This window comes from Enhydra lutris, unplaced genomic scaffold (assembly GCF_002288905.1).
Source record: "Enhydra lutris kenyoni isolate GAN:26980312 unplaced genomic scaffold, ASM228890v2 scaffoldscaffold42, whole genome shotgun sequence".
In the NCBI taxonomy this organism is placed as follows: domain Eukaryota; kingdom Metazoa; phylum Chordata; class Mammalia; order Carnivora; family Mustelidae; genus Enhydra; species Enhydra lutris.
The window spans coordinates 7,176,372-7,248,460 of record NW_019154126.1 but is presented as its reverse complement, the minus strand read 5'-3'; the positions used below and the strand labels follow the sequence as shown (position 1 = coordinate 7,248,460).

General features: G+C 39.5%; 1 protein-coding gene across 1 annotated transcript; it reads left to right on the top strand.

Annotated features, from left to right (window-relative positions):
- Nucleotides 1-24,732: 24,732 nt before the first annotated feature.
- LOC111155512 (transmembrane protein 236) lies at nt 24,733-58,386 on the top strand. The gene is made up of 4 exons (XM_022515684.1): nt 24,733-25,022; nt 37,909-37,981; nt 42,307-42,448; nt 57,809-58,386. The coding sequence occupies exons 1-4, from the start codon at nt 24,733-24,735 to the stop codon at nt 58,384-58,386; spliced, it is 1,083 nt and encodes a 360-aa protein (XP_022371392.1).
- The last annotated feature ends 13,703 nt before the right edge of the window (nt 58,387-72,089 follow it).

Sequence of the window (72,089 nt, the reverse complement as noted above, 5' to 3'; positions counted from 1 at the left end):
GCTAATTTGCCTTATCTTCCATATGATAATCTCTAAATTTGTTTACCTTTATTTCACAGAAAGGCTACAAATTGTATACTCACCTAGGGAATCCAAAGCCCTGCGTCTGTCCTTAGAAGGGTTTAGCTTCTATTGTTGGCACCTTGGCCCTCGGAGGAGGGGAGGGGAAAGGGGGTGGTCTTTCTCCTCACCCCCCAAGCACCAAACAGTCTTCTCCTGTAATACCCTCCCTGTGGGCTTCAAAGTAAATAGAATATTTTCATTTCCTTGAAGATTCCAATAATTTGAGGGCATGTTATATCTTTTTTTTTTTTTTTTTTTTTGACAGACATATCACAAGTAGGCAGAGAGGCAGGCAGAGAGAGACAGGGGGAGGAGGCAGGCTCCCTGCTGAGCAAAGAGCCCGATGCGGGACTCGATCTTAGGACCCTGAGATCATGACCTGAGCCGAAGGCAGAGGCCCTAACCACTGAGCCACCCAGGTGCCCCGAGGGCATGTTATATCTTAATTCAGCTGTAGAAAGCACCAAGGTAAACTAGTTCCCATTTTGCCCTTTTTTGCTTTTTCATTCATACTTGGGGAAAATGGCAAATGTACCAAAGAATGAAGTAAAATTAATCAGAAAAGCATACCCCCTTTGTTTCTTGACATTTAAGAGTTGCCAGAAGAGAGTAAAGAAAAAGGCAATCTTCCCCGCTTCCTTCTCAAACTGTTCTTGAGTGAGATGAAAGGTAGGCATGGGGTAAGGTTGCAAAGGAAAGGCTAGGAGGAGAGATTCTTAGAGCCCAGGAGAAGACTTTTTTCCCTGGATGTGGTCAATTCTTAGGTACTACAGTGATGTAGCTCCCCAAAACTTTGGAAGTAAAGGAAATTAAGATTACCACTTGGGATTCGAACAAAAATTAATACAGAATGAACCACAGTAGGATAGGCACCTTAAAGCAGAGGTTAAAAACTAGTGGCTCACGCAAGTCCAGCTATTATGTTTTATTTGGCCTGCATAGAGAAAGAGTTTTTTGAAAATGTTATATTGAGACTTGATTTCCCATGGAAAATAAGGATTTCTTGCTCCTTGAAAAAAAATCACAATAACAAACACGAGGCCTATATTCTTTCCACAGCTGGCTATTCCATCTCTGGCTTGCCACTGAGCCCTCCATTTATTAAAACTTCACCCTTCTAATTGTCAGGGAGAACTAGAGCCAGATCCTACTTAAGATGGTAACAGAGTTTTAATCAGAAGCTTGCAGTAGAGGAAATGACAGTATAAAACTGGACTCAATCCAGAATAAAATAACTAGGGATTTATAGCGAAGAAGCAGAGTAGAAGGGGTGTGGGAGATCGATAAACAGAAAATTTCTAAGAAGAGCCATCAAGGATACAAGGATAGGAGGGATCCTTGCTGAGGGCAGGCAATGTAATCATCTCAAGGAGCGAGAGGTGGATTCTCTCTAAACTGACTTAGCAGACTATTTGCTAAAATGGGGCTATTTAGGCCTGGCAAGGACAGGGATCATGCCAAGGCCTAGTTGAGGGGAGGGCTTAGAGGAGCCTGATTAAAGTTTGGTCCAAGGACATCTTGTTACCACTTCATTTGTTTTTTGCCAGACCCCCCGAGATACTTGAGGCTTTGAGTCCTACTTTAATGCTGCACTGTTCGATTGGACTTTTGAGGGCTTGCTAGTGCAGCTGAGGAGCTAAATTTTAAATCTTTTTTTTTTTTTTTTTTTTGAAGATTTTATTTATTTGAGAGAGAGCATGAGCGGAGGGAGGGAGAGGGATAAGCAGACTCCGCAGCTGAGCGGGGAGCCCAACACAGCGCTTGATCCTAGGACCCTGGGATCATGATCTGTGCTGAAGGCAGACACTTAACTGCCTGAGCCACCCAGGTGCCCCACTAAATTCTAAATCTTAATTAAATTGAGAACCTGAAGCAATGTAAAAGTATTTTCCCCATTAACCATAACCTTATCATTTCAGTAGGACTATATTTCACTGTAGCAATTGGGTCACATAATGGTATTGTAGTGTTTGTGTACTTTAAACTTATTTAATGTAGCTACTAGGAAGCTTAACATTAAATATGTGTCTCAAGTGTCCAAGAATATGTCTGATGTGATGAGGCAAATAGATTTTGGAGTGGATTCCCCTATGATCCCTTCCTCACGATCATGCCTGTGTTTAATCCCTTTAAGCATGGGAAGGACCTGTATCTTTCTAATAACCAAGCAGACTATAGAAAGGTGAGGGGATGTTGCTCCTGTGATTATGTTACGTTATATGAGACTCATCTTGCTAGCAGACTGAGCTTGGAAGCCGAGCCTTCCTGTCAAGTCTCCAGATGAGAACCCACCTCTGGCCAACATCTTTTGTGCAGCCTTGATGAGGACTCAGATAAGCCATGTCCAGGATCCTGACCTGCAGAACCTGTGATATAATAAATGTATATTGTCTTAAGCCACTAACTATAGTAATTTGTTGTTCAGTAACACAACACATAGCCTGGGGAAGGGGGCGGGGCGGCGGGAGGGCAGTGTAGCACCATGGAAGTCTAGCAGAAAGGGGATCTACTGGGGAGAGTGAATCTTAGCCAGTGTACTTTGAGCATCCTAGCTCTTTAAATAAGCTGTTGTCCAGTTGGCAATGCGCAAAGCTTTAGTTCAGGAGAGAGTAACATCGCTTGTTTTGATTTTATGCTCACAGAGAAACATGTTAATTGTTACACGCTCCCTGCGTAGGTCCACTTCAGGGAGAGGAAGTCCAGGTCCATCTGATTTGCAAAGGTGAATTCTGATGGTTTGTGGGATTTAATTGGCTGGGTGCTGGCCACTGCGGCATGGTTGAAACTGACCTTATACCTCTGCTTGGTTGGAGCCCTCTTGGCTGTAGTTGTAGATGAATGCTCTGTGATTAAACAGTTGATTAAACAGCTGATCCCAGACTCTGTCTGATTACTAGTGATCAATGGAATGGTGCATGAATTTCATGAAATTCATGAAAATTTCCCCAAGACTCAGATGGTGTAGAAACAAAGGGTAGAAATTGTTGAGAGATGCTTTTTTCCATAGTTCTTTTGTGTTTCTGCACATCTTGCAAACAGGCAGTGACTGCTTTTTTTAGACTATCTTCTTAAAGAGGTTTGTATAGTGAACAGCCTTGCTAAAGATAGACATGACGTCTCTCTTTGGAGCAGAGAGCAGGGTTACCTAAGCCTTGGAAGACAGACGTAGTGTCTCCCTTTGGAACAAAAATGCTGATATTCTGCCTACTGCTAGTGCTGTGAATGATAAGACAAAAGGACTTAGACCCACGGGTCTTGGGTCTTCATTTTTCAGCACTCATGGAATGGTGCAGACTATTTAGCTTGCAAGTAAGGTTTTTACCTAAATCAGAGCCTTTAGAGGTCTTGAAACTTGTATTGTTTTAATACAAGTTATATATAACTGACTATATACTAATTGTATACTAATATACAATTATATTATATATAATTGACTATATACTTAGTCAAGATTTTATGTTTTTACAGAACCAAAGTTAATCTACTCATGACTAAACCTTTTCCAGAATGGATTGGGTGCCCATATGTCTTTCTCTTCCCTGGATGGGGATAAAAAAAAAGACTTGTATTTGTTTTGTTGGATAAAGTTGTTCCATTTATGTCTTAAGCATGTTGTATCAATGAGTGAGTCTTCCTAGGAGGGATGTTATCTGAGACAGTCACATCTTTTACACTAGCTAATTGTATTAATTTTTCCCAGGCTTTGGTTAGAACACCTACAAATGAGAGAATCATATCTCTTAAGGTCTTTTCCAACTACAGTACTTCTAGGCAATGTAAAAAAAAAGCATCCCTTTAATTTTGTTTATTGGACAAGCACTTACATTGTTCTCACTATGAGACAGGTACCACTCAAGTGCTTTTCAAATAATCACTTAAACAAAGGTGATGTAGGTAAGGGAACTGAGGCAGGGAGTTTAATAATTTACTCAAGGTCCTCTAGCTAGAAGATGCCATAGCTGGGGTTCAAAAGTGTCTAGGTGAAATTTGTACTCTTTTCCACCATGCTGTGCTGCTTCCAGGTTTTCATTGAAAAAATGATTCATTCTCTGCCTTGTGAAAAATCTAGAAGCCACAGGAGAGAATGAGGCAGGTCCCTGCTCTCCAGAATCTTCACACAAAGTGAGAATTTTGTGCACTGTGTGTGTGCGTGTGTGAGTGAATGTGTCCCACGTGAGGACTCAGAGGTCAGCATTTGTATGTAAGAATACCTCTTTAGAATGTAAAAGTGTATGTGTTTATGTTAAATAATTGGTTCCAGGTTTTTAAATGTCTTATTTAAGGTTGTTGAAATAAACCTTAGGGTTCTATTCTAGTAGTAATAAATTAGGTGAGACTTTAAGGGAACTATGCAGACATACTAGCCAAAAGGCTTACCTGTTTGATGCCTAAAATAAGATTAATAAGATTATGTACAGAGATTAAAATAGTTACACTGAAGCATTTTCTTGAACGTTTTTAGTCAACCCACATCTCATTTATGTATGTTAGTATGGGCTTCTTGAGGATAACAATGGATGGAATCTTTTTCATCTTTGTGTCGTATCTGTGTTGCACCTAAGAAATTTTTTTTTTTTTTTTGCCTTATTCACTTAAGTGTTGAGTGAATGATCAATTTTATAGGATACACAGTGGTTCTCCGTATCTGTCAGGGCAGGAAGCAGAATGACACTCAGGAGGTACATAAGAACAGGCTTTCATGAAAGAACTGCTGAAGACTAAGGGAACCAACATGGGGTGTTGAGGCACTCCATAAGGCACTCTCTGCTGTTGTGACTCCGAGGTCAAAAGGGGCATCTATTACACAGTAACTGCATAGAGCTCAGTGCGAGCAGAGGTAGGACTTACAGGGGAGGGACAGATGGACAGAGCTGTGACTGGCACAGCAGGCAGGAAAGAGGGGCAAGGGGGACAGATACCCCTGTGTCTCTGCCACCCTCTGATCTCCTGCCAATAATCCTCTTGTTGGCTGAACCCAGCTGGAGTACTGAATGATCGGGAGTGAGGGGGACAGATGGAAAATAGCCAGTGTGCCAGAAACAGATCTGGATTTGTCTCCGCGCATTCAGACTGCTAGAACAATACCGTAGACTGGGTGGCTTATAAGCAGCAGAAGTTTATTCCTTATAGTTTTGGAGACCAGAAAGTCCAAGAACAGGGTTCTGGCAAGAGCCAGTGTCTGGTAAGGACTCACTTCCTGATTCACAGAAGGCTGTCCTCTTCCTGCAAGCTCATGTGGCAAGAGGAAGAGGGTATGCACTTCTCCGGGGTCTCTTTTGTAAGGGTACTAATCCTGCTCACAAGGACGCGGCTCATAGGATCTAATCACCTCTCAAGGGCCACACTGTTTAATACCATCAACTTATGGCTTAGGATTTCAAGGTTAATTTTAGGGGGACCCGCATTCATTTGATAGCAGGATCGAAGGATGCATTGTCATTTAACGCAACTTGATTCCTCAATTGCAAAAATCATTAAATGTTTCCTCTACTGGTTATCATGCATATTTTATGAAAAGCCAAATGCCTTCTAGTTGTTTTCCAGTTAAGTGTTTAATATTCACTCTGAGAATTTACATGAAGTACTGAATTTAAGTCATCAGTAGGTGGTGCTGCTGAGATCGAATCCTGAAAAATACAAAACTAGACCTTTAACTGAGGATTAGGGTTCAGTTGGGTTATTTGGGGAGGATCGTTATAATCCAGTGAGTTTCTGATTCGTTGTTGGGAGTTTCTGGAGAAGAGAATTACGTGCAGGAAACTTCACAGCTTTGCCTTTGAAGACACACACGAGCGATGGTTTCTTGACCCCCTGAGATGCCATTTTGCTGTCACCCCTCAGGAAATGCAGTAGTACGGGCTTTAACAACAGGAATAGGCCCGTAATAGCCATGGAGTTGTAAAATGTCTAACTGGGCTTGGATTTTAAAGATGCTGAAATCTATCACTCAGACTCGGTATTTGATAAAATACAGATTTTCAGGCCATTTGCCTGGAGATTCTGATTTAGCTGATCTGAGGTAGGCTGGAAATCTATAACAAGGTCCTGAGTGTTCCTCATGGTCACACTGGTTTGGAAAACACTGATATAGGTAGCTTGCTTTTGACATAAATTTCCTTACCTACTTGGCCTGAGACTTCACAAACATTCTGGAGTGACAGTCACCTAGGACCCTCTCCCCAAAAAATATTCCTACCCAGAGCTTTACATATAATTTCTGATGCTTCAGAAATTCAGTCCATCCACATGACCTACTTTACAAACCCTCACAGAATCAGTTTAAAATTCCCCAGTTAGATTTCAAGGTTTTCCACGATTTTGGTCTACCCTACTGATGGAGCCTTTTGCCTCATTATACACATCATACTCCGGAGCTGCAAAGATGAGCAAAATTTTCAGATTATTCCTGGACACATGGATAAATTAAAATCAAAGGAACTTGTATGTTTTTCTTAAAGCCTGTATGAGTTCGTCAAAATACAGAATATAATCTGGGGCACCTGGGTCCCTCAGTCCATTAAGCAACCCAGTCTTGGCTTTGGCTCAGGTCATGATCTCGGGGTTGTGGGGTCAAGCCCTGTGTCCTGCTCCGTGCTCAGCACACGGTCTGCTCCTCCATCCCCTCCCCGTGCTCCCTCCTCCCTGACTTGTGCTTGCTCTCTCTCTCTAAAGTAAATTTAAAAAAAAAATCTTTTTAAAAATATAGTATACCATCTATTAAGGAAGTGCTCTAGGTAGGTTTTATGGTTTACAATCAGCTTTTTCTGATAAAGAAGACTGTGTTGATCTGTCAAGGTATGTGTATCAATTTATTCTATTCTCAAAGACAGGCCTCTTATTTAGAGCGTAATTTGGAGGTGGCCCTGTCATACCACAGCAAAAGTCATTCTGCTACTATGGTGGTGAAGCATTCAGGGTCCAGGGATTGAGCCCCACGTTGGGCTCCTTGCTCAGTGGGGAGTCGTCTTCTCCCTCTCCTTCTGCCCCTCCCTCCTACTTGTGCAAGCTCATCCACGCCCTCTCTCTCCATCTTAAAGAAATAAAAATTAAAAAAAAAATAGATATTATACCTGGGCCATTATCTCTGTGGTGGTGATTTAACCATTACCTATTGTTGACTTCTATATTTATAATAATTAGCTAGATGTTTACATGAAATTGGTTTGTCCAAGTTTAGGTTAATATGGGAACAAACTCCTATTATGTGGCATGACAGTTCTTGAAAACACATGCAGACGGTGTTAATATAAACATAGTTCTTCATAGGTATGAAACTTTTACTTCTTTGATTCCTCTTGCCTCATTTTATCAATAGCCTAAGGTTAGAAATGGAATTCAGCAGATATTTGAACATTAGTGGGACTTAACAGTGACCGAGTGGGCAGAAAAAAGAATAGCAGGTCTGACTACTGTCTTTTCAAAGTCCCATTTACAAGGTTGGCCCTTGGCTTGGACTTGGGGAGGGTTCCCACCATTTCCAGAATTGGTAAGAGTGGCCCACTGTGCCCAAACTAGTTATTTGTACAAATGGTGTGGTTTATGCTGGACACCTGCCTTGCCTAGGAACTCTGGAATTTGAGTATATGCCAGGCAGATCAGCCCCCAGTAAAAGCCCCAGGCAATAAATCTAATGAGTTTTCCTAGATGGCAACATTTTATAAGTCACAACTTGTTGCTAGGGGAATTAAACTCATCTTGTGTTACCCTATTGCGTGGAAGCTCTTGGAAGCTTGTACCTGGTTTCTCCTAGACTTCACAACCCCAAGCACCTTTTCCCTTTGTTGATTTAGTTCAGAGTCCTTTTGGTGTAATAAATGATAGCCTTGAGTACAATATGCTGAACCCTGTGAGTCCTCCTAGTGAACCATAAAACTGGGGCGGGGTGGAGCAAAATACTGAGCCTGCTGTTAAGGAGGTCATACATGTGTAAGGAAATAAAGCACGTGCATTTCAAAGTACAGCACAGGGTAGAGTTTAATAATGTGTTAAGTACTAGATGAAGAGATGGTGCTAATATTGCAACTGGGAAGTCAGATAGATATAAGCGTTAATCATTTAATGCTTTGGAGCAAAAAAAAAAAAAAATTCCCAGCTGTATTTATTGATGTGATAATGGGTATATAAATAATTACACAAAATAGAGATAGTTTTGTGAGCTTGGATATATGTGTTCACACAGATATGGATTACCATCACCACCCTCAAGGTAATGAACATATCCATCACTCCCCAAAGTTTCCTGGTATTGTTTTGTTGTTTTCTTAGTAAAAACACTTAACATGAGATCTGTCCTCTTGTAAGTGCAAAATACCTCATTGCTAACTATTGGCATAATGTTGCTCAGCAGGTGTCTGGGACTTACCTTGTAGAACTATAGCTTCATCCCCATTGAACATGAACTTCCCATGTCTCCCTCTATCCCCTGATAACCACCGTCCTATTTTCTACTTCTATAATTTGACTATTTACTTATTTATTTCACTTTTCTGCTTTTAAAATTGAAGTTTAATATAACAGTGTTCTATCCATTTAAGATGTACAACATGATGATTTAACAGTTCTGTACATTATTCAGTGCTCACCACAAGTGTAGTCACCATCTGTCACTGAACATTGTTACATTATTGGCTATATTATCTGTGCTGCACTTTTCTGTGCACTTGTTTAATAATTTAGAAGTTTGTACTTCTTAATTCCCTTTATCTGCTTCCCTCATCCCCCACTACACTTCCCCTCTGGCAACTGTCAGTTTGATCTCTGCATTTAAGAATCCAGCTTTTTGTTTTTGTTTTTTTAGATTCTGCCTATAAGTGAAATTACATGGAATTTGTCTTTCTCTTATTTCACTGAGCATAATGCCCTCTGGGTCTATCCATGTTGCTGCAAATGTCAAGATCTCATCTTTTTTTTTTATGGCTGAGTAATATTCTATTGGGTGTATATATACCATATCTTTATCTATCCATCTTTGGGCAGATGCTTGGGTTGCTTCCACATTTTGGCTATTGTATATAATGCTGCAATAAACGTTTGTAAGGGACTGGTCTAGTTTCATTCTTTCACATGTAGGTGTTCAGTTTTCCCAATACCACTTGTTGAAGAGACTGTCCTTTCCCCTTGTCTATTTGTGCCTCCCTTGTAGATTAACTGACCACATAAGCATAGGCTTATTGCTGGGTTCTCTGTTTTGTTCTGTTGATCTATGTGTTTTTGTGCCAATACCATCCTGTTTTGATTGCTACACCTTTGTAATGTATCTCAAAATCTGGGACTGTGATACCTCCAGCTCTATTCCTCTTTCTCAAGATTGCTTTGACTGCTCAGAGTCTTTTGTGGCTCCATACAAATTTTTGTCTTACTGGTTCTAGGACTGTGAAGAGATTGCATTGAATCTGTAGATTACTGTGCGTCGTGTGGACATTTTAACAATATTAATTCTTCTAATCCACAAACATGGAATATCTTTCTATTTGTTTATGTCATCTTTAGTTTCTTTCATCAGCATCTTACAGTTTTTTTTTAAGATTTTATTTATTTATTTATTTGACAGACAGAGATCACAAGTAGGCAGAGAGGCAGGCAGAGAGAGAGGAAGGGAAGCACGCTCCCTGCTGAGCAGAGAGCCCGATGTGGGGCCTGATCTCAGGACCCTGGGATCATGACCTGAGCCGAAGGCAGAGGCTTTAACCCACTGAGCCACCCAGGCGCCCCGGCATCTTACAGTTTTGAGAGTACAAGTCTTTTCATTTCCTTGGTTAAGTTTATTCCTATGTATTTTATTTTTTGGTATAATTGTAAATTGGATTGTTTTCTTAATTTCTCTTTCTCATAGTTCATTATTAATGACTACAAACACAACAGATTTCTGTATTTTAATTTTGTATCCTGAAACTTTACTGAATTCATTTTATAAGTTTTTTGGTGCAGTCTTTAGGGTTTTCTATATACAGTATCATGTCATCTGCAAATACCGTTTTACTTCTTCCTTACCAATTTGGATGCCTTTTATTTCATTTTATTATCTGATTGCTACAGCTAGGACTTCCAGTATTCTGTTGAATGAAGTTGCCAAGAGCAGGCAGCTTTGTCTTATTCCTGATCTTAGAGGAAAATCTCTGTTTTTCACCTTTAAGTATGATGTTAGCTGTGGGTTTTTCATATACGGCGTTTACTCTGTTGCGGTGTGTTCCCCCAAACCTATTTCATTGAGTTTTTATCATGAGTGGTTGTTGTACTTTGTCAGATGGTTTTCCTGAATCTATTGAGATGATTATATAACCTTTATTCTTTGTTTTATTAATGTATCACATTGACTGATTTGTGAATTTTGAACTACTCTTGCATCCCGGGAATAAATACTACTTGATCATGGTGAATGATTTTTTAAAAATATGTTGTTGGATTCAGTTTACTATTATTTTGTTGAGGATTTTTGCATCTATGTTCATCAGAGAGATTGGCCTGCACTTCTCTTTTTTTGGTAGCATCTTTATCTGTTGTTTTTTTTTAATCTGGTTTTGATATTAGGGTAATGCTAGCCTCATAGAATGACTTTGGAGGTTTTCCTAACTCTTCTGTTTTGTGGGGGAATGGTTTGAAAAGAATAGGTATTACCTCTTTTTAAAATGTTTGATAGAATTCACCCCTGAAGCCATCTGGCCTGGACTTCTGTTTGTTCAGAATTTTTTGATTACTGATTCAAATTCATTGCTAGTAATCAGTTTGTTCAAATTTTCTATTTCTTCCTGATTCAGTTTTGGAAGATCATATGTTTCTAGGAATTTATTCAATTCTTACACATCTGATTTGTGGGTATATAATTCTTCATAATATTCTCTTACAATTCTTTGTATTTCTGTGGTATGGTTATTTCTCACTCATTTCTGATTTTATTTATTTGAGTTCTCTCTTTTTCTCTAGTGAGTCTGGCTAAAGGTTTATTGATATCTTCAAAAACCAGCTCCTGGTTTCATTGATCTCTTTTATTGCTTTTCTTTGTCTCTGTTTCATTTATTTCTGCTCTAATCTTTGTTATTTGCTTCCTTCTGCTAGCTTTGAGCTTTGTTCTTCTTTTTCTAGCTCCATTAGGTATAAGGTTAGGTTGTTTGAGATTTTTCTTGTTTCTTGAGGTAGGTAGGCCTGTATCGCTATAAACTTTCCTCTCAGGACTGCTTTTGCTGCATCCCAAAGATTTTGGACCATTGTTTTTTCATTTTCATTTGTCTTTATGTATTTTTTATTTCATTTTTGATTTCTTCATTGATTCATTCATTTTTTAGTAGCATGGGTTTTTGGTTGTTGTTGCTTTTCATCTTCCACATATTTATGCTATTTTAATTTTTTCTTATAATTGATTTCCACTTTCATACCACTGTGGTTAGAAAAGATGCTTGATATGATTTCAGTCTTCTAGAATGTATTGAGACTTTTTTCCTGGTTTGACATGTGATCTATCTTGGAGAACATTCCATGTGCATTTGAAAAGAATGTATTCTGTTGTTTTTGGCGGGGCTTCCATATGTATCTGTTAGGTCCATCTGGTCTACTGTGTCATTAGAAGCCCTGGTTTCCTTGTTGATTTTCCATCAGAATGATCTACCCTGTTATTGTATTACTGTCAATTACTTCCTTTATGTCTGTTAATAATTGTTTTATGTATTTAGGTACTCCTCTGTTGGGTGCATAGATACTTACTTGTTTGATTGTTCCCTTTATTGTTGTGAAATGTTCCATTTTTGTCTCTCACCACAATCTTTTTTTTTTTTAAAGTCTGTTTTGTCTGATGTAAGTATTGCTTCCCATTTTTTATGTTTTTATTTTGCTATCATTTACATGGTATATGTTTTTCCATCCCTTTACTTTCCTTCTTAAAAAAAAAAAAGATTTTATTTATTTATTTGAGAGAGATAGAGCACAACCAGAGGGGGTGGGACAGAGGGAGAGGGACAAATCAGACCTCCTTTGGTTAATTTTATTAGGATTTTTTTTGTGCTTCCTGGATCTGGATATCTGTCCTTCCCCAGACCAGGGAAATTTTCAGCTATTTTTCAGCTAATTTAAGCTAATTTTCTTCAGAAAACCTTTTTGCTACCTTGCTCTTTCTTCTTCTGGGATCTCTATAATGTCATTGCATTATACTTAATGATATCACTGAGTTCCTTTAACCTAGTCTGTCTGTCTGTCTCTCTTTGTAAATCTGTTCTTTTTACTGTTCAGCTTGGTTGCTTTCCACTACTCTGACTTCCAGATTGCTAGCCCGTTCTGCATCCTCCAATCTGCTGTTGATTCCCTCTAGTGTATGTTTTATTTCTGTTACTGAGTTCTTCATCTCTGACTCGTTCCTCTTTGTATTTTCTCTCTTTGTTGAAGGTCTCACTGAGATTCTCTACCCTTTTGTCAAGTCCATTGGGTATCTTTATGATCATCACTTTTAGTTATTTTTCACGTATTGATGACCTCCATTTCATTTAGCTCTTTTGCTGTTATTTGACCTGTTCTTTCAATTGGGACACATTCCTCATTTTTTCTTACTCTCTGTTTCTGTGTATTAGGAAGATTAGATACATCTCCTGGTCTTAAAAATAGTTGCCATGTGTAGAAGAGGTCCCTGTAGCACAGTGCCCTCTGGGCACCAGAACCAGGCATTCCAGATGTGTCTCCTCTGTGGGTTGCACACTTTCTACTATTAGGGCTGAACCTTGTTTGCTTCAGTCCAGTCAGCTGCAATGACCGCCCCCCCGCCTTTGCCTACCTTCAGTACACTGGGCAGGATTTGGTTCCTGCATTGTTGAGGGCCTTTCTGAGGTCACCATGGGCTTGTAGGTGGGTGATGTCAGCAGACAGACTAGCTGACTAGCATACTAGCCATATGCACTGAATAGCAGGGCCCTCTCCCTGCACAGCCAGCTGGAAGTTTTCAGTTGCTGGAATTATGGGCACACTGGTGTGTGGGGTTATCTCCCACCTCTTTCTAGGGCAGGAATCACTTTGGAGTGGCACTAGTCTCTACTGGGGCTGCTGATAGGGTGTGGCAAGGGCAGGAGCTGCTTTGGAGGGATATCTGCTAAAATGTGCAGGTTGGATAAGGCAAGAGCACGGGGGAATGTGAGGGCAGGGCATGCAGTGCCAACAAGATAGGTGGAGAATGTGTACATTGGTTCCCACAAATGTGTGACTATCTAGGCTGAGGGTAAAGAAGAGAAATGGCACCAACCAGCACTTTTATTCTTAGAGAAGTCTCCTGAAAATCTCTTCCCCTATAGAGCATGTTCTGAGATTAGTAAATGAATCTACTTTATGTAATACCACAGGCACTTTTCAAACTTCTGTCTCCTCAGGGTTATTTATTATGTTGGCTCTTTAAGGGCAGGGTCTCAGTTTCCTCTTGCTTTCCAGCTCTCCCTGGGCTAAACCCACTGGTTTTTAAAGTGCCTGGAATTAAGTTTCAGTGATTCTAAAAGCTCAAGAATTTAAGCTTCACAGGTTTTCAAATTAAGTGTTACCAGGACTTGTCTTCTCAGTGCAGGCCCCCAGTGCCTCAGGGTGTCTGGTGTGGGGTAGGAACCTTTCTCTTCTTGCTTGTGGATTCCCTTCCATTTGTGGTTAGTTTCACCAGGGCTGTGGTTCTCATCCCCATCTCTCCTCCTCCCACTCTTTCACACGTGTCTGCTCTAAGATTAACTGTGGAAGTTCTATTCTGCCAGTCTTTGGGGGGTTTGGTTTTTTTTTTTTTTTTTTTTTTTTGGTCAGCATTAGTTGTAAAGATGTAGCTGTTATCTCTGTGTGTCCATGAAACGAAGTGACCTCAGGATCCTCTGCCTCCGCCATTTTCCTCTGAACTTTCCTCTACATTTGATTGTTTTGATGCTTCATGTAAGAGGAAGCATTCATTATTTGTCCTTCTGTGATTGACTTATTTCACTTAGCATGTCTTCCAGGTCCACCCATGTGCAGCAGATAGTAGGATTTCCTTCTTTTTTTTTTTTTTTTAAAGCACTGAATAATATTCCATTGTATGTAATTGCTATATCCATTCTTCTGTTAATGAACACCTGGGTTATTTCCACAACTTGACTGTTGTGAATAATGCTGCAATGAATGTGGGAGTTCAGATATTTCTTCAAGATCCAGTCACCCAGAAGTGGGATTGCCTAATCATATGATGGTTGTATTTTTAATATTTTGAAGAACCTCTATAATATTTTCTATAATGGCTACACCATTATACATCCCTCTTAACAGTATACAAATGTTCCAATGTCTCCACATCCATCATTACCAACAGTACTCTTTCGGGGCTGTGTGTGGAATAATAGCCATCATAACAAGTGTTGCTGTGTTCCAGATTTTAGGGGCAAAGATTTTCGCTTTTTACCATTAAGTGTGATGGGAGCTTTGGGCTTTTTGTTTATGGCTTTTGTTGAATTGAAGCAAGTTACGTCTATACTTTTTTTTTTTTTTGAGAGTATTATGAAAAGGTAGTGAATTTTGTCAAATAATTTTTTACACTTATTTAAATGATCGTGTGATTGTTTTTTGTCTTTCATTCTGTTAATGTGATGTGTCACATTGTTGGATCTGTGTATGGTGACCCATTCTTGCATCCCAGGTATAAGTCTCACTTGGTTATGGTATGTGATACTTTTTTTTTATTCTCATTTTTTTATTTCTTTTTAAAAATTTTTAAATTTTTTTATTGTGTTATATTAGTCACCATACAGTGAATCATTAGTTTTTGGTGTAGTATTCCATGATTCATTGTTTGCATATAACACCCAGTGCTCCATGCAATCCTTCTTAAAACCCATCAGCAGGCTCACCCATCCCCTGCTCCCCTCCATTCTAAAACTCTCCATTTATGGTTTCCCAGAGTACCTAGTCTCTCATGGTTAATCTCCCACTCTGATTTCTTCCCCTTAATTTTTCCCTTCTCCTAATGTCCTCCATGATATTCCTTATGTTCCACAAAGACATGAAACTATATGATAATTGACTTTCTCGGTTTGACTTATTTCACTCAGCATAATCTCCTCCATTCCCATCCATGTTGATGCAAAAGTTGTGTATTCATCTTTTCTGATGGCTGGGTAATATTCCATTGTGTATATGGACCACATCTTCTTTATCCGTTTGTCTGTGGTATGTGATACTTTTAATGTGCTGTTGAGTTAGGTTTGCTGGTAATTTGTTGAGGATTTTTATATCCATGTTCATCAAATATATTGGCCTGTAGTTTTCTTGTGATTTTTCAAGAAAATCACAAGTAGTGAAAACTACAAGTGTAGTTTTCTTATCTGGTGTTGATATGAGGATGATTGCTGGCCTATAAAATGAATTTGGAAGTGTTCCCTTTCTTTTTTGGAAGAGTTTAAGGATTACTATTAATGATTTTCAAATGTTTGATAGAACTCGCCTATGAAGACACAGACCCTGGGCTTTTTTTTTTTCCAGGAGGTTCCTGATTATTGATCAATCTCAGTATTTATTACTCAGTATTTATTATTGATCTGTTTAGTCCTTCTGTTTCCTTTTCTTTCTTTCTTTCTTTCTTTCTTTCTTTCTTTCTTTCTTTTTGCAAGAGAGAGGGGGAGAATGCATGCATATGTGTGCGTAAAGAAGGGGGCAGAGGGAGAGGGAGAAAGAGATCCTTAGGCAGGCTCCATGCCTAGCACAGAGCCAGATGCAGGGCTCAATTCCCTGATCCTAAGATCATGACCTCAGCCAAAATCAAGAGTTGGACACATGCCCCTTTCTGTTTCATCTTGATTTATTTGTAGGTTTTATGTTTCTAAAAATTTATCCATTTCTTCTAAGTTGTCCAACTTTTCATCATATAATTGTTCATATTAGTTTCTTATGATATCTTTGTTTCTGTGGCATCAGTGGTAATGTCTCATCCTTCATTTCTGATTTTATTTGAGTCTTCTCTCTTTTTTTCATACTTGGTCTAGCTAGGGTTTGTTGATTTTGTTTGTCTTTTAAAAACCAACTCTTAGGGGTGGCTCAGTCATTAAGCGGCTGCTTCAGCTTAGGTCATGATCCTAGAGACCTAGGATCAAGCCCTGCATCAGGCTCCCTGCTCGGCAGGAAGCCTGCTTCTCCCTCCCCATTTCCCCTGTTTGCAGTCCCTCTCTCACTGTGTCTCTCTCTGTCAAATAAATAAATAAAAGTCTTAAAAAAAAAACCAAAACTTAGTTTTGTTTATTTTTGTATTCTTCAATTTTTTATTTTATCTATTTCTTCTCTGACCTTTATTATTTCAGTCCTTCTACTAATTTTGGGTTTCATTTGATCTTCTTTTTCTAGTTACTTGAGATATAAATTTAGGTTGCATGTTTGAGATCTTTCTTATCACTGTAAACTCTTAGTACTTTTTTTTTTGTTGTTATATCCCTTAAGCTTTGGTATATTGTGTTTTCATCTTCATTTGTCTCAAGATAGTTTTAAATTTCCCTTTTGCTTTTTTTGAGTATTGTATTTCTGTAGCTAGACTAGCTTCCTGAGCACAGAAAATGTGCCTATTTTCTTTTCTTTTTTTTAGGAAGCTTTACCTGAACCTCCATGTTGCTCTTCTCTATGCTTCCAGTGACTTGGGTGTACATCTGTCATTGTGCTTCTATTGAAATTACTTGTGGAAATGTCTGTCTGTTTAATTAGACTGTAAGCTTATAAGGGCAGAGAATGTGTCTTGGTCATCTTCGTATGCTGGCATTAGCACAAAAGCTAGCATTGAGGGTCCACTCAGTTCATTTGTGAATTAATTCTGTCACTCAGTCAATAAATATTTATTGAGATTTTACTATGTGCCAAGCACTAGTCTAGTTTTGAGTATATAACAGAGATCAAAACTGGTAAAAGTTTCTGTCCTAAAGAAACTTACGTTCCAGGTGAGAGAGCAGACAATATAATAAGCAAGTCAAATAAACATGTTGTTGTTAAGTAAATAAGAGGGGGGAAAAAAGGAGGGGAAATATCAGGAAATTAAGGAAGGGGGTGTGTTGACATTTTGGATAAGCAGTCTCACAGCTGACGTGTCATTCATATAAAGACCTAAAGAAAATGAGGTAGTTGGCTCTTTGGATGTTTTGGGGGAGAGAATAGCAAGGACAAAGTCTTCATAATGGGTGGAACCTCTACGTCTGGCATGTTTGGAGAACATTGAAGAGAACAGCGAGAGGGAGAGTAATGGGAAATTAAGTTAGACCGAAAGGTGGGTGGGGAAGAGTCTGGAAACCCTTGAAAATTCTGGTAAAACTATGGGCTTTTACTCAAAACGAGGTGGGAAGCCACTGGTGGCTTTGGACAGAGAAGAGATAAGCAAACTTACTTATTAAATGTTTTTGGAACTAAATGGGCCAAATATACATAGTACAAGAAGACCTAAAACTTGTATGCCTTTATAGTCTAAATTTTATAGTCTAAATTTTAATTTTAAATTTTTAAATTTGGGTTAGAAAATTCCAAATCCATAATATCATTAAAAATACGGACTTAAAATCTGTGATTAAAACAAAACAAAACTTGCTCCACCCAGTGGAGTGAGGGAGCACTGCATTTAGGCATACCACTTGGAAATTTTCTCTTATCTACATTAACCAAAATAACTGGATAGTTGTCATTTCTGTGGACTTCACAAAGATCTGGCCATGTCCACTAATACTGTTTTCAAGTTTTTTTTAAATTTTTTTATTTATTTTCAGCGTAACAGTATTCATTGTTTCTGCACCACACCCAGTGCTCCATGCAATCCGTGCCCTCCCCAATACCCACCACCTGGCTCCCCCAACCTCCCACCCCCCGCCCCTTCAAACCCCTCAGATTGTTTTTCAGAGTCCATAGTCTCTCATGGTTCACTTCCCCTTTCAATTTCCCTCAACTCCCTTCTCCTCTCTAACTCCCCTTGTTCTCCATGCTATTTGTTATACTCCGCAAATAAGTGAAACGAAGTTATTTTTTTCTTAAGATTTTATTTATTTATTTGAGAGAGAGAGAGATCACAAGTAGGCAGAGAGGCAGGCAGAAAGAAGGGGAAGCGGGCTCTCTGCTGAGCAGAGAGCCTGATGTGGAGCTCGATGTCAGGACCCTGAGATCATGACCTGAGCCGAAGGCAGAGGCTTTAACCCACTGAGCCACCCAGGCACCCCCATGTTTTCAAGTTATTTTATCTTAAGTAAGGAAAAATTGGAGAGCTACAAACTTAGCAAGTCCTTAGCAGCGAAGATTTGAGAACTACAGATTAAATCATTTTCGTGAACTTCGGGATGAATGTACAATAATTAATTAGGGCTGCATCTACATTTAAATAGGATTTATTTATTTGCTTAAATTTGTTAACTTTGGAATATTGAAAAGCTAACCCAGACTGTTGTAGTCTCTTAAAATATAAAATCCGAGAATCACTGTACAGAATGAAGTAACTTCCTCTTTTCTTTAATAGTCTATTTTTAATGATTAGCTCCCATTTGTATGCCACTTCACACAATTTGTGTAATGGGAAATCTTAAATCATCTTTCTTTCTGTCTTTCAATGTTTGAGATCTGGACACCTTTAACAGAAAAAATATTTCAGGGGAGCATTATTATTATTACAAAAGTAAGGACAGCCTCTAAATTTTGTTAATTTCAAGAATAGCATCACTAAGTAAATACCAGATATTAAAAGGGTTGTATAAGCAAATGTGCTATTGTCCTTGCTCTAACAAAGTTGTTTATTTAGTAGTCAAGGAGATGAAATTGTCCTTTTTTCCCGTAGTAAAAACTGAATGTCGTCTGGACTGTGATAGCATAACATTACGAAAAGGGGCACAATCTGTTGGTGATATAATCTTACTGAATTCACTTCGTGTGATTTGTTTGGTGACAACTGCTTATGAGGATTGGTATTGTATTTTGGAAATACTCTTTGGAAATTACAAATAATCAGTAATTAGATCCAGTCTCTTCCTGAGGCTCTCCGCAGATCCAGCTTGATCTGTAGAGCAATTTCACTGCCCCCAGCTCCTGCCTTTCTGCACATCAACACCATATGGTCACAGGAAACAAACCCCAGATATGCCGGAACATTCCTGGCTGTCTGTACATTTTGTTTCACAGACCCTACACTGAAAACAATGAACAAACCTTGAGATTACAAATGATCTTACTAACAATTTAAGAGACTTTGAATTTTTGACTTCCTGCCTGCAGGAAGGAAGTGACAGTTGGAAGTGTGGAGAACAGGTGTTACCCCGGACAGCATGATATCTTCTGCTTACTAAAATAAAAAACACTGCATCAACATTCCTACGTGGAAGTGAGTTCTAACCACAAGACTCAGTCTTTCCACCACAGACCCAGCTCCAGAAAACCAGATCTGTTTCCTACCAGGAAGTTGTTAAACCCAGCATTAAAGGGCAGAGTAAGGGGCAGAGTTCTTTGAATTGGTCTTGGATGAATCCAAGTCAAGAATTTGGGGGTATGAAAATGTCCCCCTGCGTGTCCTTCCAGTTACTGGCCCTGCAGTTGCATGGCGGAATCGTCAGGGGACTTAGAAGGGAAAGAATCAGGATTGGCATAAACTGGTCTCAGCGGAAGGGTAGGTGATTTCAAACCCTCTCTCACCTCCTTTTGTCTTTGTCTCCAAGTGAGGGGTCTAGCATTGTTTCCTCCCAGGAGCTTAATGTTGCTATAATGGCATTCTTTTCTTTGCCAGGCTAGCTTGTTCTCTATCCCTGGTGAAGGAACCTACCCTGCCTCCCAATCTGTTACGGAAATTTTAGACTATTTTAGATCCCTTAGAAGAGCTGAGGACTCTTAAGTAATTGGAGGCTATGTCTTGGTCCAGACAAATACCAGCCAGTCCTCTCCAGCCTCCTTTGTTAATGGTTCATATCCATTATGGGATATGCATTTTTGAGGACATACAGATTAGAAAAGGTTGGGAAAGATATTGTAACGCTGGGACCTAAGTCTTTGTGAATGCTTGTAAAGAAGCACGGTCTTGGGGTGCCTGGGTGGCTCAGTGGGTTAAAGCCTCTGCCTTCGGCTCAGGTCATGGTCCCAGGGTCTTGGGATCGAGCCTCACATTGGGCTCTCTGCTCAGCAGGGAGCCTGCTTCCCCTCCTCTCTCTCTGCCTGCCTCTCTGCCTACTTGTGATCTCTGTCTGTCAAATAAATAAATAAATAAATAAATAAATAAATAAGAAGCATGGTCTTTTCCTAACATGCATCTTGAGGTGAAGAAACTGCATTCCCTAGGGGCTTTGTTTTCTCTCTCCTCTAGAGACCTTACAGAGCCATGGCTGTGCAGGAAGGAGTTCTGGGGGCTATAATTGGGACCACACAAGGAAATTGAAGCTCACAGGCTGAGTGGACAGATTGTATTGGGACAGGTAATACGTGATTTCTCCTTCTGAAAGGTCAGTGTGAGAGCCAGGATTCTCTTGGAATAAAAGATGAGTTAGCCATTATCAAAGCTTGGCACATTCCCCCCTACTGCCCACCACTTCTCTTACCCTTCATCTCCATCCATTCCTTCCAGGAGATCTTTCAAGGGCCCATTACGTGGTAGCACCATGCTGAGATACAACCATACAAAGATGAAAGCAAGTGTTCTCTGCCTTCAGGGAGCTTCCCTGGGGAAAGGGAGCTTTTGTAGGGGATCCAGTGCCCGAACTATATAGGGAGACAAGTGCTACAGTACAAGTGTGGACAGATCCAGAAGGATTCAGAAGGTGTTCTGACTCAAAGGAGGACATGCTTCCCTCTGTTTGGAGAAGGAGAGTAAGGAAGGGTTTCAGAGGGGAGGAAACTCTTAGAGTGGGGCCTGCGGGAGGAAGGCTATGCTTTTCCCTCTGTCTTGTGCAATCAGGAATAGGCAATAAAATTCTGTCCCCACTGTGTAGCTGGCAAACAGTTATTCAAGGCTCTCCCCATCTTCTGCTTTCCCTTGGCTATTTCATTGCTCTTTAGTGCTACCATTTAAGGGATAAGTGGAATTTCAACTCATTTATGTTGCTTTTGCTGAGAAGTTAGGGACAACAAACTGGTGGAGGAAAGATTTAAAAAAAAGAACATAAAGTTTTTATTAAGCCAGAATTGCTTTGTTTAATTGATTGTTACTAATCTGTAATTACTTTCAAATTTTTATGCTAGTGAAATATCGCAGTTATGCCAATATTAATTAATTGAGAGTGAAAACTCCTCCACCCCACCTCACCCATTCCCCAGGGACAGCACTCTTAGTCTGAGGAGTGTATTTCTGGATTTTTAATTTATGCTTCAATCCACAGCGATGATATTTTAAGACAAAAACGAGATTGTGCCATTCGCATTATTATACATAGCATCTACAGTTTGCTACTCTCTCCTACCCCTCTCCTAACTCTCTATATCATGAACAGTCTTAGGACTAATTTTCAAAGAAATTGTCCTTAAATGCACAGAGAAAGTTACATATGGATATTGCTTTGAGTCAGTAGAAAAATCAATTTGGCCAAAATTCACCTCCTTCAAGAAGCCCTCTCTGATCAACTCTACTTTGATTTTTTTTTCAGTCCCTTCTTCTGAATCATCTTACATCTTGTTTTTGTATATGCTTTGGCCCCTGCCCCGAAACATATTCCTTTCTTGTACTCAAGCCCTTTTGGTTGCCAAGACCAAAGACCCCATTCTGTAAGCCTTTTGGTTGCCTCTCGCTATTGATCTCTGTTCCAGTCTTCTCACTCTCTGTGTTGGCTTCTGTGCTAACTCTTCTGTCCCCTCACCACTTGACTTCCATTCATTCCTTCCTTCACTCAGCAAATAAGTGCTGAGTGTCCCAACATGCCAGGGGGGATGCCCACACGTAGAGTTTGGGTCGCTTTAATCTGGACTTCAGATCATGGCCTCCTGCAATTCCACTTACCAAATTCTCCCTGTGTTTCTTGGTTCAGATTTCTAAACTGGAGCACGTGGCCCAGCTTACGGAGGGGCATTCTGTGAACCAGGGGCATTCTGTGAACCAGGGCCTGTTCATCCAGATGTGGCTGGAGAGGGGTGTGGAGGACTGTGCCCGGGAGAGCCCTTCACAGCTCTGACATGCCCAGCTCAGTCCATCAATGTTCTCAGGTCTTACCTGTGCATTGGTGACATATCCCTAACTGGGACATAAGTGAGGAAGAACTGTGTCTCTTACCACGATCCGCTCGTAGAAAATGTTCATAAGCTATGCTAACACAGGTGCTCTTTTGTTTACAGGAGATGAGCTTATTGTGGGTAGTGAGCAAGCATCACAACCTCCTTCCTGTTCAGAGAGCACGACTATTTTTCAGAGCTTTCTGTGCCATAGAGAATTCCGGGTCCTATCACACGAACTCTGTCTTTGAAGGTGAAGGTGAAGAGAGATTAGAAACTGGAAGGAAGGGTGCCTGGGTGGCTCAGTGGGTTAAGCCTCTGCCTTCCGCTCACGTTGTGATCTCAGGGTCCTGGGATCGAGACCCACGTCGAGCTCTCTGCTCAGCAGGGAGTCTGCTTTCCCCTCTCTCTCTCCCTGCCTCTCTGACTACTTGTGATCTCTCTCTCTGCCAAATAAATAAATAAAATCTTAAATAAATTTTAAAAAACCGGAGGGAAATTAGATGTGAGAAATATAAAATGAGTGCCATTTTTAAATTCCCACACATGGAAATAAAAAAAAATGAGTATTTAAAATGGAATTAAAGACCTAGCCCAGAGTCCTTTTGCTTGGTTCCAGGCAATTTTATTCAACAATTGTCTTCAAATGCCCAGGTCACAATTCCTATTAATACACAAAATTTCTAGAAGAAATCATAACACAACATACCACTTATGACTCAAGACAGAGGGCTAGGAGGTTAGAGTCTAGTTTGTATCCAGTCTTAAAGTTTTGTCAGGGGTGACACGGAGAATCAGTGACAATTATATGGTATTAGAAATGGTGCTCGCATGGTTTTTCTACCCTGTCCTCTCACGTTCTCGGTATCAGTCTTCCAGCTCTCTTCATTTGTTTGAGAGGACTTCCACAAAACATCAGCAGATTGCAAGTTCAAGTTCAAATAAAATAGCTAGCTTGAAGAACCGGCTGACTGACTGCGTTGCAGAGGGCATGCAGGAGGAGGTAATCCTCAGAGCTGCTACCAGAATCCTAGGGGCACCAGAATCCCTGGGGAGCCAGGCGGCGCAGGGCCCCTTCTGCAAAGGGCCTGCCTGGGGAGAGAGGAACCCGGAGAAATAATGGCGCGCCTCAGGCTGCCAGGAGGCACAGGGGAAGCCATCGAAGGAAGCAAGTGTGTGGAAGGGATCAGAATCAGTGCTCCCCTCAGCACTCTTGCTTCATCCGTTGCAGCCAAGGCTCTCCCCACTGCCCAGGCGGCTCTGGGGCTCCCCCCTGGCTTCCCCAGCTCCAGGTTAACACTGCTCCTGTCCCTCCTCCACACCAGCACTCACCACCCTTTCCAAATATCAAGGAAGTGGCTCTTCTGTCCAGAAAACATTGCTTTATCGCTGCCTGCCTCACACACACACACACCCCACACACGCAGACCCCCCACCCCACCCCGCACCCACACCCAGATCCTTCGGAACATTGATATTCTGACCCCAGCGACGTCTTCTAACATCACCTTTCCTTACTTCCTCCCACGGGACACCAGACTCTCATAACCGCTCTAGCCTCCTGACTTCTTTTTTTGTATCTGGAATGTTACTGACACCCCAAAACCTGCCATCTGTCCTCCTCATCTTTCCCTCCCCTTCCCACAGCCCGAAGAGGAAATTCTCCTCTGTGTTATCATAGCACTTGGGTTATACTTCTGACCTCAGTGATTTTTCTCGTTCCCAAGTGTGTTTTGTCTGTTGGACTTTGAGCATCTTTAGGGCAGAAATCTCCTGTCCATTCACCTTCACACTCCAGCAGCTAGCAAAGGCGAGGTGCTCATTTGTAGGTGCTCCCAAGTAGTTTTTGAAAGAAGGCTATTCATGGAGACGGTTGTTGTCTTTTAAATATTTGATACGCTTTCGGACTAGACATGGACAGCTCTTAAGGCGTCAATCCTGAAAACAGGTTTCCAACACATGTTGGTTCCCTCACCAGCAAAATAAAAATATTAATCTGGGTTACATAACAATTAATGTGCAAGAACAGATAGTTCAGGTACCAGGAAGAAATCTGGTTAGGAGGCTGGCAGTGTGAATCCAAACTCCCTTTTCAAACACTTTGAAGAAAAATAAGGGGTACTTTTCCTTGATGAGGACCCAGGTTTTGGGTATCTCTTTTTGCCTGGATTTGCTTAGATAAAAAATCGAGGATCGGATTACAGCTCTTCTTCTCCTTTAACTCTAAAATTATATGATTCTGATGGTTCCACTTAACAAATGTTAAGTATTCCATAATTTTTGTGTGTGTGCTCAAGTTGGCAATCCAAGCTACACTGAAAGACCTGCTTCTTACCAGCGCTGCAAAGCATATTCATAAATCCATTTGACTTTGAATAATGGACGTGCAAACACATTAAGTCATCATCTCCACAACTGTTCTGTTTTTTTAAGAGACCTCGCTCAGCAAGTTGGAAGATCATTGAACCATGGGAGGGTGATAAAAGAATAAAAAGTCACTGATTAGTGATTTCAGGACAAGGAACTGGATCCTCGCTCAGTATCAGTGTCCATACGCTGCTCACAACCCAAGCAGGAATGTTTGATCACCAGCAGCCTGCCTTTCTCAGGTTGGCTTCTGGAAGACTCATCAAGTTCCTGATTTTCGAGCTCCTTGAGTTTGTTGCTTTTGCCACTCCCACGCTGGTGATCATGGAACAATTTGCCACTGCCTATCAAAAGAAAGCAGGTGGCCTCGGGAAAACGCATTATTGGCTCATTGTTTCCTGTTCCATTGCCTATGTGGCTTCTGTGACTCTACTGGTATGGGTTCCTGTTAAAGTTCTCTTATACAAGAAGCATCGCCTTTACAAAAAAATTAAAGGATGGTGAGTAAAATGGTTCTCAAGCAGGGAATCTCTGTGATGCTTTCCAAGACACTTTCTCAGGTACTACAGGTAAGGATGTTCGCGTAGCACAAATGTACATAATGTACGCGTGTTATGATCAGTGAAGAGGACTTAGCACCGCTTCTATAGATATGTTGATAATATGGTATCTTCCTTTAAAAAAATATAGGGACATTTTTCCTGACTGATATCAACGCATTAATGTGTTCCTAAGTTTGCAGTTAGCATGAGTCCATGATATACTAAATGTTGGACCTAATTCCTCTGTACACTGAACTGCATAAAGTTATCACAGTGAATTTATAGAAATCATAATTGAGAGATTATAACGTAGAATTTTACTTTTGTGTGAAACAGAGTAATGTCTATTTAGAAATGTTTATATTGCGTTGTTTCGCAGGTCTAAAGAAATCATCCTTTGACCCTTAATCAACTGAGATTTTTAAGCAACTGAGATTTTTAAAAAAATAATACTTTACTATGTCAGTAAATTCTTTTGCCCTGGTGTGTGTCTGGTGGGGGGGACTGCTGCAGTAACAGTATAGAAATGTTTTAAGTAAATTAAGATCTAATGTTGGTTCAACAGTAATTTGATGGCTGTATCACCTGTATCAATTAAGTGTGAATAATCTCTGATACTAATATTTTTTCCTTTTAGATCTTCAGATCTGATTTTTACTCATCTGAGATTTCTTTGTTTTCTTTGCTTAGTTAAACCTGCTTTCATACTGATATTTTATTTATTTATTTTAAAGATTTTATTTATTTATTTGACAGCGGGAGAACACAGCAGGGGGAGGGGTAGGCTGATGGAAAAGCAGGCCCCTCTGCTGAGCAGGGAGCCCCATACCAGCTTGATCCCAGGACCCTGGGATCATGACCTGAGCCAAAGGCAGAGGCTTAACTGACTGAGCCACCCAGGGCCCCTAATACTAATCTTTTATTTTAAAGTCAAACAACATCAACATATTTGGAAGCAAGCCCCTGGGAATTTTAACAAGGGCAGAAATGTAAAAATCATAGAGACAACCATCTAATTGTATTGGGAGGGTGCAGAAGGGGAGGACTGACGTGTTGAGTTCACAAGGGATCTCTGGGTGCCAATTTTAGATGTGGGACTTTCATTTCCCTGAGAGCAAATATGTTGAAGTGTTTCTGGAAGTAAACCATTTGGTTGACACTGTGTTTATCAGTGGGGTTTAGGGATTTTCCAAACCTTGACCCAAAGTTTCAGAATTACCTGTGGAGCAGGTTTGGAGCTGAGCTATGTCCTTTACTTCTTACACCACCTAGGAGTAACTTTGACTGTCCAGAACTCCTGGCTGGGCTGGGAGTTTTGAGGGAAGGATGGACTATCCAAATGACTCTAGAAACCATTGGTTTACTCCAGCCCAGAAAGGCACTCCTTGATTTTTGTTTTGTTTTGTTTTTTTACATTTACTCAAATCCCTAGGACTGTAGGTTCTGAGTATCATTCAGGCAGCAAACCTTCCATATCAGTTACCATCATCATCATTAAGTTATAAGTGCTTCTTTACTTATCACGTATGTGCTGAGAGATCTACATGTGAATTTCATTTCCTTCTATACTACCTTATAAATAGATATTTTCCTGAGTTTATCATTGTTATTCCTGAGAGGGAATTTTTGATTAGAGAGGTTATACAACTTCCCTGGTCATTTAACTAGTGAGTGAGAGGATCAGACTTTGGACCTCCATCCATCTGACTCTGTAATCAGTACTTCTTTTTTTTTCTTTTCTTTTTTTAAGATTTTTCATTTATTTATTTATTTGAGAGAGAGAGAGTAAAGAGAATGAGAGAGGTGAGGATGAGAGGAGAGAGGTCAGAGGGAGAAGCAGACTTCCTGCCAAGCAGGGAGCTCAGTGCAGGACTAGATCCTGGGACTTTGGGATCATGACGTAAGCGGAAGGCAGTCGCTTAACCAACTGAGCCACCCAGACGACCCATGATTGGTACTTCTAACCACTCTCCTAACTGTGTCTTTGAATGACAAGGTCCCAATCTGTTGGGCTAAGTTGAGGGTAAGGAAGAGAGTAGCTTTACATTTCTACTCCCCAGTACACATTTTGTTTTACAAATCTGGTCCACATACTCTCCTTGTGCTAATGAGTCTTGGGCTGTGTCACAGTTACACTTACCATGAATTCTTCGGGGAAATACTTTTCTGGTCTTTCATTTTCTTTGTAGGTGTGGCTGGGCACAGGTGTTCTAAACAGGTATACGATAGGTTATTTAGTTTTACTGCAACTGTGAAACTATTTCCTCATGGCCTCATTTGTGAACACTGTCATACTGCTATCTCTTACTGGCATAGAAGAGAAAAGTTATCTAGCTCAATCCTAGAAGCTTTACACATTTTGTACTATTAAATTAAAGTTTTATGACAGCCAGGTGGGGTATGTGCTAGTATTCTCATTTTATAGATAAAGAAATAGAAACTCTAATAAGTGATTGACTTTGTCAGGTCAAAAAATTTGTAAGTGGTGGAGCTGGGACTTATAAGCCCAGATTGGCCTAAATCTGTGCTCTTTCCTTTATCTTGTATAACTTCTCCTTTATTTTTTTCTGTCTTTGAATGCCAAGTGTATTTCAAAATCAATGCAACTCTTTTGGTGTCATTAAGATATAGTACCTCCAAAGATGTGTATTTGGATATTATATATGATTCTCAAACTTGTGTATATGAGTATTTTAATATATTTAGTCAGGCAGAGTGTTTATCCTAATTGCTAGATAAAGATGATGCAAAAATAATTGGTATTATAGAAGGTAGGAATTGAAATAATGACTATTGAAGAATGCTTAAATAGCTATTTACACAAAATCTTATAGGTCTTTAGTATTTACAGATAGATGGTTGTCCTATTTAAGGATGTCCCTGTAGGTTCACAATGCCATTATTAGCCCCATGAAGCTGGTATTCAGGAGAGAATGAAGAAAGTGCCCTGGCCATATAGCTGAGAGGAGCAGACCTGAGTTCAAATCTCAGCTTTTTTTTTTTTTTTAAGATTTTATTTATTTATTTGACAGACAGAGAGACAACGAGAGCAGGAACACAGGCAGGGGGAGAGGGAGAGGGAGAGGGAGAGGAAGAGGGAGAGGGAGAGGGAGAAGCAGGCTTCCTGCCAATCAGGGAGCCTGATACGGAGCTCAATCCCAGGACACTGGGATCATGACCTGAGCCAAAGGCCGACGCTTAACAACTGAGCCACCCAGGCACCCCAAATCTCAGCTTTGACATTGACTGTGAGGATTTGTGTGAGTTATTTAAGTCCTTTGAATCTTAATTTTCTCATGAGCATAACAAGGACAACTGAGCTTTTTCATTTGAAGTGCTGTTTTAAGAAACTGAATAGGATTAGGCATATAAAATTCCAAGCATAATGCCTGGCATGTAGTACAGATTCTATGAATATTATTGTTATTACCTCAGGCTGAATTTAGTATTTCCATTTAATTAGCAATAATCATGCCTCAGATAAACCTCATTGACTACGATACTGCCACTGCACAAAGCTAGTGTTTCCATTTAAAACATGATCTTGTTTAGGGGCACCTGGGTGGCTTAGTTGGGTATGTGTCTAACTCTTGATTTCAGCTCAGATTGTGATTTCAGGGTTGTGAGACTGAGCCCAGTGTTGGGCTCTGTGCTGAGCATGGAGCCTGCTTAATTAAGATTCTCTTTCTTTCTCCCTCTGCCCCTTCCCACCCCATGTGCTCTCTCTCTCTCTAATTAAAAATGCCAAAATGAATGAATAAATAAATAAATAAACAAAAATGTGATCTTGTTTAATCCCCAGAATAGCTCTGAGAAGTGGTAAAAGTGATTTAAAAAAAAAAGTGATGATGAAGAAAATTATATGCTATAAGTGATATTCTTCGAATTTGGAAAATCTTGTAGGTCTCTTTCATCCTTTGAGAAAAATGATGGCCCATATAGTGATATCATGAATATCTTATAAAGTATTTGGCACTTATGCAGTGCTTCTATGTTTTGTTTTTTCACTTGACCTGCATGCCAGTGTTGCGAAGTTGACTGAGTAGATATAACTTCTATTTTGTAAGAGAGAACAATGCCAGAGATCTTAAGACATCCACACTAAATCAACAGTAGAGTCTAAACTTTAATCCAGTGCTCTTTCCTTTACTCTTGTGAAACACTTCCTTATTCTCTTTAGAATGAGTGTTCCTTTTTTAGGATGCCTGTCATCATTCATAATAGACTAGGGAGATGGTTTGAGGAATGAGGAAAAGCTGTTTATGTACACACCAAATTGTATATCCCAGTAAATAAGAGAAATCCTTTCCTGGGCTCTCAGTGAATGTGTGGAAATCATTGAGCTACAAAGCTGGTCTGCAACTGGAGCATATCTCAGTGGAGAGGGTACCTGGGGATAGGATAATAACGGAGGACTCGTGGGGATTCCCAGAATGCCTTGGGACCCCGGGATGCATTTCAGGAATTCTCTCAGTCTTTCAGAGTACAATTACCTTGGATCATGATATGTCATGAATTCCAGGAGGTGCCATGTTTGAAACATGCCAATATTTTGGACTGCATTTTACCTTGCTTAAGTCCTTAACCTATCAGACATGATTTGCTGTTGATTTGTTTAAGATAGGTAGTAATAGTAGTAGTAGTTATAGTTGTAGTAAAATAAGAGAAGTACTTATTGAAAGCTGCTCAGTAGGAGCACTATGTACCAAGCATAGTGGTAAACGCATGGCCTATATTATTTTAGTTAATTCTCTGACCTTTTTATGTAAGAACACTTAGAGTGTTCTTCTTACAAATGAGGAAATTGGGGCACAGAAATTATAAGACCACATAGCCAGTGAGCTGTGGAACCAAAAATGACCACAGGGTGGTCTGTCTCCAGAGCCTGGTCTCTTGAGGACCTTACTACCTTACTACCTTAAGTAAGGACCTACTTCTTACTACCTTCCTACCACAGTGGCACACACAAGTCATGTGCACAGTGGTAGTAACACCTGGGCACTGCTGGACAGGCTGGACAAATGGAAGGAAGTAGAGCTTGCTCCTTTCAGACCTGGGAAGGCCATCAATAAGTTACCATGAACTAAGCACTGGTGCTTAATTTACTTCTTCACAGAGCACTCCTCCTTTTTTCAGTGGGTCTGTCCATTTTCTGTTCATTAGCAATAATTGTGTGACATTTGACTATAGGCTTTTTCTTCCTTGCCCCACCATATCCAGTAAATCGGGAATATACTTACTTTTGCTTTTCTCTCCCACCTTCTGAAATAAGTTACCAGATTCCATTAATTCTTCCTCTTTGATCTTTCTTGCACCACCTCTTTGTTCTCCATGACTGTTAACCTCACCCCAGTTAGGCACTAACTTCGAGGGGCATGTTACATGGACATAGTTCCCCAAATTTACCTATGTTCAAATCCAGTATTAGTATTTGTCTTGGTTGTTTTGTTCAAGGAAGCATGAAGAACACTTTATTAACTAATGCTGGGACTCATAAACTTCACCAGCTGGTGTCCTTGTCCTTTGGTTCTTCTCCCCACCATCCCCCTCCTTTACAGTCTTTGTTCACAGAGTAAAAATCTCCTTTAAAAATGTTTTCTGCATATATCTGTTGATGGACATCTAGGTTCTGTCCATAGTTTGGCTATTGTGGACATTGCTGCTATAAACATTTGGGTGCATGTGCCCCTTTGGATCACTACATTTGTATCTTTAGGGTAAATACCCAGTAGTGCAATTGCTGGGTCATAGGGTAGTTCTATGCAGCCATCAAAAGAAATGAAATCTTGCATTTTGCGACGACGTGGATGGAACTAGAGGGTATCATGCTTAGTGAAATAAGTCAATCGGAGAAAGACAACTATCATATGATCTCCCTGATATGAGGAAGTGGAGATGCAACTTGGGGGGTTTGGGGGGGTAGGAGAAGAATAAATGAAACAAGATGGAATCGGGAGGGAGACAAACCATAAGTGACTCTTAATCTCACAAAACAAACTGAGGGTTGCTGGAGGTTAGGGGGGTCAGGAGAGGGGGGTGGGGTTATGGACATTGGGGAGGGTATGTGCTATGGTGAGTGCTATGAAGTATGTAAACCTGGCGATTCAAAGACCTGTACCCCTGGGGATAAAAATACATTATATGTTTAAAAAAAATGTTTTCTCTACACCATTCCTGCCCCTTAAAAATGGAATCTCCCCTTTGCTTGTACAGTGGTATTGATATTATACCACAGAATCCTAAAGCTAGAAGGCACCTTAGAGTTCTACCACACTATTTCTCACAATACAGATAGACAATGGACGTCTGATTTCAAGGGGAATTCACTAGTTTTTGTGTCTCTAATTCTGAGGATGGTCTTCCTTATTTCTATATAAGAAAATAAAAATCTGCCACCCTGAAAGTTCCTCCCCATCTTCTTTGTAGACTTCATGTTTTCTACCCCCCCTTGATATGCCAGTGAATTTGGCCATGGCCAGGAGCTCTACCCAATTCCTATGCCTGATTATCTAGATTCCACCCCCCCACTTTCTTTTTAAGTAGGCTCCATGTCTAGCTGGAGCCCAGTGTGGGGCATGAACTCATGACCTTGAGATCAAGACCTGAGCTGAGGTCAAGAGTTGAATGCTTAACGGACTGAGTCACCCAGGTTCCCCCCATAATATCCCCTTTTTATTGCTTTGCAAGTGTTCTCATTGGCTCATAATATAAACTCCCCCTTATATGATGATGTTTCCCAAAATTGTGTCTCCAGGGTTGACTTTCCTCTGAGTGACTTCAGAGGAAACTGTGTATATTAAAGTTTTTCAAATATTTGAAGGTAGCTACCTCACTCTGCCATCGCAAGCACACCCCATGGCGGTCTGCTAAGTCTTCTGTGGGGTACAGGTTTCATCAGGTGTCCTTGCTCTGTCATTTCTGGACCTTTTGCCCTTTTGGATATTTCCTTGGGATGATAGCTGACTTGTTAATGTTCAGATGATCTCATTGATACTCTGATATCCTATGGATTCAGCTGTCAACTTCAGCTATTGGTGTGATGTATTGACTTCAACTACAACTGTGTCACGTTCATCACTGAGGGTGTGACTTCTCGAAAAACTGGCTTTTATTGCAGTTACCTTATCTTGTACTTAGGCAACTTCCAGGAACCTGTAAGTGCCATACAGTCAGTGTGTCTTATGTGGTTTTTCATGCCAGGAACAGAGTGTAGTTCACATATTTAACAATAGTTTAGACAAATGGGTGAATGGATGAGTGCAGAACTTGGCTTGTAGTATGAGCTCCCTGGGGTTAGTGTCAAGGAGGAGGGTCATTATTTTTTGTTGGGAAGTTAATGGAAGATTGTGGGGAGTCTTGAAAGACAAGGAAGGGAACTTAGACTTGAAGAGCTAGGTGATAGAGAATGTGTGTGAGTTTCTGAGCATAGAGTGGTTTCCCCCATTATTATCTGATCTACACTTTGTCCATGAAAAATCTCAGGGCCAGAATTCTTGCTGCACAAATAGGAATCATTAACTCATCATGGCTGAACTCAGTCAGGTCTTTCTTCGTAGGGCTACTCCTGGGGGAGGGAGGGGTCCTTCTTTCTAATTTATTCCAGATACCCCCAGAGCTCTACTGGTAGTGCCCTAGCTCATCCTTCCACCTGGAATTTCCACCTGGTCCACAAGTCCTTCTCCTCAGCTGTTCTGTTCTCTGGTTACAGCCTTGCACTAGTCTTAGCACAAGTACAGTTTCAAAGATGTGTCTGTGGGATTTCCAACATAAATTTCATTGTGTGGATTTCCTAGGATAGCTCTTACAGAGTATCACAAGCTTGGGAGTGTAAACAATAGAAATACACAGTCCCCTAATACTGGAGGCTAGAAATCTGAGGCCAAGGTGTTGATTGGTTCCTTCTGAGGGCTGTGAAGGAGAATCTGTTCCAGGCCTCCCAGCTTCCGGAGGTTTGCTGGCCCTCTTCAGCATTCCTGAACATATTGATGCATCACCCTGATCTCTGCCTTCATCATCACATTGTGTTCTCCCTGTGTCTCCTCACGTGGCCTTCCCTCTGTGCATGTCTGTCTCCAGATTTTCCCTTTTTATAAGGACACCGGTCATGTTGGATGAGGGCCCATGCTGACGACCTCATTTTGACTTACTACCTCTGGAAAGGTACTATTTCCAATATACTCACATTCTGAGGTACTGGGGGTTGGGACTTCAACATGGGTCTGCCTATGACAGTCTGCCCTCTGGCCCTGTCCAAAATTCATCTTCTTCTCACATGCAAAACAGACTCATTGAAACCGAGAAGGGCAAATTTCACTAAATTTTGAGGCTTGAGAATAATCCCCTGTGGCTGGACACTGTGTCCTCTGGGCCTGTCAGATGGGAGGCTCCATGCTTTTCCTGGCTTCTGGGTCTGAGGAGGAAACCTTTGGGCCACTGGTGGCAGTGGTAGCCTCTCAGGCCTCTGAAGCACTGTCAGAGTCATTCTTCCCTTTTCTTGAAAGATAGTACACGTTCACAGCCAAATAGCTCTAGCAGCCCACTTCCTGCTTCTTGAATCCCAGAAGGCTAACAGTTTTCCTTCCTTTTTGTCGAATCTCTGTCCCCTTTTAGTCCCAGCTGGCAGTGGCAGCATTTCTGCTGAGACAGGTGATTGGATTCACAGGCCACACCCTTAGTATCCTCTCTAGAACATCCTCTTTCATTTTTTAAAAAGATTTTATTTATTTGAGAGAGAACATGAGCGTCGGAGTGGGGCATGAAGGGGCAGGAGAAGAGGGAGAAGCAGACTCCGTGCTGAGCAGGGAGCCCAATGTGGAACTTGATCCCAGGACCCCAGGATCATGACCTGAGCCGGAGCCAAACACTTACCCCACTAGCCACCCAGGCGCCCCTCTTATTTTTTACACCATGGAGAGACAGAAATTTCCAAATCTTCAAGTTCCAGTTCCTTAACAGTTATTCTTTCTTCAATTTCTCTCTCCACTCTTGAATTTTGCTCTAAGCAGCAAGGAAACACCAGGCAGTGTCTTCAGGACTTGGCTTAGAAATCTCAGCTAAGTATCTGAGTTCATCAACTGTGAAGTTCTACTCCATACCCCGCAGAACACAGGTCCTCCAAGTGTTCTGCTACTTTCTAGAAAGGATCACCTTCCTTCCAGTTTCTAGTAACACTATCCCGTGTGCTGCCTGAGTCTTCACCAGGAACACCTGAACATTCGTATTTGTAGCATTTCTGTTCATGATAATGTGCGTCTACCAGTTCTGGAGGCTGGAAGTCTTGGGTCAAGGTCGGTTGGTTCCTTCTGAGGGCTGGTGGTTCACGGGCACTCTGGTGTACTTGGCCAAGCATCATCTGGCTGAATTTATGCCTTCATCTGCTGTCTCCTTGTGTCTTCATATAATCTTCCTTCTGTACATTCTCCTAATTTTCCCTTTTTATAAAGACACTGGTCATGTTGGATTAGGCATCACCCTAATGACCTCATTTTAACTTCTTACCTCTAGAAAGACCCTGTTGCCAAATAAGATTACGTGGTAAGGTGCCATGAGCTGGAACTTCAACATATCTTTTAGGGAGGAGGCACAGAATTTAACCCACAACACTTATTCATAAATTATAAACATATGTTGGCAGTCAGTCAAGATTTTAAAATACAAATTATCATTATTTCTGGTTACATAAAACACAGAACTTGTATTGGGAACAGGTTACATCATTATTTTCACTAACCTCTAATTGAAAGCTATGATTTCTTTCCATTTTGAACGTTGGTAACAAATCACAGTAGTATTACCAGAACCTGTAATTTCATTACATAGGTCTTTTCATATCACATTACAGCTGTTGCAGATACTTCATCAAATGGGTTATGAATGATTTCAGTTTCCACTAGATCTTGAGTACTCCAAAGGAAATCAGAAGACAATGTTCATAGATAGGCACATATATTACTATATCAAAATTGTGAAAGAATTTGGATAACTATTTCAATGTAATTGCTTGTTTTTTTTTTTAAATTATGTTTTATGAAAGGCCCATAGGTTTTACCAGATTCTCAGAAGTTTCACTGCACAAAAATTGTTCAAAAACATTTTGCTAGCCAGTGAATGTAGTGAAACCACTCAGATAAGTTTCCTGCTTCCATGGAACTTAGTTTGGGTGACTGGCAAAGAGGAGGAATGTGTAAAACGGTACACAAGAAATAATCAGCAGAATTTCAGATGGCTGTAGGGTTGTAAATGTATATAATTCTGTGTCAGACATGGGAGATCTGGGAGTAGAGAGTTGCTGGCAAAAGGAGAGCAAGAGTACAACTTGAAGGTGGGGCGGGTTTGCTGTGATCAGGAAATAACTAGAAGGCCAGTATGGCTGGAGTTAAGAGGTTTTTGGGAGAGAAGAAGGTCATTCTAAATGAGAAAGACAGTGGGAGAAAGAAGAGAAACCACAACATATAGAACATGTAGGTTAGAGTAATAGGTTTCAATTTTATTCTAATGACGTTACTCGTGCCTTGGTGATTTTTTAAAATATGTAAAATGCACAAGTGTATGTATTTTATGAAAAATACACAACATAAAACTTACCATCCTAATCGTTTTTAAGTGTACAGATCAGTGGCCTTAAGTGCATTCACACTGTGTCCAGACCAACTAACCATTCACAGAGCTCTTTTCATCTTGCAAAACTGAAACTTTGTCTTCACCAAATACTAACTCTCCATTCACCCCACCCCCCATCATTGGAGAATTTTTGGTAGGGCGGTGATAATCATGTTTTACATTTTAGAAATATAACTGCTCTGTGGAGACAATGTTGCTAGGCAAGAATAGAAGCACTAACAGGAAATTGGTTAGGAAGTCAGATGAGCTATGATAGCTCATGACCTGCAGTGTTAGCAAAGGATGGATTGAAAACGTGTTTTCAGTAAATATACTTGATGTAAACCAGACAGCATTTGATGATAATTGGAACAGGTATGGGGAAGGATGTGGAGTCTTTTTCAGGCGTGTTAAATCTGGATTGCCTACTAGACATCCAAGTGGAGGTACCAATAGAATTGGTCATACAAGCCCAGGACTCAGGCATATTTACATTTATATAATACTGATATTGATTTTTTTGAAAAAAGACATTTAGAGATCATAAGAGATAAACCATGACTTCAAGTGAAAACATTTGGGTATTTCTTACTCAAACCAAAAAAAATCATATATATATATATATATATATATATATATGATAATGTATATGATATTTTATATATATATATATATACACACACACACACACACACACACACGTACATATATACATATATATACAATATTCAGAAACTATGGGTAAGTAGGTGTTATTTAAAACCATGGGATTGGCTTAGGTAATTGAGGGAGAAAATATAGATAAGGAGGAGGGGTGGGAGTAATCCCTGGGACATTCTTACCTATTTTTGAGTACAAGCTGAGTAGAAGGCTCTAGCTAGCCTTAGAGAACCAGGTGCTGCAGGAACCTAGATCTGGGCTCAAAAAAGGAGGCAAAGCTACCCCTTAAAAACCCCATTGTACCTCTGGTTTTAGCAGGTCATACTGGGTCTGGTTGGGAGAGGGGTGTATCCTGCCCCCTAATTTATGTCTATACCTAGAAGGCGAGATAGACAGTAGCATGGTAGTACCAAGGGGGAAAACCTTAGTTATTTGAAAGAGTTCAACACTTTTTTTGTACTTAGAAACACATTATCATATAAATGTAATTTTTTAAATGTGTAATTAGTGAAATATGTATTTAAGGAAAGGAGGTATTTCATGATACAAAAGCTTTGAGTATACTTTGTCTTCCCATAAATTAATGATGCTAAGTGTACATTTTAATTCTTTCTGTCATAAGATATTTTATGTATTATATGTGTATTATATCACAATAACAATTTGATCAATTGATTATTATAATGTTTAAGAAGGTGTCCAAAAACAAGTTTGAAAAATTACGTGATTTTTATATATCATATATATGTATATATGCACACATACATATGTGATTTTATATATATGTGATATATAAAAATTTTTATTTTTGTGTATATATATTAAAATGTGATATATGTGATACATAAAATCACATATATAAAATCACACAATATTTCTTTATATATGTGATTTTTTTCAAATAAGAAATATCTAAATGTTTTCACTTGAAGTCATTCTTGGTATACATTCTCTAAATGTCTTTTTGAAAAATCAACTTTAGACATAGGGTATAATATAACTTAAGAAAGTCATGTTCAGGATGCCTGGGTGGCTCAGTCAGTTAAGCTGCTGCCTTTGGCTCAGGCCATGATCCTAGGCTCCTGGGATCTAGTCTCACATCGGGCTCCTTGTTCCACAGGGAGCCGGTTTCTCTCTCCGCCTCTGCCTGCTACTCTGCCTGCTTGTGTGCGCTCTCTCTCTCTCTCTCTCTCTCTCTCTGACAAATAAGTAAATAAATAAAATCTCAAAAAAAAAGTCATGTTCTTTTTTTCAGTTGGTCACAAGAGCCAGAACTCTTGGACAAGATTCCAAATAATAATGAAAATATTGAATGTCTCTCGTCTTGTACGGACATGCTCTTAGAAGTCCATGGTTTGCTACTTATTTGGAAATCTCTCACCCCTTTGTTCTAGAAAATATTCCGGTTTTTGCATGTATTGCCCTTTGCCATACTCAAACATTTGGGAAATGGAAATAGGGAAGCAGTATTTTCTTAGAAAAACTATAGATGAATGGAACAGGAACTGCTAAATTAGCAGAATGGAACAGGAACTGTTGATCTTCTACATTATTGCTTTTGCTTATTTTTTTTCTCCTTTGCTAGGAGACCTGTTATGATGATGTGTGTTATACTCACCACACTTCCCAGCTTCAGCTTTTCTATCGCAGTGACCGAGGTATGGGATTTTTATTTCTTCTGCTGCAAGATTTTGAGATTTTAAAATTTCCTCTGTTACTGGAATTTTTAGAACAGTGTGCCAAAAATTTTCTTAAAACTTTATTTTATCCAATTTTCTTCCAAGTTGCAATGTATATATTTAAAGTACTAAGAACATTGTTACCTCTGTGATTGTAAAGGAAGGTCTAGCAGCCAATTAAAAAAATACCTTCTGTGTTTGTGCATGAGAAACAGGAATGTTAATTTCAAAATAATTTTTAAAAAAGCAAGGAATTTGAAAGTAGATTTGTATTTGTTTTTTTTAACTAGATGTCTTTTGAGTGTCCTCAGTTCTAAACAATATCCAAAGGGACATCCACTCACATTCTAAGACCTTTGATAATACATCTATTGGCAAAGCATTCGCACATGATATATATTTGAAAATGAACTTTATGTTTTGACTAAATGCAGCTTCAAAAGGACTCTGATAGATGAGTATCTACAGGACGGGAATATTATAGGCCGAACTCGCAGGTTGTGAGAATTTTATTGTCTAAAAAAGGTTCAAAGAAGACTGCCCTATTAAACTTATTAATTTGCACGATGCTGTGAAGTATATAATTTTCACTTCCCCAAAGTGAGTAACTTAAATTACTTTATATTCCACAGATGAAATACACTGAATAGGTACTGGGATAGAACACTCAGGAAATTTGATGAAATCTCTGGCATTCAGTAATTATTTATTCATAGTAGAGAGAGAAATAGACAATCAGAATAGTTATGATAGGCTTTATGAGAGAAGGGAGTACTGGGTAGTGTATGATATCATTAGAAATATATGATTGTTGGACTGTGTCCTAGATGCTACATTAGGACAATATATAAATGTATTAGAATAACTTCTGAAGGCTGCACTTGATGCACATACTGTCCATCAAACAACAATATGTGTATATTTGTATCTAGATTTATCTTTTTTCCCTCTCTCCTTCCCAAAGACTTTGCAAAGCTCATGAGAGGTTCCCAAGACCTTTAAAAATTCAGTTTACAACATTTTAAGCAACCCTATTATCATAAAGTGATGGTATATTTGTAGTCTGATTGCCCTTCTTGGGGCAAAAGAACATTTTTTTTGGCTCTTTTCTATTACATCCTTATCCACTGTTACACATTTTTTTCCTCCTTTCATTTCATTTTTCACTCAAGTATAAGACACAAACAGAAATGTGTACAAAACAATATTAGTGAAATACTACAGAGCAAAATCCTGTGTAAACACTACTCAGGTCAAAAAATAAAATTTTGCCAGCTCCCTTGTTTTTTTTCAATGACAACCTTTTCCCTCGTCCTTAAAGGTGACTTCTACCTTAACTTCTAATACCATAGGTTGGTTTGTCTGGTTTTGAATCTTTCATAAGAGAAATATAATTATATATATATATACATATATATATGTATATATATATATAAAATCTATCTATCTATTTATCTACCTAATGTATGTCTGGTTTCTCTTATTCAAAAGTGTGATTCAGGGGGTGCCTGGGTGGCTCAGTGGGTTAAGCCGCTGCCTTCAGCTCAGGTCATGATCTCAGGGTCCTGGGATCGAGCCCCACATCGGGCTCTCTGCTCAGCGGGGAGCCTGCTTCCTCCTCTCTCCCTGCCTCCCACTCTGCCTACTTGTGCTTTCTCTCTCTCTCTCTCTCTCCGACAAATAAATAAATAAAATCTTTAAAAAAAAAAAAAAAGTGTGATTCATTCGGGTTTTTGTATACAACTGTATTCCATTCATTTTCATTCCGTAGAGTAATTCATATTATGAATATATTACAGCTTACATTTCTGCTTTCGATGCCCACCTTCAGATGTGTCTGGTTTGGGTTCTTAAAGATAATGCTGCTGTGAACATCTTTGAATATGTCTATTGATGCACATATGCAAGAATTTCAGCTGGTGAAATATGCAGGAGTATAATTGATGGGTCATAACATAACATAGTAAAACAATAAAAAAATAAAAAAGACAAAAAAAATTCAAATGTTCAACTAGCAGCAAGTGCCAGGTTTCCAAAGAGATTCTACTAATTTAGACTTAGCACTGGTGGAGAACGAGCATACCTGTTGCTCCACAGCCTCGCTAGCCTTACCTCGTAAGTCTTCTAGCCATCCCAGTGTGTATATTCTTGAATCTCATTGCCGTTTTATGTTGCATTTCATCAATAATGAAACTGAGCATTTTCTTTTCTTTTTTTTTTTAATTTTATTTATGTATTTGACAGAGAGAGAGATCACAAGTAGGCAGAGAGGCAGGCAGAGAGAGAGGGAGAAGCAGGCTCTCTGCTGAGCACAGAGCCCCACGGGGGGGTCGATCCCAGGACCCTGAGATCATGACTTGAGCTGAAGGCAGAGGCTTAACCCACTGAGCCACCCAAGTGCCCCAAAACTGAGTATTTTCTTATCTTGCCAATTTTTCCCCCTATTGTGTTACTTATCTTTTTGGAATTGACTCAGAAGTTACTTATATATTCAGATTTCAAGCCCTTTGTTGATTATATGTATTGCAAATATATTCACACTTTGTGACTTAATACTTGTCATGCCATTTTTGGACGAAGAGTTCTTCATTTAAAAACGGTGCAATTTGTCAGTTTCTTTTTTTTGTGGATAGTAATTTTGGTAGCTTGAAAAGATTTTGTCATACTGTGAATCTGAATCTCAAAGACCTGAAGATATCCTCCGATATTATATTTTGGAGCCTGTATTGTTTTTACATTCTCTTTTAGATTCACAATCCATTTGAAACTAATTTTTGTATATGTTGTGAGGTAGGGAGTGCATTTTCCCCCCAATTAATGTCTAATGGACTGAGCACTATTTATAAAAAATCCTGTCTTTCCATGTTTCTCTGTAGTGCTACTTTTACAAATCAAGTATATATATGTACATGTCTGTTTCAAGTCTTCTGTTTTGTCCACTGTCTGCTTTTATATACCTCTGCCCACACTACATCGATACAATTCTTCTAGGTTTATAATAGCTCTTTATACCCCAAAGAGTAAATCTTTATATCGTTTTCATCTAAATGTCTTGCCTTCTGTATTTCTATATGGATTTTAGAGTCTGCTTGTCATTTTCTGCAAAGTCTTTGAATTTTGGTTGAGGTTGCATTGAATGGTATCATTTTTTAAAATCTCATTTTCCCTTTATTGGTATTTATAAATAATTTATCCACTTCGGGGAGCTTTTCCCCATGTACAATTATGTAGTCTATGAATAAAGATATAGATTTCTTTTCTTTCCAACACTTACTGTGTTTATTTCATTCTCTTGCCTCATTACACTGGCTAGGACCTCTAGTACAATGTTGAATAGAACTGGTCATGGCGGCACCTTGGTCTTCTTCCTGATCTCAGAGGGAAAACTCTCAACTTATCACCACTAATATGATGTTTGCCATAGTCTTTTTTTTTTTTTTTTTTGTATATACCTTAATCAGATGAAAGAAGTGTCCCAAAACCTGGTTGGGTTTAACCTGGGCTCTCCCTTCTTAGAAGACCCTGAACTCCATCCAATATCTGTCCCCCTCATTCTTCAACCTAAGGACTCCCGAAGGCTCTGCTTCGCAGTAGAGAGGGAAGAAATTGCCCATCCCACCGTTACCAGGAGCCTGCTGTAGTATTTTCGCATGTGTTTACCAACCTCAATCTTGAGCTGAAAACTCTCCCACTGATAGGAATCTTTGTTACATCTTTACAAGTTGTTCAAAAGTTTATGGGGTTGCTGAGAGACCATGGACTCCCAGAAACAAACAGGAGAGTTTTTAGAAGGGAGGGGAGTGGGGGATGGGTGAGCCTGGTGATGGGTATTAAGGAGGGCATGGATTGCATGAAGCACTGGGTGTTATATGCAAACAATGAATCTTGGAACAGTACATCAAAAACTAATGATGTGGGGTGTCTGGGTGGCTCAGTTGGTTAAGCAACTGCCTTTGGCTCAGGTCATGATCCTGGAGTCCTGAGATTGAGTCCCACATCTGGCTCCTTGCTCAGCAGGGAGTCTGCTTCTCCCTCTGACCTCTCCCTTCTCATGCTCTCTCTCTCAAATAAATAGTAACATCTTAAAAAAAAAACCCAAAAAACTAATGATGTACTATATGGTGACTAACATAATGCAATTTTTAAAAAAAGCTTACCGGGTTGAATACCTGAAAAGTTGGAAATTAAGCTTCTAGTATTTTAGTAAATGTCTTTATAACTTAGTGCTGCTTTCAGACTATTAAAAGAATTTTAAACAAAGAAAGAACAAAATGTAATCCTTCTAAATGGTTTTCTGAAAACAGGTTCAAAAAAATAGTAATGGTTCGACGGATGGCTTTCCTGAGAAGTTACCTGACCTGCCAGTTTCTCTGGTTCTGACTTCCTTGGTTGTGGTTGATATAATTGAAAACCTCAGGATATATCCTCTTAGAGGACGGCTAAAGAGTAAGTATTCTTTTAAATATAAATATTTTAAAAGTTTGACAGATTGGGGCACCTGGGTGGCTCAGCGGATTAAGCCTCTGCCTTCAGCTCAGGTCATGATCTCAGGGTTCTGGGATCAAGCCCTGCATCTGGCTCTCTGCTCAGCAGGGAGCCTGCTTTCCCCCTTTCTCTCTGCCTACTTGTGATCACTCCCTCTCTGTCAAATAAATAAATAAATAAAATCTTTAAAAAAAAAGTTTGACAGATTGTTCACCTTTCTGTCCCTCTGTTATTTGCTGACATGTTTAATGATACTCTTTCTTACAGTTAACATTATAGTTAGAAGATCAGAAATGAAGATATCTAAATATAATTATTTTAAAACCTACTTTGATTCCTAGACAGTTTTCCTTCTTTGTATTTTGGTAGTACTGATAAATGAATAAACTTACCAAATATTTAATACCAAAAGCTATAATGTTTACTCTAGCAAGAAAATTTTCTAAGTAAATTGCTATAGATTTGTATTTTTGGGAAACTCTCTTAAAACCTTAAGTTTCGATAAATAAATAGTTTAGTTTTGGATACCTTTGATACAGAAATTAATGGGACTGTTGCAGTTATATCCTAGAGAATTATGTGTTTTTTTTTTGTTGTTGTTTTGTTTTTTTGTTTTTTTAAAGATTTTGTTTATTTATTTGTCAGAGAGAGAGAGAGAGAGAGCAAGCACAGGCAGACAGAGTGGCAGGCAGAGGCAGAGGGAGAAGCAGGCTCCCTGCCGAGCAAGGAGCCCGATGCGGGAGTCGATCCCAGGACGCTGGGATCATGACCTGAGCCGAAGGCAGCTGCTTAACCAACTGAGCCACCCAGGCATCCCAGAGAATTATGTGTTTTTAATTGTGGATTGTCAAAAAGCTAAAGATCACACTAACAAAACCAAGATACGCCACAAATATTCCTCCAAAGGGATCAGTCAAAACTAAATTTAGGTTGGCCTTAAAAAAAAAAAAAAAGATATTTTGCTAATTGAATATTGTGTTTGGGCTTAAATTTTCTCAACTTTCACTTAATTTCATGTCATAGTATTTGTGTTTAATTTATAATAAGTGTATGCTATTGTTCTTGCACAGCTAAGATTTTATATTTGAGATGGGTAGATTTTTGTCTAATTACTTCCTGGTGGGGTGGAGGGGTTAAATTGAGTGAGTCACTAGGAGAATGCTGAAGAGCATCCAAGTAGGGATGACTACTATAGCCCGGAAGGAAAAGACCAAAGAATCATTTATGGACCATGAGCCACCAATCTTCCAGTCACTTTTACTCCTCAAATTGAAAAATAAAACTGAGTTGGGAGGCCACCAGGAAATCTGAGACTCTGAGCTTCATGTTTTGCACTCTGTCCTCAAGTGGGAGATGACGGTCATTATGTTCAACATAATGCAGGGGACAAAGCACATGAGATGATAGCCAGTGGCCATCTTTTGAGGGAAGAGTATCCTTGAGTTACATCTGCCCTCCAGAGTCAGGTATCTTTGTCTCAGACCGAGGAGATTCGGGAATTGCCACGTCCTTTGCTACTTGCCTAGACTCTTTCTTGATGCAAACCTATTTTGAAATTGGATTGTTTTTAATAACACTGTACCTTCCATGTATGGGGACATTCTGTTTAAGTTTTTAGTGAAAGTTCTCTTTCTAAAAAATGTACATGTATGTTTTGGGGAATGAGTTATTGGCATCTTATATTTTAAGTGATGAGTTGGATTATCAAAGGGGAATTTTCCCCATATCCAGCAATGACAATGATACTGAGAATTGAAATAAGAAAAGCCCAAAGAAGTCAGTCTTGGAGACAAGACTGGAGAACATCTTGTACAACTGTACAAAAACCTTCTTCTTGAGCTCTTCTCTGCCCAAACTTGGGAAGGTTAATGTCTGGTTTAATAGCTCTACCATTTAATGAAGTCATGCTTTAAGAAAACTAGCATTCACTCAAAATACCTTTGCAAATATTAATATATGTTAATTTAATTTTTTGCAAGCTTTTGAACATGCATACTAATAAAATGGATTATGTGAATTCTGAATTTATGGTGTAAATTCTCTGGAATTTAATACATAAATTCATAAACATGTAGGTTGTAATGCATAAATTTGAACATAAGCCAGTATGCTAAAAATATGCTGTCATTGCATGTGGTAATTCAGCATCCAAGAGATAGAGAAGGAGTGGGTGATGAATAAGCTTAAGAAATATTTGGCTTCCTTTAGAAAATGTTGAGAAATGGAATATATTCTGTTCTGTGCTCTATCCAGAGTTTGAAATGCCTGCCCATCTATCAGCTTGTAGCAGTTATGACCTTATATTTGATGAAACTAAGGTAATCTATAGTGCTTGGGTTTCTGGACACTTTCGTGCCATCTCAACCATCTCAATTCTAAGCTAGCAAAGCTTGATCCTTGTGTAGCTTTTCCTCTCCTATAATTTTAAATAAAAGTTCTTCTATATAAAAAATACACTTATGCTTAAAGCAGTCTTCCCTGGACCAGGGAATCCTTTCTGCTAACTTTCCATTACCCACTGAAATATCTCAACCTCATGCGGTCACCATGTCATAACAGCCAAGCACATCATCTCACATATCCTGAGCCTCACACAGGAATATTTTCTGACACACATATCTCCGAGACACAGCCATCTCACAGATGTATGTCGTACCTAATAATGTCACATCCCCATCATGAGAACAAGTAATAATAGGAACACAATATATAGACTAAATGTCCCCAGCTCTTACTAGTATGTGGGTATAGCTGAGCACACTTTGATATTTCTCTTTGAATTTTGCTAGCTCAGTCCCAACCAGTGAATGACGGGACCCCCATCCCTCTCCCTCTTCCATGTTGTTCCCTCTCTCATTTTTTAAGCCAGTCCCAACTTGAGTCTTCTGTGATCTCATTTCTTGGTCCAGACTGCTAAATATTCCATTGCTCCAGCTTTTTTTTTTTTTCAGTCATTGTTCTCATGCACAAGAAAACCTGGCATGCTATTTTCCCACCACTCTTGATTGACTCTGCTCAAATGCTTGTACTGTTGTTACTTGCCTCTGGGATATTGCTTGATGTTCTTCTGGTGCTTTAGACTGACTGCCTTTCTTCTGACAGTTGGAATACTGACTTCACTTCACCACGAGCTACTTGTTTAGAGAGATCCCAAGCAGAGCAATAGATTTTCATTTGGGAACACAAGCCTTTTTGCCCAGAATGTCTATGTACCAACAGATTGGCTGGGATTCAACAAGTTCAAATGATGGCCATTCCACTCCACTGGAAATCACCATTTCTCCTCCTATCACTAGATCTTGTTGTTGATTCTGATAGAGCCAGACTCCTTCTCTTGAGGTAGTCCCCCCTCCCCCTACCATCAAGGGATCTCAGAGTTTCTCCTTACATTAGTTGTACTTATATTGTCTGAACCCCAAATCATGGCCACCATTAGATTCCTCCTGCCCCATGTAGATTTCTTAACCCACAAAGAAGTCCATGGTTAGGAGGCAAATTTTCAGTTCTACCTACAAGGACTCACTTAAATACCTTAAGCCTAGCTCAGGTACCACATTGCAAGTGATATAGTAGAGTATAATAGTTAAAGTACTGTGGGGTGACATATGAAGTAATACTTTGTTTAATCTAGGGTGTTGGAGGTCAAAAAAAATCCAAAGAGAATATCTGGGATTTGTAGGAGTTTAGGCAGGTATGGTGAAGCAAGCTTTCCACATGGAAGGAAGATTGGGCCTCAAGAAATCCAAGTATACATGTAATTAATGGGCAAAAGTAACCATTTGGATTTCATACTGTGAATGGAAAAACCTATTGCTGGAATGGAAGTTGCCTTCTTAAAACCAACTTTTCTTTGTTTCTCAACTAGTGAATAGGGAAGCCTACCAAGTTGCTTTGTAGGGGGGATGTAGGCAGAAGGGGAAGCTTAACTGGCATTACTGGTTGCTGCAATCCTACTTGAACCAAATCAACACAACATTTGCTGTTTAGGAGTTGATATTTTATGTAAGATTTCATTTGGGGAGAAAAAAACCCAGATTCTTCTGCTGTCTGGAAACTAACCCAGGACCCCATTTAGAATCACAGCCTGTGGCTTTCTCTAAGGCAGTAGCATAACTCGAGTGTCCAATTCTGTACCTCTCCAGCCCATGGCTTCCTGGGAATCATGACCCTTCACCACCAAAGGACAAAGTGTATCCTCATCTGAGCTGTTGCTCTGGGCTGTGGTACAACACAATACAACACAACACAACACAACACAACACACTAAAATGCACTACAATACCAGGCTCATCCTGGTAGAGCACACGTAGGTTTTGAGGAATATAAACACATATAAAATCAAATACATTTTTTAACATTCCATTTTGAACTGTTTGACTTCTTTCTGTGCTGCTTTCCCAAAATCATACTCATTCATTTAAAAAGATGGTTAAATAAACATAAGCAAAAAAGAAGAAAATGGAGATCAACCACGATCCTGTAGACTAGAGATTTAGAACTGATAACATCTTCATGAACATGCTTCACTTAAGGAAACTTATTTTCTATCTTTTTTTTTCTGAGCAGAATGTGGTGGATATATCATCCTTATTATTATATCTCCTTCAGTACATGGTTTTTGTTGGTTGAATAATATATCCCATTATTAACAAACCCTGACTTATTTAACCATGGTTCATTACCTAACCCCTGTTGTTGGACAACTAGATTCTTTTCCAGTTTTTCACTACGAAAAACACTATTGTTAGGACTCTTGTTCGGAAGTAAAAAGGGTTGCAGAAAAAAGGAGAAGGATGTGGTAAGAAAGAGCAGGGTGATGTGGTTTGAGTTGAGCAGGGGAGGCAAGCCTTGCTTGGAGTACCCATGCATGGATGGCAGAGGTGGATGGTGTCTGGGAGACCCTGCACTGTGTAGGACAGTTAGCAGCCATTTGTAGGTCACTGGCCAAGCAGTGGCTGGGGACAGAGAGAGTTAACTGCCCTGGGATGACAGCCGAGTGATACCAGGAGGATGACCACAAATTGTCCTCGGAAGACCCTGAGCATCTGCACATGCCCAGACTCCTTGGCAATGGCACTTGCCAGAAGAAATGGGACTATTATGGGCTGGCTGCCCATGCAGACAAATAGAGAGGGGGTCATTCATAGGGGATTGGACAAACGGGGTGGTAAGATGGTCGGGCTGCATTAGGGATATCTGCACAGTCAGAGACGGCTTGTTAGAGGTGAGGTCAACGGGCTATTTGAGTGGAAAACATCCAAGCTCTGAAGAGGAGGTGGTTTCCACTGTCGCATCAGTGAGAGGTGCCAGGAATGACATCGGCAGTGTAAGATTTTCAAATAAATCTGCTCTCAGTGGCCCTAGTCCAGTTCCTACTGTGCAGTGTCTTGAAAATGCAGAGGCTGGGCCAAGAGCTGCAGGACCTCAGCAGCCTAGATAATTACTCCTTTATGTTAAATGCCTAGACGTACAATTTCTTGCTCAAAGTATATGCAAGCTCTTACGGGTTTTGACAGATGTCAATCAATCAAATGGCCCCCCTCTAAAGAATGTCCTAATTTACCATCTAAACAGTAAGAAAACACCTGTTTTCCCTCAACCTTGTAACTTCAGATAATGTATTCCTTTTCATCTTTGCCAGTTTCATAGGCAAAAATATTATGTTACTGTTTTAATAATTTGCTTAAGGTAGTAGTTGTGTTGAGGATTTTTCCCATAGGTTTCTTGGCTATTTGTATTTTTAAAAAATCATATATTTCCGTCCTTGATCTGTTTTTCTGTCGATATGTCTATTCTTTTGTTGTTGTTTTTACTACTGATCCATGAGTTCTGTAAAGAGTAAGGACATTAAACTTTGCCTGTCAGAAATATACATTTCAGAGTTATTTTATTTTATTTTAACGGTACTATAGTGTTTTTGATATAGGAAATTTCTAATTTGGACATTATCTGATCTACAGATATTTCCTTTCTGGACTCTATGATGTTATGCTTTAAAATCTTTTTTTTTTTTTTCACTCCAAGCTGATATAAATATTTACCAATTATCTTCTCAAAAATTTTGTACATTTAAATGTTTCATGAAGAGAAGAAGTTGGAATCTCTGTAGGGTATAAACTCATTAATTTATAGGTAACCAATATCAGGAATGATAATAAGTATGTTTATTTACTTGATCTGGCAAAGCTTTTAGATCCTGCCTTTATTGCATTTCTTTCCATTTCTGCTGTTATGTCCTACATAAAAAAAAGGACTTAATAGAGTGCTTTAAAAATGTCAATGCCAGTCATAGCAAGCCCAGATAAACTGAATCAGGATCCCTGAGGATGGGACTTGGGCATATTTAAATCTTTAAAAGCAAAACCTCATTGGATTCTGATTCGTATCCCAAATTAAGAGTAGTGGCTTTTACTTTCTGACTGCATGTTCAGATCGCCTACGAGACTTGAAATTTTTTTTTACTCCCAGACTAAGCCCTAGTTCATTAAATCATAGTTTTGGTGAAGGATAGGTCCAGGCACAAGGAATTTTTAAAACCCCCCAGGTGATTTACACTTGTAAATGTGATTCAAGTAGATGGGCAGAAAATAAGCAGGGGCCGATTGTACCTGTTAACCTCCCAATGCCTTTGTGAAATAGGAAGCAAGGTTACCTCCAGAGAGCACTGGGGACAGATGGAAGAGAGAGAATCTGTAAGAGGTTGGGTAAGGTTTGGAATAATTGCTGAGGGTCAAGGACAAGGAAATGGATGGATAAGAGATGCATAAGGTTCAGCAAAGGATAGAAACCAGGAATTTGTCCTGGGACCAATCAAGATTATGAGAGCTTTCTTCAATGATACTGAGAAATCTGAGCATTGATTGTAGAAAAGATAGAACTGTAGGACTGATCCAGGTTTAGGGGTTCGCAGGACAGGAATGGAAGAAGGAAAAGGATCTGTTGCTTTAATGGCTATTTCTTCTTATTAAATTATACAGTTTCTTAAATGCATGACAATGATGATTTTTATTGAACTTGTACACTATCTTCAGTGAATCATGGACCACCATGTTCATGGACCACCATGAACATATATGCAGGGACCCACCCTTTGGGTACTCACCAGAGCGGTCTTTTCACAACACATACGTATTAGCGTTCCCTACTGATCAGTACACTAGGGTAAGGTTGTTGGGGTCTCAGCATATACAGTTAACTTCTTCAGGTTAAATGCCTAGACTAGCAATTTCTGGCTTGAAATATATGTAAGGTTTTAAGGCCTGGCATCCGCAATTTCTTAAAAGTTCCACGGACAATAAAAGTTCTGAAACCGGCCCTGGCTGAGAGCCCCTGGTGATGGGAAGTATTGGGAATTGTGATGCATCCCAGGTTAAAAGCTGAGAGCCCAAATCCAAAATCCTGAAGCCATTTGCTTTCCAGATTTCATTGAAATGGAATGCAGCACACTTTAACCAGATAGAATGTAAGAGATGCCACAATAAAGGCAAGGGGGTGGGGGTGGGGGGCGGGGAGAGGGACGCTGCTTTTGTCTGAATAAAATAAATGGCACTTTGAGTTCCCCTTTGTTTCTTTTTAAGAAAAAGCTTATTATACAATATGAGCCCAGCGTGTGAGCTGGGTTTCCATAATGTGTCTTGCAATGGGTTTAGAGAGTACGTATGAGGAACACTGTGTTCGGGGCTATGCCAAAAAGGGGGAGTATTTCCTTCACACCCTCCTCTTGCTGTTTAGAAGAAGGAAGTTTCAGAAAAGTACGTACGTTAGTTCCAGGATTTTTCCCTCCTCTCAAGAAATAAGTAGCTATTTACGAGACTGGGATGAGAGAAGGATAGAATTTCTGATTTATACCTTCTAATGAAGTACCAGCTGTCAGGATTAGGTCAGCGTGTATCGGGCCAGGAACTGTGTTGTGGTGATCCCCAGGCCAAAAGACAGAGGACATAAGGGTACTATTGAATTGTGACCTTTGATTAGGACAACTTCACATGATTATAACAATTTGGTATTCAATTGTTGCTTTCTTCCTACATGGGGAACATTATAAACAATTTCAGTATCTAAAGTGAGATTCTTGAGGGTTGCAGGATATTTTCAAAGTAAATATTTTAGGGAGACTGACGGAAATAAGGGAACATGAAGAACTCAGCCTGCATTACTTTGTTACAATACTGAGCCTTGTTCTTCCTATCATTATTAGTCAGCAAAGAGTATGGCCCAGATTGAAAGTAAAGGCATAGGTCCTTGATTTTGAATATATAGATTTCCTTGGGGTGCCCTGGGGGTGGTTCATTGGGTTAGGTGTCATCTTCAGCTGGGGTCATGACCCTAGGGTTCTGGGATGGAGCCCCATGTGGGCTCTCTGCTCAGCAGGGAGCCTGATTCTCCCTCTTCCTCTCTCCCTCCCCCAGCTTGTGTGCTCTCTCTGTCAAATAAATAAATAAAATGGTAAAAAAAAAAATCTCGATTTTCTTGTCTTGGAGTGAAGAGAACAAAGTAGGTTGAGCTGATGGTCTACATAACGTATGGACTTTCTGGGTCATTCCATGTTAAACATGGTGGATCCTTTGTATGGAGCACCATTTTGTTGCTATTTCAGAACCCCAAGTCCCTCTATTTCTGAGTGGGGGGGGTTGTTTAGTCTGTTTCCTATGAACTCACAAACACTGTCTTCTTGGAATCACCCATAGACATTTTTGTTCCCTGACTGGTGACTCCCGATGCCTCCAGGGTCTGGGAAGCCTTGGCAATGTCTTGAATCAGGCTGCCGCTGTAGGAGTCATCTGCTTGTCCCAGTCCTGCTGGGCAGTGCCGGGGACACTTTGCACTGGCTGGCATCCTGGGCCCAAAGCCATGTGTGACATCCTCTCCCACCGTTGAGTACCCAGGCCCTGCTGCCAGGACCTCCTAATGTCCCCCAGGGCTGCTTGTTGGCTTTATCCGTCGCCTGGTCTCTCTTATAGAGCTCTTTCTGGGACCTGGGGCAGGCGGCAGTCTTAGTGGCTGACCCTGTGCAGGACTCCAGAGGCCTTCTTGCTGGTGAATGGACGGTGGAGGGGCGTGCGTTGTTATTCCGTGTGGTTTGGGTGCTTTGACCTACTTGTCTTCGTGCACATTTCCCCCTCAAGACGCCCATTGCTTGCTTATGCGAACAGACCCCGGAACAGGAATGTCTCCCATCTTTCATACAGCAAATCTTTAGGGAGGATCTCTTGTATACCAGGAGCTCCGCTAGGTCCTAGGGGTACGGTGGTGAGTGAAAACAGGCAAAGTTCCCCCTTTTATGAAGCCCTCGGTTTAGTGGACATAATAACACATCAGTGAACTACACTAGCAAATGGGTATAATTAAAGCTGAGGCAAGTGCTTTGAAGGCTAAAAACAGGCTCATTCCCATTTGGACACAGGTGTCCGTTTTTGTCACCCAGCTTGGGTCCCTGCTGGGATTCCAAGATTTGGTCTATGTCCAAGCACTTAGTAGTAGAGGCATTTCAAACCATTTCAGAGTTTAGAATTATGTGTATTTGGAAATAAGATACCCACATGCTTTTTAACATTTTACTTTATTTGTTTTATTTAAATTAGTCAGTATTATATAATGGATAATTATCATATATCAATGCATATTATAGATTTATAATTGTCTATATAATATACTTAGTATATTATAATGATTAATTATTACATTATTATATATAATATAGTATCTTGTCCGGGAAGATGGTCTTTAAACTAGCCAGCCCTCAAGCTGCAGAAGACAAAAGAATTTTCTGAATATTTTACCTTGCCTAAAATCTAGAAATGATACATTTGTTTCTTCTCATGCTTGGGAGGGAACTGGGATTGAACAGACTTTGGGATGTACTGGGAAACAGTTCAATGCTTTTTCTAGAGAAAGTCCATGAGCTCTTCCAGAATTGCTCATGGGTTGAATATTTGTCTTGACTTCATTATTATTATGAATTATAATTATTTGGTGAAAACTTGCACATCATTTTGAACACAGGCAGTGGTATGCTGGTCAGTGTTTAAACCACTGTCTCTCCAGAGGGTGCAGGGGAAAACTTTTTGGCCTCTGCCCATAAATGGGAGAGGGGGTAACAGTGTAACTCTAACCAAAGTTTAACAAACTGTGATCACTTTTACTATTTACTGTGTTCTTCTATTTAGTGATTGTTGGGTTTGATGTGTTTAACACACATACGACTGTTGCTCCGTTTGTCAGGCACGATTTTAAATGTTCTACACATACCAACTCGCTCAGTCCTCATAACTGCCCTGTGAGGTAGATGCTGCTTTCATCTTTTATAACTTGTCAACAAAGCTCCTGTCTTCCAGAGCTCAGATGTGCTGCTGAAAGGAAACAAACTCTCCACAGTCCAGCTGAGTTTAGGAAGTAGATAGCGTCAAAGCAACCATGTATATAAATGCCCCGTTGTGTCTTTTAATTTATTACGTTTTTTCCCTTAGTTTCCAAGATTATGACCAAAAGTGTTTTGTGTGCTTAATATACTTTCAAATATTTGCAATGATTAATAATTTTCTTTTTGTCTAGATTTTTTTTCTCAGAGTGTTATTTCTAGTTCATTAGCATTTCACATTCTCTAGAACATTTTTTCTCTCAGGAAAAATAGATTTGGGGTTCTATTAATCAAGGCTAGTCTTCTTTTTTCCGAATACTTCTTTGATCTCCTGGCTGCCGTGAATTGAGTAACAGTCTCATTTCACAACAGTTGCCTCAGTGGCCTTGAGAACCTCTCTGCTGATGATTCCATGTCCTTTCTGGTTCCTCTGCCTTCCTCTCTCTCTTCCATTGAGCTCAGAAGAAAAGTCCAAAGCCTTTACCATGTCTGACTCTGCCACATATGATAGCGTGATCTAGGGGCAAAGGGTTTGAGGTTCAAGTTCTGGTCTCTCTACTTGCTAGCTGTGTGACCTTAGAAACAATTGTTGATCTTTCTGTGCCTCTGTTTATGCATTTTTCATGTAGGAAAATAACGGCATCTATGGCATAGAGCTATTCTCAGGATTAAGTGAATTAATGCAGAGAAAGGGCTTGGGACAGTGCCTGGTATGTAGGGAGCACTTACTAGGTTTGAGCTCCACCCCTCTTCTTCCCCCTCTGCCTCCCCAGCTCCTTACAAAACTTGCCTCTTTCCATCACTGTGGCTGAAAGATCTTTATACACATGCTCTTTCTACCACCTAGAAAGTTCCTTTCTCCATTCTTCACCTAATTCATTCCTACTTATTCTTCAGGTCACTGCTTAACCGTCACTTCTCAGATGAGCCTCCCTGACCTCCTGTCTCACTCAGACCTATACGAGAATTTCTCATCACAGCACTGACCTTCCTTTTAAAGCCCTGCCGCATTTTATTCTTCTGTGTTTATTGATGTGATCCCAGATGACAGCATGGTCAAGGTGGGAATGTGGCTTCCATTCTCGATGCCCAGCTGAAGCTTGGTCTGGCTATGATCTGTCTGTTCCCAAAGGACGGCTGGGAGACTCACTAGTGCATTTTTACTATCGCCTCCATTCCTGTCTTGGTTTTTGGTGCCTGTCCTTATGATTCTTTTTATTTATTTATTTATTTATTTATTTTAATTTTTTAAGTAATGAATTTATGTTTCATCGTTAGCTTTTCCAGTAAAATTTCAGAATTACACAGACATTCTAGATTTTAATTGGTCTTTAGTAATTCATACAATGTGTATCCTTCTCTGACTTCAATGAGTATTTCATTCTGAATGGGAATAATTTCCTCATATTTCATGCATCAGCCTGTCATATTTCTTTTTTTTTAAACTTTATTTTTTTCGGTGTTCCAAGATTCATTGTTTATATTTAAATAAGTTATATTTCTTTCCTAGTCTCTTTCCAAGAGGAATGCATGCTCACTTCAGAAAATTCTCCCTTACTGGTTTGTTACATTGTTCTTAGGTTTTCCCCGTAAGCTATCTAACACTTTGGGGAATAAGTTAGAGATGGTAATACATCAATACAAAGAAATAATCAAGGGGCACCTGGGTGGCTCAGTTGGTTGAGTGACCAACTCCTGGTTTAGGCTTAGGTCATAATTTCAGGGTTGTAGGATCGAATACCCTGTTGGGTTCCACACAGGGTGCAGAGTCTGCTTGTCCCCACTACCTCTGCCCCTCCTGCCGCTGATGCTCTCTCTATCTCTCAAATAAATAAATAATTAAAAAATCCAGTAAAATAGACATGAGTCACCTACTTAAACATTTACCTGTGATTAAAATTATATGTTCTTAAGTATTTAGTTCACACAGTGAAGATAAAAGGTTGTTTTGGAGACTGGCATCAGATGTAGGGGGCTACACAGAATGGCTTTTACCTTTACTTTTTGCAGGGAAATGGTAACCTCTAGAGAAATGTGTAGACTTTTTTTTTTTTTTTAAGATTTTATTTATTTATTTGACTGAGAGAAGAGAGAGCATGAGAAGGGGCAGGGTCAGAGGAAGAAGCAGACTCCCTGCCAAGCAGGGAGCCTCATGCAGGGCTCGATCCCAGGACTCCAGGATCATGACCCAAGCCGAAGGCAATCACTTAACCAACTGAGACACCCAGGCACCCTAGATTTCTTTCTTCATGCTTAAATCTTTTGTGGATTTTGCACAAATAAATATCCTTTTCCCCCAATAGAATATTAACAACCACAACAGAAGAACAAAGTGGAAATTTGAAAAAATAATGATTTGGAGGGGAACTAGTTATTGAATCAAATGGGATAGTATTGAGTACATGAAAGTTTACATTGCTTGGGGGTAAATTTGTGGGTCTATTCTAATGACCAAACAGTTTCTTGGCATCTTCAGTACTACCTTGCCCTCTGGCAGGCCAGCAGAGCTCTCCAGCCAATAGTTCTAGTACTTCTCCCTTGGAAAGAAGACAACAGAGTCCCTGCAACCCCAAATCTAAGCTAGTTTCTATTGAGCTCTAGAGAGATATGAAGCTCCCAACCCCACTTTCACCAAATACCCATGGGTTGGGACTTTAGTATTTTATTAAAAATGAACTCTAGCTAAGAATTCATTGTTCATCCTGTGGCTCTTATCCTCAGATATTAGGATTCTTACTGACTGTTTAAAAATGTTAACATGTCATGTCTTAGCTTGCCACTTCCTGGCATTGAAACAGTGCTGAATTTGCAATCAGCCTCCAAAGCCCACATTATACACTGCATTATTGATGTTGACAAAGGAATTTGGATTTCCATTCAAACAGTTTTAACTACAGAGACAGGTGAAGGAGAGTTCTCCAGGACGTAACATACTCTAAGAAACATAATTTCCATGTTGTTTTCCTTCTTTTGTAAAACGAGAGATAGAACTGATGCCAGTGTGCATCTGAGTTTAAAAAGAGATGATTTTATGAGTATTAAAATAATAGTAATGAGTATATAATTTTCTTTCCTACCTGATTATTGTTTATTAAATGATACTCATTCATGCTACTCTGTCATCTAAGGTTGGTAAAGAAGTTTCTAAAGGTCTTACCATTTTCTATAAATGATTCATATCAGAAGTACTATTTCATCAAGAATTTAGATTATCTTTTTATTTTATTGATTTATGCAATTTGCACTTAAAATTTAAAAAAGGAAAACAGGTTTGTTCTTTAAACAGCTCCTATTTATAATAATCATTTTATTAATCATTAATCATAATTATTTATTTTAAAATGTTTTCATATCAGTTCAATATAGTTCAACAAATTTTTATTGACTTCGTGTCTCTAACCTTTAGAGCTATTCAGTATAATGACTTCTTTAGATTTTGTCTTATTATATTGCTTAATAGGTAATGATAAGCATGTTTTGCTGAGTAAACTTTGCTAAGACCTAACAAATTCTTAGAAAAAAAAAATGGTGCTTAACTAGATGAATGTTTGAGAAATAATGTGATCTACTATTCATGTACAGGAACCACACCATCAACGTTGGTGGTTAAGTATTTTTTTTTTAAGATTTTATTTATTTATTTAACAGAGAAGTCACAAGTAGGCAGAGAGGCAGACAGAGGGGGAGGGGGAAGCAGGCTCCCCACTGAGCAGAGAGCCTGATGAGGGGCTTGATCGTAGGACCCTGAGATCATGACCTGAGCTGAAGACAGAGGCTTAACCCACTGAGCCACTCAGGTTTCCCTGGTGGTAAGTTTTGAGTTTTGAGGATCCCTCTGTAATTCCCCAGCCTCAACACCCATGTCGCACAGAGAGGCACACGCGTGGGTGCACCCACATGCTCACACACAGTGTGATGTTCATGAGAAAATATCCTCCTTATTCAGATGACTGTCGTGTTGATCAGGGATAGCCTTGTGGCCACAAACAAATTGCTTTAGTCTAATCAGTTGTACTGACTGGTTAAAAACTCTGAGGATAGTACAGCTTAAAAAAATCTCAGATTGTGCAGCACCCTTCACCAAGATTTTCTCATGGTCGAACAGATTCTGTCTTAGGACCAAACTCCAAGCTGGAGATCTGGGTTGTAGTGATCCCTGTTGTCGTCTTATAAAAAGTGACAGGATTGGACCATTGGACTTTTAGAGTCATTTGATTTTATGATATGTGCATGTTTTATAATTAGCACATGACGTATTGCCTCTAGACAGTAATAACAGCCATAAAGTTAAGACATTGTCAATTGGGGTCAAACAAATCTGGGTGTAAATTCCAACTCTGCCCATTACCGTGTGTTTGGATTGGTGTGTCATTTCACCTCTTGGGCTGCAGTTTCTACATTTATAAAGTGGGACCATAATCCCCATCTGTCAACTTTTTTCCTGAGGATTAAATGAGATAATGTTTGGAAGTGCTTAGCTCTCTAACCAGTAATGGCTAGTACTGTGAAATGGCAACATGACTTGGGATCCATATATAGAAAAATAGAAAAAGAAGAAGAACTTTCTCTGCCTTTGAGTTTTTTTAATTTAAGATTTTTAAAATTTTTTTAATTTAAGATTTTATTTGTTTATCTAACAGAGAGAGAGATCACAAGTAAGCAGAGAGGCAGGCAGAGAGAGAGAGGGGGGAGCAGGCTCCCCGCTGAGCAGAGAGCCCCACGCGGGGCTGATACCATGACCTGAGCTAAAGTCAGGAGCTTAACCCACTGAGCCACCCAGGTGCCCCCCTCTTTTTGTCATTATGCTTCCCATTGAAGTTCCATGTGTGAAACAGATGTCAAATAAGAGAACACTCACAATTTTATCTTTAAATTTTAGCACTTAAATTTACAAAAAATTGAAATGAAATTTTAATTTACATAACGTTTCAACAAGTTTTAAAATTCAAATCTATTTGTTGCAGGTGACGACGATAGGCACATCCATACTTTGCAGCAAATAAAAACTGTGACCGACCAAGTGAAACAAAATGAAGAAAGCACTTCCCCTCAGCAGCTGGCCAGGAGGACCGAGGCATCACTGCCACCGTCAGCGAGGACACAGAACCCCTCTCCAGTTCTGGCGAGACCCCAAGAGCCCTCTTTTCACTCAGGAATCCTGGAAGCAATGTCCCGGCAGGATGATCGTGCCCAGATCTTCCTGTGGAGCTTTCTGCTGTGGTCTGACACCATAGAAATGGTGCGCGTGGCTGGCCACGCCGACGTGTACAAATCAGGCTGGCTATACCCAGTCTACATATTCAGTTTTATTTCTCTCCTTCGAATTATATTAACTCCTCAGAACCCTCTTCTGAATTCCCTGGGCATCCTTCTCCAGGATTTACCCTTTATTTTTGTTAGACTTAGTTTGGTCATTTCCCTGGGAACTATCACACCCGTATTGGGCCTTTGTAAAAACATCCTAGTGACTGTCTCTTATGTGTACTTCAATTACTTAACCACATTCAGATCTTTCTCTACCTTCGAAATATCTTCATTTTAAAGAGAAAATGTAATAAAGTCAAACCTCTTCATTATGCGTGTGTACACATTTGTAATTTTTTTTTTCTGGGGCTGAAGTTTTTGTACTATATAAAGAAATGAGGAATATATTGTAGAGAATACACTTTTTTTTTTTAAAGAACTGTAGCATATCACTTTTTCAAAAATGTATTCAAATGATGTTAAATTTAAGCAAAGTTTTATTCTTATGTTAACTCCCCTGGATCTCTAGAAAATGTTAGTCATTTTAGTCTGTTATGTATACCACACTTTTTCTCAGCACACTCTCCATTAAAGCCTTAAAAAAATTAGAACATGTTTTCCCACTAAGTTAATTTTAACCATGCATTTGTGAAAAACAATATGTAAAATCTTAAGATTAGGAGGAGGAGTCAAGATGGTGGAGAAGTAGCAGGCTGAGACTACTTCAGGTAGCAGGAGATCAGCTAGATAGCTTATCTAAAGATTGCAAACACCTACAAATCCAACGGGAGATCGAAGAGAAGAAGAACAGCAACTCTAGAAACAGAAAATCAACCACTTTCTGAAAGGTAGGACTGGCGGAGAAGTGAATCCAAAGCGACGGGAAGATAGACCGCGGGGGGAGGGGCCGGCTCCCGGCAAGCGGCGGAGCAACGGAGCACAAAATCGGGACTTTTAAAAGTCTGTTCTGCTGAGGGACATCGCTCCAGAGGCTTAACCGGGGTGAAGCCCACGCAGGGTCAGCGTGGCCTCAGGTCCCGCAGGGTCACAGAAGGATCGGGGGTGTCTGAGTGTCGCAGAGCTTACAGGTATTAGAACGGGGAAGCCGGCTACAGAGACAGAGCCGAGGAATGAGCTCACAGCTCGGGGTTACCTTGAACCGGTCGCAGGCTCGGTCACCTCCGAGCACGGCCGGAGGCAGGGTGACGGGAGTAATTGGGCGCTGTTCTCTGAGGGCGCACTGAGGAGTGGGGCCCTGGGCTCTCGGCTCCTCTGGGCCGGAGACCGGGAGGCCGCCATCTTCATTCCCGCCCTCCGGAACTCTACGGAAAGCGCTCAGGGGACAAAAGCTCCCGAAAGCAAACCCGAGCGGATTACTCAGACTGGCCCTGAGTAAGGGCGGTGCAACTCCGCCTGGGGCAAAGACACTTGAGAATCACTACAACAGGCCCCTCCCCCAGAAGATCAACAAGAAACCCAGCCAGGACCAAGTTCACCTACCAAGGAGTGCAGTTTCAATACCAAGGAGAGCAGCGGAAACCAGAGGAGAAGAAAGCAAAGCACAGAACTCATGGCTTTCTCCCCATGATTCTTTACCCTTGCAGTTAATTTAATTTTTTTTCTTTTTCAATTTTTTTTCTCTTCTGCCAAATTTTTTTAACTTTTATCCTTTTCTTTTTTAACGTTTTTTAACTAGTTTATTTAATATATATATTTTTTTTTCTTTTTTATATTTTTTCTTTATTCGTGTTCTTTTTTTTTAATTGTTTCTTTCTTTCTTTTTTTTTTTCCTTTTCTTTCTGAACCTCTTTTTATCCCCTTTCTCCCCACTCACTATTTGGGATCTCTTCTGATTTGGTTAAAGCATATTTTCCTGGGGTTATTGCCACCCTTTTAGTATTTTACTTGCTCCTTCATATACTCTTATCTGGACAAAATGACAAGGCATAAAAATTCACCACAAAAAAAAGAACAAGAGGCAGTACCAAAGGCTAGGGACCAAATCAATACAGACATTCGTAAAATGTCAGATCTAGAGTTCAGAATGACGATTCTCAAGGTTCTAGCTGGGCTTGAAAAAGGCATGGAAGATATTAGAGAAACCCTCTCGGGAGATATAAAAGCCCTTTCTGGAGAAATAAAAGAACTAAAATCTAACCAAGTTGAAATCAAAAAAGCTATTAATGAGGTGCAATAAAAAATGGAGGCTCTCACTGCTAGGATAAATGAGGCAGAAGAAAGAATTAGTGATATAGAAGACCAAATGACAGAGAATAAAGAAGCTGAGCAAAAGAGGGACAAACAGCTATTGGACCATGAGGGGAGAATTCGAGAGATAAGTGACACCATAAGACAAAACATTAGAATAATTGGGATTCCAAAAAAGAAGAAAGAGAGAGGGGAGCAGAAGGTATATTGGAGAGAATTACTGGAGAGAATTTCCCCAATATGGCAAAGGGAACAAGCATCAAAATCCAGGAGGTTCAGAGAACCCCCCTCAAAATCAATAAGAATAGGTCCACACCCCATCACCTAATAGGAAAATTTACAAGTCTTAACGACAAAGAGAAAATCCTGAAAGCAGCCTGGGAAAAGAAGTCTGTAACATACAATGGTAAAAATATTAGATTGGCAGCAGACTTATCCACAGAGACCTGGCAGGCCAGAAAGAGCTGGCATGATATATTCAGAGTACTAAACGAGAAAAATATGCAGCCAAGAATACTATATCCAGCTAGGCTATCATTGAAAATAGAAGGAGAGATTAAAAGCTTCCAGGACAAACAAAAACTGAAAGAATTCGCAAACACCAAACAGCTCTACAGGAAATATTGAAAGGGGTCCTCTAAGCAAAGAGAGACCCTAAAAGTAGTAGATCAGAAAGGAACAGAGACAATATACAATAACAGTCACCTTACAGGCAATACAATGGCACTAAATTCATATCTCTCAATACTTACCCTGAATGTTAATGGGCTAAATGCCCCAATCAAAAGACACAGGGTATCAGAATGGATAAAAAAACAAAACCCATCTATATGTTGCCTACAAGAAACTCATCTTAAACCCGAAGACACCTCCAGATTTAAAGTGAGGGGTTGGAAAAGAATTTACCATGCTAATGGACATCAGAAGAAAGCAGGAGTGGCAATCCTTATATCAGATCAATTAGATTTTAAGCCAAAGACTATAATAAGAGATGAGGAAGGACACTATATCATACTCAAAGGATCTGTCCAACAAGAAGATCTAACAATTTTAAATATCTATGCCCCTAACGTGGGAGCAGCCAACTATATAAACCAATGAATAACAAAATCAAAGAAACACATCGACAATAATACAATAATAGTAGGGGACTTTAACACTCCCCTCACTGAAATGGACAGATCATCCAAGCAAAAGATCAACAAGGAAATAAAGGCCTTAAATGACACACTGAACCAGATGGACATCACAGATATATTCAGAACATTTCATCCCAAAGCAACAGAATACACATTCTTCTCTAGTGCACATGGAACATACTCCAGGATAGATCACATCCTGGGTCACAAATCAGGTCTCAACCGGTATCAAAAGATTGGGATCATTCCTTGTATATTTTCAGACCACAATGCTCTGAAGCTAGAACTCAATCACAAGAGGAAATTTGGAAAGAACCCAAATACATGGAGACTAAACAGCATCCTTCTAAAGAATGAATGGGTCAACCAGGAAATTAAAGAAGAATTGAAAAAATTCATGGAAACAAATGATAATGAAAACACAACGGTTCAAAATCTGTGGGACACAACAAAGGCAGTCCTGAGAGGAAAATATATAGCGGTACAAGCCTTTCTCAAGAAACAAGAAAGGTCTCAGGTACACAACCTAACCCTACACCTAAAGGAGCTGGAGAAAGAACAAGAAAGAAACCCTAAACCCAGCAGGAGAAGAGAAATCATAAAGATCAGAGCAGAAATCAATGAAATAGAAACCAAAAAAACAATAGAACAAATCAACGAAACTAGGAGCTGGTTCTTTGAAAGAATTAATAAGATTGATAAACCCCTGGCCAGACTTATCAAAAAGAAAAGAGAAAGGACCCAAATAAATAAAATCAGGAATGAAAGAGGAGAGATCACAACTAACACCAAAGAAATACAGACAATTATAAGAACATACTATGAGCAACTCTACGCCAACAAATTTGACAATCTGGAAGAAATGGATGCATTCCTAGAGACATATAAACTACCACAACTGAACCAGGAATAAATAGAAAGCCTGAACAGACCCATAACCAGTAAGGAGATTGAAACAGTCATCAAAAATCTCCAAACAAACAAAAGCCCAGGGCCAGACGGCTTCCCGGGGGAATTCTACCAAACATTTAAAGAAGAACTAATTCCTATTCTCTTGAAACTGTTAAAAAAAATAGAAATGGAAGGAAAACTTCCAAACTCATTTTATGAGGCCAGCATCACCTTGATCCCAAAACCAGACAAGGATCCCATCAAAAAAGAGAACTACAGACCAATATCCTTGATGAACACAGATGCGAAAATTCTCACCAAAATACTAGCCAATAGGATTCAACAGTACATTAAAAGGATTATTCACCACGACCAAGTGGGATTTATTCCAGGGCTGCAAGTTTGGTTCAACATCCGCAAATCAATCAATGTGATACAACACATTAATAAGAGAAAGAACAAGAACCATATGATATTCTCCATAGATGCTGAAAAAGCATTTGACAAAGTCCAGCATCCCTTCCTGATCAAAAGTCTTCAAAGTGTAGGGATAGAGGGCACATACCTCAATATTATCAAAGCCATCTATGAAAAACCCACCGCAAATATCATTCTCAATGGAGAAAAACTGAAAGCTTTTCCGCTAAGGTCAGGAACATGGCAGGGATGTCCGTTATCACCACTGCTATTCAACATGGTACTAGAAGTGCTAGCCTCAACAATCAGACAACAAAAGGAAATTAAAGGCATCCAAATTGGCAAAGAAGAAGTCAAACTATCACTCTTCGCAGATGATATGATACTATATGTGGAAAACCCAAAAGACTCCACTCCAAAACTGCTAGAACTTGTACAGGAATTCAGTAAAGTGTCAGGATATAAAATCAATGCCCAGAAATCAGTTGCATTTCTCTACACCAACAACAAGACAGAAGAAAGAGAAATTAAGGAGTCAATCCCATTTACAATTGCACCCAAAACTATAAGATACCTAGGAATAAACCTAACCAAAGAGGCTAAGAATCTATACACAGAAAACTATAAAGTACTCATGAAAGAAATTGAGGAAGACACAAAGAAATGGGAAAATGTTCCATGCTCCTGGATTGGAAGAATAAATATTGTGAAAATGTCTATGCTACCTAAAGCAATCTACACATTTAATGCAATTCCTATCAAAGTACCATCCATTTTTTTCAAAGAAATGGAACAAATAATCCTAAAATTTATATGGAACCAGAAGAGACCTTGAATAGCCAAAGGAATATTGAAAAAGAAAGCCAAAGTCGGTGGCATCACAATTCTGGACTTCAAGCTCTATTACAAAGCTGTCATCATCAAGACAGCATGGTACTGGCACAAAAACAGACACATAGATCAATGGAACAGAATAGAGAGCCCAGAAATAGACCCTCAATTCTATGGTCAACCAATCTTCGACAAAGCAGGAAAGAATGTCCAATGGAAAAAAGACAGCCTTTTCAATAAATGGTGTTGGGAAACTTGGACAGCTACATGCAGAAAAATGAAATTGGATCATCTCCTTACACCACACACGAAAATAGACTCAAAATGGATGAAGGACCTCAATGTGAGAAAGGAATCCATCAAAATCCTTGAGGAAAACACAGGCAGCAACCTCTTCGACCTCAGCTGCAGCAACATCTTCCTAGGAACATTGCCAAAGGCAAGGGAAGCAAGGGCAAAAATGAACTATTGGGATTTTTATCAAGATCAAAAGCTTTTGCACAGCAAAGGAAACAGTTAACAAAACCAAAAGACAACTGACAGAATGGGAGAAGATATTTGCAAACGACATATCAGATAAAGGTCTAGTGTCCAAAATCTATAAAGAACTTAGCAAACTCAACACCCAAAGAACAAATAATCCAATCAAGAAATGGGCAGAAGACACGAACAGACATTTCTGCAAAGAAGACATCCAGATGGCCAACAGACACATGAAAAAGTGCTCCATATCACTTGGCATCAGGGAAATACAAATCAAAACCACAATGAGATACCACCTCACACCAGTCAGAATGGCTAAAATTAACAAGTCAGGAAATGACAGATGCTGGCGAGTATGCGGAGAAAGGAGAACCCTCCTACACTGTTGGTGGGAATGCAAGCTGGTGCAACCACTCTGGAAAACAGCATGGAGGTTCCTCAAAATGTTGAAAATAGAACTACCCTATGACCCAGCAATTGCACTGCTGGGTATTTACCCTAAAGATACAAACGTAGTGATCCGAAGGGGCACGTGCACCCGAATGTTTATAGCAGCAATGTCTACAATAGCCAAACTATGGAAAGAACCTAGATGTCCATCACCAGACGAATGGATAAAGAAGAGGTGGTATATATACACAATGGAATACTATGCAGCCATCAAAAGAAATGAAATCTTGCCATTTGCGATGACGTGGATGGAACTAGAGGGTATCATGCTTAGCGAAATCAGTCAATCGGAGAAAGACAAATATCATATGACCTCCCTGATATGAGGGAGAGGAGATGCAACATGGGGGGTTAAGGGGGTAGGAGAAGAGTAAATGAAACAAGATGGGATTGAGAGGGAGACAAACCATAAGTGACTCTTAATCTCACAAAACAAACTGAGGGTTAATGGGGGGAGGGGGGTTGGGGTGGTTGGATTATGGACATTGGGGAGGGTATGTGCTATGGTGAGTGCTGTGAAGTGTGTAAACCTGGCGATTCACAGACCTGTACCCCTGGGGATAAAAATATATGTTTATAAAAAATAAAATTAAATTAAATTTAAAAAATGGAAAATAGGGGCACCTTGGTGGCTCAGTGGGTTAAGCCGCTGCCTTCGGCTCAGGTCATGGTCTCAGGGTCCTGGGATCGAGTCCCACATTGGGCTCTCTGCTCAGCGGGAAGCCTGCTTCCCTCTCTCTCTCTCTGCCTGCCTCTCCGTCTACTTGTGATCTCTCTCTGTCAAATAAATAAATAAAATCTTTTAAAAAATGGAAAATAATATAAAATAAAATAAAATAAGTAAATAAAATCTTTAAAAAAAAAAAAAAAGCACAATGTGCAGGTCAGATGATCGCAGCTTTTCCTCCTGCATCCCAGATCTTGTTTGTTCTCCGTGATCTCCTGTCACTTTTTAGGTTTTGCCAGGGCCCCTCCGCAAGGAGGGGTTAAATAAAGGGGGTTAAATAAAGGGGGTTAAATAAAGGGATTAAAAAGGAGTTAAGTAAAAATGTTTTTAAACGTCCAAAAAAAAAATCTTAAGATTACCTCAGATTATAATTTTTCGTCAAGTTAGTATTAGGTTCAAAACGAGCAAATACACAGATTAAAGTTGTTCTGACTATTGATTCGTCATGTATTTGACTGTCCCCCCTGAGTTTTCATAGATCCTAATTATAGCACTCTGTTAAGACTTTATGGATTTGCTTTTTTGAGTTCCCCATCAACGTTTAAATCCTTAATCTTGTTGACAAATGGATCTCTCACCTCATCTGTCAATCCAACAGGAACTTGTAATACTTATAACTCTTAAAAATGAGAATTGAAATAATTTCTTTCAAATTATGCTTGATAATCTTTTTTAATTAAGGAAAACTTATGGTAAAGTAGTTGATTTGTAATGTTCTTAAATATGAAAATATTTTATATACACTTATATTGGAATGTATAGTGTGAACAGTGCTCAAACTCTAAGGTATTACTTATTTGAGTTTAGAATGCATTTTGTGTCTCATATTTGAATATGGATGTATCTGATATATTGGGAAGTCACAACACTTAATACAAATAGTAAAGTCATGTATGTGTAGTAGGAAGATTATTGAGTAACTAATTTAATATTTTATTTCAAGAGTATACACGTTTATAAAGTTCAAGTCTATTTTTTTGTTACAATGCTTTTCAGTATTTTGTTTAATTAAAAATTTTTTAAATTGAAGAATAGTTGACATACAGTATTAATTTTAGGTGTATAATAGTAATTTGATATTTACATACATTACAAAATAATCAGTATAATGAGTCTAGGTACCATCTGTCACCATACATAGCATTTACAATATTATTGACTACATTCCCTATGCTGTGTTTTATATCCCCATGACTTATTTATTTTATAACTTGAAATTTGTATCTTTAATCCCCTTCACCTGTTTCACCCATCCACCCACACCCTTCCTCTCTGGCAATTACCAGTTTGATCTCTGTGTCTAAGAGTCTATTTCTTTGTTTTGTTTGTTCATTTGTTTTGTTATTTAGATTCCACAAATAAATGAAATCATATGGTATTTGTCCTTCTCTGTCTGACTTATTTCACTTAGTGTAATACCATCAAGAACCATCCATGTTGTGGTAGATGGTGAGATTTCATTTTTTATGGCTGAATAATATTCCATGGTAATATATATCACATTTTAAAATTTATTCATATGTTGATGAACACTTAGGCTGCTTCTGTATCTTGGTTATTGTGAACAGTGCTACAATGAACCCAAGGGTGCACATATCTTTTGGAGTCAATGTTTCCATTTTCTTCTGATAAATACCCAGAGGTGGAATCACTGGGTTGTATGGTAGTCCTATATTTAATTTTTTAGGACCCTCCATACTGTTTTCCATAATGGCTGTACAATATTACATACATTCCCACCAACAGATGTAGGTTCCCATTTCTCTACATTCTTACCCATGCTTATTATTTCTTTTCTTTTGAGTTCTAGCCATTCTTATTGGTGAGGTGATATTGTAGTTTTGATTTGCATTTCCCTGTTGGTTAGTGATGTTGAGCATCTTTTTGTGGTCTGCTGGCCATCTGTATATCTTCTTTGGAAGATGCCTCTTCGTCTCCCTCCTTTGCCCATTTTTTTAATTAAATTGTTGTTGTTGTTGTATGGTGTTGAGTTGTATTAGTTCTTTATGTATTCTGGATATTAATCTCTTATCAGATACATCATTGGCAAATATATTCTTCCATTCAGTAACTTTCCTTTTCATTTTGTTGATGGCTCTGTACAAAAGCTTTTTCATTTGATGTGGTCCTATTTGTTTAGTTTTACTTCTGTTGCCCTTGCCTAGGGAGACAGGTCCAAAAAAAATATTGCTAAGACTTATGTCCAAGATTTTACTGCCTCTGTTTTCTTTTAGGAATTTTACAGTTTTGGGTCTTAAATTAATGTCCTTAATTCATTTTTACTTTATTTTTGTGTATGGTTGAAAAAGTGGCCCAGTTTCATTCTTTTCCATGTAGCTGTCCAGTTTTCCCAACATTATTTATTGAAGAGCATGTCTTTTTTCTCATAATATATTCTTGCCTCTTTTGCCATAGATTAATTGACCATGTAGTTGTGGGGGTTTTTCCTGGGCTCTCTGTTTTATTGTGTTGATTTGTGTGTCCATTTTTTGTGTGTGCATCTGTGTGTGTGTGTGTGTGTGTGTGTGTGTGTGTGTGTGTGTGTATGTACCATGCTGTTTTGATTATTAAAGCTTTGTAGTACACTTTAAAGTCAAGGAGCATGATGGCCTCCAAGTTTGTTCTTTTTCAAGACTGCTTTGGTTATTCAGGAACTTTTTTTTGCTTCCATACAAATTTTAGGACTATTTGTTCTATTTCTGTGAAAAATGCCATTGGTATTTTGATAGGATCACATTGATTCTATAGATTTCCTTGGTTCATATGGATACCATAATAATATTACTTGTTCCAATTCATAACCAAGGTCTAGCTTTCTATTTGTTTGTATCCTCTTCAATTACTTTCATCAACATCTCAAACAGTTTTTGGAGTATAATTCTTCCACTTCCTTGATTACATAGGCATTTTATACCTTTTTTGAGCCCGGCTAGCACCTTGAGAATTGTCATTCTGAACTCTGGATCTGACATATTACCAATGTCCCTATTGATTAAGTCCCTGCCCTTCAGTACTGCCTCTTGTTCTTGTTTTTGTGGTGAGTTTTTCTGCCTTGTCATTTTATCCAGATAAGAATATATGTAGGAGTGAATAAAATACTAAAAAAGGGTGGCAAAGCCCCCAGTAAAATGTGCTTTAACCAAATCAGAGGAGACCCCAAATCATGGGGGGGAAGAAAGGGGGTAAAAAGAAGTTCAGAAAAAAAAATTAAAAAGAGAAAAAAAAAAGAAAAAAATATATATATTAGATTGGTGAATAGAACAGGTTCACCCACTTACTTTTGGGACTATTTTGGTCTCTTAGAAGAAACTACCTCCCAAAATTTTAAAGAATGAAAAACATATATAAGGGTAAATATGAAGAAGGGATGGAATATGACTATAAAGATGAAAAAAAATTTTTTTAATTTCTAAAAAAGGAATTGATAAGATAAGTTGGTTGGGAGAATAAAGAAATAGAAAGTGGAGAGAATTTGCTCAGGCTGGAGACTAGAACAAAGCCCTGTGCTAGATTTAGGGTATATTTTGATCTATCAGAAGAAGTTGTATCCCAAATTTTTTTAGAAGAAAAAAAAACCCTATGTGTATACAAAAAATAAAGTTAGATACAATGAAGAATAAAATGTGACTATAATAATGAAGGTTCAAAAAAGATTTTTTTGAAAGGTATTGTTATGATAAACTAGTTAAAAAAACGTTAAAAGAGGAAAGGGTAAAACTTAAAGAAAATTTAGCAGAAGAAAAAAATAAAATTAAAAAAATTAACTTTGCAAGACTAAAGAATCATGGGAAGAAAGCCATGAATTCCATGCTTTGCTTTCTCCTTCTCTGGAATTCCGCTGTTCTCCTTGGTAAGTGAACTTGGTCCTGGCTGGTTTTCTTGCTGATCTTCTTGGAGAGGGGCCTGTTGTAATAATTCTCAAGTGTCTTCGCCTGAGGCGGAATTGCACCACCCTTACCAGGGGCCGGGCTAAGTAATCCGCTCGGGTTCGCTTTCGGGAGCTTTTGTTCCCTGAACACTTTCCGTAGAGTTCTGGAGGATGGGAATGAAGATGGCGGCCTCCCAATCTCTGGCCTGAAGGAGCCGAGAGCTCAGGGCCCCACTCCTCAGTGTGCCTTTGGAGAAAAGCACTCAATCACTCCTGTCTCCCTGGCCTCTGGCTGCGCTCTGAGCTCACCCAGCCTGTGACCAAGCATCTCTGTCTCTGGCACACAGCCCAGCCTGGAGTCTTGGAACCCCGCAGATCCCTGAGCTCTTCCAGGGGAGTCGCCCGGGGTCTTGTGGGACCCCGGAGAGGGTCAGAGGCACAGAGGCACAGAGCAGTGACCTGTGCCACGGATCACAATAAGGTAACCCCGAGTTGAGAGCTCACTCCTCAGCTCCGTCTCTGTAGCCAGCTTTCCTGCTCTAATACCTGTGAGCTCTGTGACACTCAGACACCCCCGATCCTTCTGTGACCCCGCGGGACTTGAGGCTACGCTGTCCCCATGTGAGCTTCACCCCTGTTTAGCCTCTGGAGCGATGTCTCCCTCATTGGAGCAGACTTTTAAAAGTTCTGATTTTGTGCTCCGTTGCTCTGCCACTTGCTGGGAGCCGGCCCCTCCCCCTGGGGTGTATCTTCCCATAGCTTTGGACTCACTTCTCCGCTGGTCCTACTTTTCAGAAAGTGGTCGATTTTCTGTTTCTAGAATTGCTGCTCTTCTTCTCTTTGATCTCCTGTTGGATTTGTAGGTGTTCAGAATGGTTTGATAAGCTATCTAGCTGATCTCCTGCTACTTGATGTCATCTCAGCCTGCAACTTCTCTGCCATCCTGACTCCTCCCTAAATAGGCATTTTAAAAAGACTTCTTTGTTGATTCGGATGCCTTTTATTTCTTCTTCTTGTCTGATTGCTGAGGCTAGGACTTCTAGTACTATGTTGAATAGCAGTGATGATAGTGGACAGCCATGCCATGTTCCTGACCTTAGGGAAAAAGTTCTCAGTTTTTCCCCATTGAGAATGATATTTGCTGTAGGTTTTTCATAGATGGCTTTGATGATGTTGAAGTATGTATCCTCTATTCCTTCACTTTGAAGAATTTTGATCAGGAAAGGTTGTTGTACTTTGTCAAATGCTTTTTCAGCATCTGTTGAGAGTATCATATGGTTCTTGTTCTTTCTTTTATTAATGGGTGTTTCACACTGATTGATTTGTGGATATTGAACCAAACTTGCAGCCCAGCAATGAATCCTACTTGGTCATGGGGAATAATCCTTTTAATATACTTTGAATGCTATTGGCTAGTATTTTGGTGAGAATTTTTGCACCCATGTTCATCAAGGATATTGGTCTGTAATTCTCTTTTTTGATGGGGTCTTTTTCTGGTTTTGGGATCAAGGTAATGCTGGTCTCATAAAATGAGTTTGGAAGTTTTCCTTCCTTTTCTATTTTTTGGAACAGTTTCAGGAGAATAGGTATAAATTCTTCTTTAAATGTTTGGTAGAATTCCCCTGGGAAGCCATCAGGCGCTGGGCTGTTGTTTGTTGGGAGATTTTTGATGACTGCCTCAGTATCCTTACTGGTTATGGGTTTGTTCAGGTTTTCTATTTCTTTCTAGTTCAGACATAGTTTATATGTCTCTAGGAATGCATCCATTTCTTCCAGATTGTCAGATTTGCTGGCATATAGTTGCTCATAATATGTTCTTTATAATTGTTTGTGTTTCTTTGGTGTTGGTTGTGATCTCTTCTCTTTCATTCATGATTTTATTTGGGTCCTTTCTCTTTTCTTTTTGATAAGCCTGGCCAGGGGTTTATCAATCTTACTAATTCTTTCAAAGAACCAGCTCTTAGTTTCATTGATTTGTTCTATTGTTCTTTTGGTTTCTATTTTATTGATTTCTGCTCTGATCTTTATTTCTCTTCTCCTGCTGGGTTTAGGTTTTCTTTGTTGTTCTTTCTCCAGCTCCTTTAGGTGTAGGGTTAGGTTGTGTACTTGAGACCTTTCTTGTTTCTTGAGAAAGGCTTTTATTGCTCTACACTTTCCTCTCAGGATAGCCTTTGCTGTGTCCCAACGATTTTGAACAGTTGTGTTTTCATTTTCATTTGTTTCTATAAATTTTTTTAATTCTTCTTTAATTTCCTGGTTGACCCATTCATTCTTTAGTAGGATGCCCTTTAGTCTCCATGTATTTGAGTTCTTTCCAACTTTCTTTTTGTGGTTGAGTTCTAGTTTCAGAGCACTGTGATCTGAAAATATGCAGGGAATGATCCTAATCTTTTGGTACTTGTTGAAATTGAGACCCAGGATGTGATCTATTCTGGAAAATATTCCATGTGCATTAGAGAAGAATGTGTATTCTGTTATTATGTTCTGAATATATCTGTGACGTCCATCTGGCCCAGTGTGTCATTTAAAGCCTTTATTTCCTTTTTGATCTTTTGTTTAGATGATCTGTCAATTTCAGTGATGAGGGTGGGTGTTAATGCCCCCTACTATTATTGTATTATTGCCGATGTGTTTCTTTGGTTTTGTTATTAATTGGTTTATATAATTGTCTGCTTCCATGTTAGGGGCATAGATGTTTAAAATTGTTTCATCTTGTTGGACAGACCCTTTAAGTATGATATAGTGTCCCTCCTCATCTCTTATTATAGTCTTTGGCTTAAAATCTAATTTATCTGATATAAGGATTGCCACCCAGGCTTTCTTTTGATGTTCATTAGCATGGTAAATTGTTTTCCATCCCCTCACTCTAAATCTGGAGGTGTCTTTGGATCTAAAATGAGTTTCTTGCAGACAGCATATTGATGGGCCCTGTTTTTTTTATCCATTCCGATACCCTGTGTCTTTTGATTGGGCATTTAGCCCATTTA

Coding starts and splice junctions, on each gene's coding strand:
- LOC111155512 (XM_022515684.1), top strand. CDS start 24,733: ATGTTTGATCACCAGCAGCCTGCCTTTCTCAGGTTGGCTTCTGGAAGA. Junction 37,982..42,306: donor TTTCTATCGCAGTGACCGAG/GTATGGGATTTT, acceptor TTCTGAAAACAG/GTTCAAAAAAATAGTAATGG. Junction 42,449..57,808: donor TCTTAGAGGACGGCTAAAGA/GTAAGTATTCTT, acceptor TATTTGTTGCAG/GTGACGACGATAGGCACATC.